This window comes from Mauremys reevesii, linkage group 26 (assembly GCF_016161935.1).
Source record: "Mauremys reevesii isolate NIE-2019 linkage group 26, ASM1616193v1, whole genome shotgun sequence".
NCBI lineage: Eukaryota > Metazoa > Chordata > Testudines > Geoemydidae > Mauremys > Mauremys reevesii.
Window position 1 is genome coordinate 12,662,967 of NC_052648.1, and position 67,414 is coordinate 12,730,380.

Sequence of the window (67,414 nt, forward strand, 5' to 3'; positions counted from 1 at the left end):
GGCGGCTGCAGTGCTGCCTGTGGCGAGGGAGTGGTGACAAAGCAGCCAGTGACGGTCTCTAGCTGCCCCTAGCTGCGATCTGCGACCCTTTTCACGGGGTGGGTGTTAAGGCAGGTTCTGGCCGGAGCCGATCCTAGGGCACCCTGCCTCGTACTGCAAGGACATACGGAGGAGCCAGAAGAAAACCTTCCCATTCCCCCGGAGGGGATGGTCCTGCATCCTGCCCCCAGGGGGGCTGCCCGAAGCCTGCCACTCCCCCCCCCGGGCACCCTCCTGGCAGACAGTCTAGCTGCTTCCTGCTTTGCCAGCCTGCCTGGTTGCTAGGGGATGGTTGCCAGGCTTGTGTTGGGCAACAGTAGCCCAGGAGGCTGACTGGCCCAGCAGTGAGCCGGCAGCAGCCCGGGCAGGGGCGGCGTGGCCTGCAGGAGGCGGGCACGGAGGGATGGATTTGGAGGCAGACCGACCATACGTCCCTCAGGGGACGCTGGAGACAGACTTCCCGACCCCGTTGTACAGGTGAGAGGCTCGCCGGCGTCCGCCTGCAGGTCTCTGGCTCTTCTAATACCCGGAATCCCTCGCCCTCCTGAGTCCCAGTCCCAGCTCTCTCACTTCGCCTCGCTGGGCCTCAGTTTCCCCAGTGGTAGAGTGGGGATGATGGGCTGCTCCCAGAATGCCGTGGGGGGGGGGGTCTGCGCCAGGCAGCCAAGCTGGCGGCCAAGAGGGAACAGAAATACCTCTTCAGCGGGGATGGGACGCAACCCTGAAACCAGCCCCTCACTGCCGGCTGTTCTCCTTCATTACCAGGTTCTCAATGGACCCCCTGCCCCCAGTCCACGTAAACCTCAGGCTCCTGCATGTTGCGTGTGGCTGGCAGGCAGCCTTTGCCTCCTTTAGACAGCAACTGGTTACTCGCTAGCATGTGTGTGCGCGCGCTCTGACCCCTGGGTGAAGCAAGAATACACGTGTGTGTGTGTGTGTGTGTGTGTGTGCGCACGTGTGTTCTGACCCCTGGGTGACTCAAGGATACACGTGTGTGTGTGTGTGCGTGTGCACACACTCGTGTGGTCTGACCCCTGGGTGAAGCAAGGATACACACGTGTGTGTGTGTGTGTGTGTGTGACACGTGTGTTCTGACCCCTGGGTGAACCAAGGATACACTGTGTGTGTGTGTGTGTGCACACGTGAGTTCTGACCCCTGGGTGAAGCAAGGATACACGTGTGTGTGTGTGTGTGCACACGTGTGTTCTGACCCCTGCGTGAAGCAAGGATACACGTGTGTGTGTGCATGCATGTTCTGACCCCTGGCTGCGCCCATGTGGGTGTCCTAGGGATCCCCCATTCTCCACTCTGGGGAGCAGCTTTCTCTGAGCTCCTCCCCCAGCTCGCTGAGCCCTGACCCCAGCAGCCTGGCTCGGAGCTTAGGCGCCAGGCCCAGGGCGTGCGCTCCCTGGAGCAGGAGCCGGGCTGGCCCCACGTGTCTTCTCCCTGTCCTGCCGGCCGTGCGATCCCTCCTTCGGCGGGCGCTAGCGCAGTGACGGCTCCTTTCCCCCGCAGTGACGAGTACCTCACGCTGCACGGGCCCCGCAACGCCCCTGTCCTGAAGCAGGCCGTGCGCTGGAAGTGCACCCCCATGGGCCGAGACGCCATCCCCCAGACCTGGTACACGGGGCTGAGCAACAGCGACAACCGAGACGCCTGGTACACGCTCACCAGCGGCCTGAGCCGCGAGGCCTCCCACCGCTGGGCCCGCTCCCATGCCGAGAGGGAGCGGAAGACCTTGCCCCCTGGTAAGGAGGTGGGGCTGGGGGCAGGGGCGCCGTGTGGAGACGGAGAGCTGGAAACCCGCCCTCCGTCTCGTGTCCTGCACCGTGCCCGTCTGCAGAGCGAGACCGTTCCCAGAGCCGGTCGGCACAGGGGGACCCAACAGCCCGAAACCCTGCAGCTGCTGTGGCCACTGCTCTGTGTCCGCTTGCAGCCCAGCCCCGCGGGAGCCCCTTGCAAACCCTGCGCTGCCTGCCCAGGGCAACAAGCCACTGCCACATGCCTCCCCTGGGGCCCAGCCCCAGCCGCCTGTTTCCCAAACTCAGCCTGTTGATACCCACAGCTGGCTCCTGTCATCGCCCCGACGGGCCTCGCTCTGCAGACCGGCCTGGTGCTGAACTAGGGCAGGCGAGTTTTCCCACAATACATGCAACAGCTCAGTGCAGCGCCAAGAACCGGGGGGTGACCCCAGCGTTCCTAGCACCTTGCCCGGGGGAATGCGGCACCAGCGAGGGCACAGTAACTGGGGGCGAGTGTGCAGGGTGGCTGCTCACTTCTGGGTCTTGCACTGTGGCAGGAATCCTGGGTTCCATCCTAGCTCTGCCCCCAACTCACTGTGTGACCTGTGGGTCGGTCACCGAACCACGCTGTGCCTTGGCTTCCCTGCCTGTAAAAGGAGTCGTGAAGCTAAATGTTTGTGCAGCCCTTTGAGATCCTCTGATGAACAGGGCTGTGGAAGTGCAAAGGCCGATAATCATTGATCAGAAAGTTTAAATCGTATTTCCACGCTGGTCTCTCTGAATGCTCCTCCCATGCCAGGTTGCCAGCCAGGGCTACAATGCTTGGCACTGGAATCCAGAGGAGAGCAGGGGCTTAGACAGAACCTTCCTTGAAAGCTTTCTGCTCTGACGCTCATTGGTGCTGCATTCCCTGAGGCATCGGGCTACTGATCCCAGCCGGCAGGCTACTCAGCTGTGGTGTCCTTAAGACACATTTGTAGGATGCTGGGAAATAGAACATCATCTAATCGTCCTTTTCAAAAATCTCTGCTGAGGCTTGCGGCGGCAGGGGACTGGCCTCCGTCTTCTGTGTGTCCAGCCCCTAGCGCACAGAAACTGGAGTCACGGACCAGGACTCCACTGGCATGGTAACAAAATCCTGCAGCAGCGAGTCTCCGAGTCGAGGGCTTCAAACTCGGCCTCGTGCTCCGGGGCTGGAAACAGCTGTACAGACGCTGCCATTTGCCTTCTGAGACCCACCCCGCGCTGGGTCCCGGAGCTGGAGCGGCTGTTTCCAGCCCGGGAGCACAAACCCTGGGGGAACAGGGCTGTAGCCCTGGCCTCTTACACTCGCTGCCGGGGGGCAGGGGTCTTGCAGTGTAGACGTGCCCCAAGGCACGTCGCTAATAAAAACAACTACTAAGAACGTGACTACGATGTGCTGAAAGAAACCTGAGCGACGACCTTGCAGCTTCTCCTTTCGTTATGCTCGATGTGTGTTAAACACGTCATTGGAGCAGCCATTGAGTAATAGCCCCAGCCAAGGCCCTAAAAGCTACTGGGCCGACTGCCTGCTGCCCTGTGTCCGCACACCCCCAGCTGCAGGGCCACGGTGCGTCAGGCCGGTTCTGCGCTCGCTCTGCCCTGGGGTCGGAGCAACGGGGGAATCATGTCTGCAGTTTTATAGGCCCTGGGAGTCTCATCTCCAATGAATGTGGAGGTGACGTGGCTCCAATGCAAATTCATGGCATGGGACGTGCCAGGCTCCGTTAGGGGCTGAGTCGAGTGTGGCAATGGCCCTCTGCCTAGATGATGAGTTTTTAGTGTGTGTGTGTTACCCTAATGCCTGGGACCCCACCGTGCTGGGCACTGGGCGAACACAGACCACGGAGCTGCTCCCTGCCCTGAAGAGCCGCCTGGCCAAGACGAGACAACGGCTGGATACAGGCCCCCACGTGAGCGCACGGAAACACGGCGCCGAGCAGCACCACCAGCGGCCTAATTGCTGGTGGCTTTTTGTAAAAGAACCTCTGGAGCTGACCCTGATTCCCAGGCAGGGCCGCTGGGACCCCCTCTAACCGTGCGCGTAGGCGGGAGCCTGGCTCGCCGGCCTCGTGGGAGCAGGGGCCGGGATTGCACCAGAGCTGCTGTAGTCAAGGCCAGGGGAAACGCAGGCTTTCCCCAGGGGCAGCGTCAAGGCCGTGCCGTACGCAAGCGACGCTGCAGGCAGTGGTTGGGGGGGGCAGGGCCGAGGGCGCCCCAAGGCTGTGGGAAGTGGGAGCAAGTCGAGGCTCCGATACTCCGCATGAGTCACGCGTCCGTCGCTGCTGCTGCGTAGCTCCCCTTGTGGGAACGGGCCAGGGCTCTCGGGGGCATGGCGGGGAATCAGGGCCGTGCTGCACACCGGGCAGGTACGATGCATCAACGGTCCAGCAGGGGGTGCTCACATTCTTTGCACAGCAGCTGCAAGGACCTGGACAGCTGTGCTGGGAGCTTTGGCACCTGTTTTGGAGGTGGAGAAGGAGCTCTGCTCTGCACTGCGGCAGGACTCAGGCCCCGGGGCCGGTCACCACGGCTCAGGGCGTGAGGCAAGTCAGCACGACGGAGCCATGCTGACGGTGTGATGCACAATTGCATCAGCTGGGCCTGAGACCACTCTCTGCCCCCACGCCCCCCACCAGCCCATCTTTCCAGAGCCCCGCTCCTCCCTCTCCGGGGAACGCCGGCCCAGCGTCGAAAGCTCTTGTGCTTCACGTGAGGGTTACAAGACACAAAGTCACTCGCTTGTGACCTCCTGGGAAAGTCTCCTTTGGGGCTGAAATTGTCTGTGCCAGGCCCTGACCCCCAGGTGACTCTTTGGGCTGTTTCGGGGACATCGGTTTTCAAGTAACTGACAAGCTGAGGCCAAGGAAATGTATTTCCAATGCATTTAAACCCAGTATTTTGGGTGATTGCAGGCTGCTTGGGCTGTAAAATCTCACACTCTGCATGTGATGGTGGCTAGCCAGCCCGTGGAACCCCTTGCCACAAGGCAGTAACGCGGCCGGCCCGGCGGTTACATGGCTACAGGACAAGGCTCAGAGCTGGGGTTATTAGGACTGGCCAGAGCTGTGTTCAGTAGGATGGTAAATCATTCTAAGGCAGGTGACGCGGCGGGTTCACGGCTACCTGGCCGAGCTCAGCAGGAGCGGCCCCTGCTGGGAAGCTCAGTCCCACCCCGGCTGGGAACGGGTGCTGGGGCAGGCTGGGCATCTCCTCGAGCCGCGCCTGGCTGGCCGCCCTCCCCGGTGACTCCGCTGTGCTTGTGTTGCTCCAACAGTCTATGCCCAGCACCTGCGGGAGGTGTCGTGGTTTGACCCCGTGGTCCCTGCTCAGTACCTGGAGCCCAGTACCAGGTGGGGGGCCTTCCGGTGGCAAGACAGACCCGTCCTAGGAAAGGAGCATGGTAAGCGCGTGGGGCTTGGATCGCTAGGGCTGGGGCGGGGAGGGGGCAGAGCAGGTCACTGACTCTGACCCCGGAGGGACCTTTTGCTGCTTCCGAGTCTCCTCCCTCTCCCCCACTCGCCATGTCCCCCCTGCCCACACACACACACGCAGGGCCCGGAGGCAGTGGGCTGGGGGACTCCTGGCTTCTGCCCCTCACGCCGCCATCAGCTGCCTTGGGCAAATGGCTTTCCCGCTCTGGGCAGGGCTATTGATCCGGCCCCGCCTTTGCCCGGGTGCCCTGGGGACGAGTCTCTTGCCATTAGCCTGAGAGCATGTAAAGGGGGAGGTGGGGCCGGGTGCAGCCTGTCCCCCCCCCCCCCCCCGGCCTCTCACAGGTGGGGCACGTCCCTTCTCCTGTCCCCCAGCTGCGAAGCAGCTCCCTGGGGAAGGGACCAGCAGTGTTAAACCAGGGGCGAGGTCTGGCCAGGCAGGCCCCGGGTCCCCTGGCTGCTCTAACATCTCTCCCGTGCCCCCCGCTCACCTGCTCTCTCCTCCCCTCGCCAGTTGTCAACCGTAACCGCGCCAGCAGTGAGCTGAAGGGCCGCGCTGGCTACGTCCCCTACCTGGCTGCCCACACGCCCGCCTTCACCACCAGCGACCTCCGCACCTGGACGCTCTTCAGCCACCAGCCGTCCACCCACCAGTAAACGCTGCTGTGCCCCAGGCTGCCTCCGTGGGGGCTGGGGGAGGAAGCGAGTGGGGCTGTGGGGGGAGCGAGGGGGGCTGGGGGGCTGAGTCACTCCCCATGGCCCGAGTTGCTGGGCTGCCAGGGGCCCCCGGGTGTCCTCCTGCAATGAGCCTGGCTCTGGGCTTGTGGCCGGCGACCCTGGGTACTCACGCCAGGCCTGTGTCTGTGCAGGCTGAGCTGGCAGCAGGCCCTTCCCACCCAGGCACCTGCCTCGGCCGCCGTGCCACCGCCAGCGGGTTCCCCCGGGCACACAGCCTCGCCCCTCGGGGAACTCCTGGCTGCCTTCCCAGCTCTGCCCCACGGCTGAGCCCTGGGGCCGGAGGGAGGGGCAGCCAGAGGAGTTAACAGCCCCCCCCCCCCGGTGTTTGTTGCTGCCCCGGCCAGGCGCTGGCGCTGTGTGTGGGCCCCGTTCCCCCTTCCCCTGGCAGCAGGTGCCAAGGGCAGAACCTGCTCTGGGCTCCTCCCCCCACTGGCCTGGGGCCTGTAGGGGACATGGCTGATGCTGGGGGCAGGGGTTCAGGCCCCCCAGGGTTCGCTGCTCTGTTCTTCCTCGGCGGCACCACTGCGGCTCTGAGCTGGCCGTGCCCAGGGCAGGGCTCACCCCCCATCTCGCCCCTGCATTGTTCCAGTTGCAGGCAGCCCCCGGGGCTGGCAGCTGTTCTGCCCCAGCAGCTTCCTGAGACCATCTCTGGGCCCCAGGACTCTCGCTGCCTGGGCAGCTGGGCTTACCTGGCCCCCCCCATCTCTCCAGGACCCGCACCCCCATAGGCTCATAGAATACCAGGTTGGAAGGGACCTCAGGAGGTCACCTAGTCCCACCCCCTGCTCAAAGCAGGACCAATCCCCAGACAGATTTTTGCCCCAGATCCCTAAACAGCCCCCTCAAGGATTGAACTCCCAACCCTGGGTTTAGCAGGCCAATGCTCAGACCACCGAGCCACCCCTGCCCCGAGTGCCCAAGCTCCCCCCTCCCTGGCTCTGATGGGTCCAGGCTGCAGGGCAAGGGGACAGCAAGGACTCAAGTGGCCCCCTCCTCCCCCACCCAGTGGGATCCCTCTGTCCCGGGCGCCCAGCCCTCCCTGCAGGCCTAGAGCTTTGCCGCAGACACACGAGCCGGAGCTGGAGCGCGTGGCTGGCTTGTCTTTATTACTAACAGAGCCCAGCCCTTTACCCGCCCTCCTCTCACGGCCCCGGGGGGGGGGGATGACACAGGGGAGCGTCTGGCATTGCCCAGCGTGGGGCACGGCCCTGCGGTGCTGCCCTGGACTCTCCCCTGGCACCATCTGAGCGCTGGCCTGCAGCACCAAGCCGAATGGAGAGCAGGGGAGGGGCCGGATCGTCCGGCCCATGGGGCACAGGGCCTGAGGCCGAGCTGGAGTCTCGCCCCAGCGGGTTGGTCTGGGCCCTTGTTCTGCTCTAGGAGCCGGCTGGGCACCAGGGCGCTGGGCTTGGTTCTTGGAGCAACGGGCCGGGGGCTGTACCCACCGGTTCAGCGCTCTGCCCCGGACCCCCAGCCTGTAACTGACCAGAACCCGCGGCCCAAGCTCTGCCACGGTCCTCCCAGCAGTGCGACCAGTGGCCCTAGGGGACCTGCAACCCCCAGGGGACCCGCAGCCCCATCTCCCGCGGGTGGGCAGAGGTGCATTCCAGGCCTGGCTGGCGCCCCTGGAGGCTGACAGCAGCTGCCTCCCACAGCAGCCTGTGCCCGCAGGGAGCCCCGCTGGAGCCCAGGCAGCACGTCTCCCCCCCCAGGAGGGGCCCTGAGCACACGCGAGCCCGGGGGGGCTCAGACAGCGGCGGGGGGGGGGTGATGCTCGGTGCTGGAGGAGTGAAACACCCGGGGGAGGTCAGCAGGTGGCTTGTGCCTTGCCTGGGGGCCCGAGAGGCCAGCTCCCATGGCACAGCTGCTGTGAGAGCCAGGCAGCGTCGCTCCCCGCCCGGCCCGGCCGAATAGTCTCCCGCTCGCCAGTGGCCGAGGGCGGAAGCTGAAAACGCCCATTTCCTTGGCACAAGGACGCGGCAGCTGGAATGAGCCCATCAAGGGTTTGCTGCCTCAGCTGAAGTTTGCGTGGAAGCTGCTTGCTCGGTGCAGGCGGGCCCTGCGTCCATCGCAGCTGAGGCTGCAAACCCTGCGGCGGAGCAGGAATCCTGAGCGCAACGGGCCAGCTGCAGCGGGGCTTCCGCAGGTCACCCAGGGAAAGCTGGGGCGCTACTAACGCTCAGTACAGGACTCTTTCAGGAGACGTTCAGCTTGTCCCCGGCATCGGCATCGGCACCAGCTCTGCTCTGGCTGCATTTCATCAGCCAGGAGCTGTTCCTGGGCCAGGCCTTGTCGCTTCCTTTCCCTGCCCTGGTCGCCTCAGAAATCAGCCCCAGCTCTGCTGAGGGCAGCCGCGGCTCAGGACGAGGGGAGGGGGATTCCAGCCCGTTTGGCAGGGGCGGCGTCTGCCAGCAGCAAGCCTGGGCCTTCGGGCACGAGGCTCCCTCCGGTGCTGAGTGCAGCCTGAGGCCTCCCTGCTTTCAGGTCGTCTTGTACCTTTACATAAACAGGAGAAATCTGGTTAAGCAAACGAGCGGGACAAATTACTGCAGCTGCGGGGGAAGACAGGCTGGCTCAGGGGGCACCGGGGGGGGGGGGTTCAGCCCCTCCTCCCTAAGCAAATGCCCCCCCCGGTTACTGGGGGGCCAAGATCTGAAACCACAGCTGCCTCCCCCTGCAGGGGGTGGTGACCAGCTAACAAACCCCCGGCTGTTGGGTGCAGGGTCCTGGAGCTGCAGCGGGGGGAGTACCCCGAGGGGGGGCTGCGGACGAAGCGTCCCGCCGGTGCAATGCCCACAGCCCACATGGGCCAGGGCTCCCGGCGCAGCCGAGCCTGCCAGCCTGGGGCTAGTGCTGCTCACAAGCTGTGATGGCTACAGGGGCCCGCTGGGGAACAGCTCAGTCCCTTCCCGGCGCTCGCTGCTGACTAAATGGGGTTTAGTTACTGCTCCCGTGATGACCCCAGCACTGATCACAGGCATTGTTCTCAGCCCCCCCAGCCCTGCCTGCCCCCCCCAGCCCAGAACTGCCATTGACCAAGGGGGCTGGCGTGGGGGGTGATGAGCACCCCCCGGTTGGCATGGTGCTGGGGGGACAGCGCAGCAGGCCAGGAGCAGGTCCAGCCCCACCAGCGGGGGCTCTGGGTGCCCCCCCCTTTGCTTCCCTACACGGTGATTGGGTGCTAGCGAGGCGACCTGCTGCTAACCCCAAGCAGGTCGGGAATCGCGCCCGGAGTGGGGGGCCGCAGCTCTGTAGGGGGGGACGGGGAGGCAGGAAGCCAATTGCTCTGCGGCTGGGGCCGCCTCTGCCCCCCACGCGCCCCGTGTGAAATGAGCGGAACGGGAACAGCAGGAAAAGGCCGAGTGGCTTTGCAGCCATGGCCCAGAGCCAGGGAATTGACCCGCGTTTCTGCCTGTTAAAGAACTAACCCGCCCTGCACAGCCCTGGCAGGAGCATGGCTGCCTGCTGCCCCCTGGGCCATGGAGCTGGGAGCCCGGACGCCTGGGTTCCACGCCTGGTCCTGCACCAGCCTGGATGTGCCCCCAGCGCCTGCCCTCCGCAGGGCCAACAGCTGCAGGCTCCAGTGAGTCCTTCGGCCCGCCAGGAGCTGGGCACTGCCTCCTCCGGCCCCCAGCAAAGACCCCTGCAAACGGCGCGGTGCCGCCCCGAGGCCAAGCCCCAAGCTGGGGTCCAGTTGCCGTGGCGCTCGGTGGGCGTTAAGGGCCCCGTGTTTCCCCCAACACGCCCGGCCAGCAGGGGCTGCTCGATCTCCCCTTGGGCCGGCCCAGCACAGACACGAGACAGCAGCCGCCCCTCAAACAGCCCGAGGAGGGGACGTGACCTGCCCAAGGGACCCAGGGTTTGGGGGCCTGCTGCTGCCCTGGCCCCTGGACCATGGCTGGGAGCGGGAGCTGGGGCCCTTCCTGCTCGCTGGGTCCCTACTCCCCCCCGCGGGGCCCTGCTACTCACTGGTGTAGGTCGAGCTCCGGCCAGGCCCCCATTGACATCAGCTGCTGCTCCAGTGCCACGATCCTCAGGCCGATGTACCCCGAGGACAGCAGCAGCACCACCACCCTGGGGGGAGGGCAGCGTGAGCAGAGAGCCGGGCAGGCTGTGCACACCGGGCGGGGCATTGGCCTGGCACACCGGGGCGGGGGGGGCATGCACCTGGCGGAGCCGGGCCGGCCTGGCACACTGGGGGGAGGCATGCACCTGGCGGAGCTGGGCGGTCCTGGCACACTGCGGGGGCAGGCACCTGGCGGAGCCGGGCTGGCTGGGCACACTGGGGGCATGCACCGGGTGGAGCTGGGCCGGCCTGGCACACCGGGCGGGGGGGGAGGCACACACATGGCAGAGCTGGGCGGTCCTGGCACACTGTGGGGGGGGGCATGCACCTGGCGGAGCCGGGCCAGCCGGGCACACCGGGCGGGGGCATGCACCGGGCGGAGCTGGGCCGGCCTGGCACACTGGGCGGGGGGGGCACGCTCATGGCAGAGCCGGACGGTCCTGGCACACTGTGGGGGGGCATGCACCTGGCGGAGCCGGGCTGGCCTGGTACACCGGGGCGGGGGGGGGCATGCACCGGGCAGAGCCGGGCCGGCCTGGCACACCGGGGCGGGAGGGGCATGCACCTGGTGGAGCTGGGCCTGCCTGGCACACCGGGCGGCCGGGGGCATGCACCTGGCGGAGCCGGGCCTGCCTGGCACACCAGGCAGCAGCATTGGCCTGGCGGAGCCGGGCCAGCTGGGCACACCAGGGCGGCCGGGGTGGGGGGGGAGGCATGCACCTGGCGGAGCCGGGCGGTCCTGGCACACTGGGGGGGGCATGCACCGGGCAGAGCCGGGCGGTCCTGGCACACCGGGCAGGGGCATTGGCCTGGCGGAGCCGGGCTGACAAATAGCTGCTTAGAGTCCGGAGCCCAGGGCAGGCTGCCTGCGGGAGCTGGGCTTAGCCGGAGCAGAACCGCAAACTCCCAGCTCTCTTGTGACAGTGGTTAATTAGCCCCACAGCGCTGGGAGCCGCCGAGCTCCGTCTGGGACAGGCCCAGCCCGGCGGGGAGCTGGGGAACGCCCCCAGATGCCACCCACACAGCGAGAGGGCCTGTCCATGCATGGCGCCAGGCACGGAGCCGCGGGCAGGAGCCAGCGCAGGGGGAGAGCCGGCAGCCAGGACGGCTGGGGCTTCGGCGCACAGACCGGAGACCAGCACGTTCTGCCCCTGTGCCAGGAGCACCAGGCTGAGTCCGCGGGCACCGGAGCTAAGGCGGGGGGGGGCCCTGCTATTAGCGCTGCCCGGTGCCACACTCGAACAGGCCCCGTTGGTGCCCACTGGCCCGGCTGCCCCGGGACTCACAGCAGCAGGTAGATGAGGATGACGATGTTGAGGGTGCTCAGTTGCGCCCACCAGCCCCTGGGCTTCTTCTTCGTCTGCCTGCCTGGCCACGCCCCCCCTGCCGGGAAAAGGAGCCGTCACTGGTGGGGGGAGGCAGGGCTGGGGTCCTTAGCTACCCTGGGAGGGATCGGGGGGACCTGCCACTGCCCAGCCCCCCAGGACTGCACAGCCCCTCCCAACCCCCACTGCCCTGCCCCCCCGAGCCCCAACTGCCCCCCTGAGCCCCGCTGCCCAGCCCCCAAGCCCTCACTGCCCAGCCCCTCCCCTCAGAGCCCCCACTGCCCTGCCCCCGAGCCCCAACTGCCCCTGAGCCCCACTGCCCAGCCCCACAAAGCCCTCACTGCACAGCCCCTGCCCAAAGCCCCACTGCCCTGCCCCCGAGCCCCAACTGCCCCCTGAGCCCCGCTGCCCAGCCCCCAGGCCTCACTGCCCAGTCCTCCCAACCCCACTGCCCTGCCCCCGAGCCCCAACTGCCCCCTGAGCCCCGCTGCCCAGCCCCCAAGCCCTCACTGCCCAGCCCCTCCCCTCAGAGCCCCACTGCCCAGCCCCCGAGCCCCAACTGCCCCTGAGCCCCGCTGCCCAGCCCCCAAAGCCCTCACTGCCCAGCCCCTCCCCTCAGAGCCCCCACTGCCCAGCCCCGAGCCCCAACTGCCCCTGAGCCCCGCTGCCCAGCCCCCAAAGCCCTCACTGCCCAGCCTCCCCTCAGAGCCCCCACTGCCCTGCCCCCGAGCCCCTGCTGCCCCTGAGCCCCGCTGCCCAGCCTCCCTCAGAGCCCCACTGCCCTGCCCCCAAAAGCCCCCACTGCCCTGCCCCCCTCCCGAGCCTGCATAGCAGCCACCCTCTGCAGCCCGGAGGACAAAGGACCCCCCCACCCCCGCTGGGGCTGCCAAGCCCAGGGGCTCAGGCTCCGCGGCTTGTGCCCCCTCAGGGCCCAGCCAGACGACGTCTGGGCAGGTGCCGTGCATTACCCCAGTCCCATAGGGATGCCACAGCGAGACCCCTCCAGGACCGGCTCCCCGGCCCGGTGCCCGGTGCGTGTCCCAGCTGGCAGCCTGCGCCGGGTCCATGCCAAGGGTCAGGCTGGGGTGACGGCACGGAGGCCAGCAGGGCTCCCACAGCTTGCTCAGACTCTGGGCTGGCAAGGGGGTGATGTGCCAACGCCTGGCAGCAAACACCACGACAGCAGCTCTCTGCCCCATGGGCAGACGTGTAGCTGGGAGGCACCTCTGGGAGCTGCTAGGACCAGCCGGGACGGGGGCTCAGCAGCCAGGGGATGCCAGCTACCTCCCTTCCCAGCTGCCCACAGCTACCTGTCACAATGCCCCGAGTGGCTGCAGGCGGGTGCCCGGGGTCCTGTGCCAGGGATGGCCACCGGGGAGGGTCCATGGAACCACCTCAGCTCTGCATCGGGGCACAGTGCCCACGGGAGAGCAGGAGCAGGGGGTCCTGCCTGGGCACCCCCACCCCGAGCCTGGGCCGGAGGGATCCGCTTACCTTTGCTCGGCGCTGCCGCCTCCTCGTCCTCGTCCTCTCTGCTCTGCTCTGGGCCCAGCCCGTCTGCACACACAACAGGAGACCCAGTCACTGGCACTGCCTGTGCCCAGCCCGGTGCCAGGCTCCCGTGTGCCGCCCCAGGGAGGTTGGGGGGCCGTGGCTTGTGGGCCAGGCATGGCGTGTTCTGCCTGCCTTTGGGGGTCCTGCTGTCCCAGGCAGGGCAGGGGATTGGGGTCACAGTGCCAGCCGGCACCAGCTCCACCCCGCCAGGAGGGGGCTGAGTGGAGGCTGCTCAAACTCATTGCACCTAATAGAAGCGGCTGTGGCTGGAGCCAGGCTCCTGGCCGGACGCTGCGACGCTCAGACGCAGGCCAAGGGCGCAGGATGCTGCCCGGAATGGAAGCGACAGGAGGCCCCTAGGGAGCTCCTCGTTGCATGCTCATTTGCACGTGGGCTGCTGAGTGTGCGAGGGCTGGGGGGCCAGGCTCTGAGGGCCCTGGCTCACCTTGCTGGTCCGGGAGGCCGTCAGACTCGGGGGGGTTCAGCTCCAGGTCTGACTGGCTCGAGGTCTGGAAGGGGAAAAGCTGCAGGTCACAAAAGGGGCCCCGTGCTCCCTCCCCACCGCTCGCTGGGCTCTGCCTCCTGCCATCTCGCCCAGCGCCGGCCACAACCTGCTCTCGCTCCCACTCCGCTCCGGCCTGGCCCCTCTGAGGTGCACAAAGCTCCTGCCTCTCCCTGCAGGTGCCTGACCTCCCTCAGCGCCTCAACTTTCCCTCGGCACCTAAATTCCTGGGCCTGGGCCCCGCTGCCTCCCCAGCTCACCTCCGCCTCCTCCCCCGAGCGCCCCGCCGCGCCGCTTCTCCCCCCTCCCAGGCTTGCTCCCCAGGCAGGAGGGGAATGCGGCGTGCCCGGGGGGGGGGCAGGGCCAGGCATTTGGGGAAGGGGTTGGAATGGGGCGGAGTTGGGGTGGGGCCGGGGAGCACGGGAAAAATTTTTTGCTTGGGGCGGCAAAAAACTTGGAGCCGGCCCTGCTGACGGGGGCTGAACTGCAGCCCCGGTCCCGGGCAGCCCCCGCCCAGCAGCTCCGTCAAGGCTCCACCAGCTGCTCCCTCCCAGCCACTCGCGCCGCTCCAGGCGCCCGGGTCTGAGCCGGGCGCTGCCGCACCCCGCGGGCAAGGGGCACTAATCCGTAACGAGCAGGAGGCCAGCTCGGCCGCTGTGGGGCAGTCACACCTCCCTCGTGCCAAGGGCTTTGTGGCGAAGGGCAGGGATGCCAGAGCCCGGGGTTACACTGGGCAGGGGGCTGCATTCAGAGATGCTCTGCTCAGCGTCCCGCCGGGGGCGCCTGGCTCCCCAAGCGCTTTGCAAAGACACTGGCAGTGCCAATGGGTTTGTGTGGCAAAGGAGAAGCCTCGGCTTCAGGGATCCCCAAGGCAAGGGGGGGCACCGAGGAGCAGGGGGCCAGCTGGGGGGTCTGCCTCGGCCTGGGGCTGGGATTCAGAGCCCCTCCCCCTCCTGGGAGTTTGGGCTCTGCCCACAGTCCCACGTGCCCTGGGCTCACAGGCCGGGCTGCTCCAGCTGCCCCACAGGGTCCCTCTGACTGGGGCAGCCCAGCCGAGAGCGGCAGCAGGGGGCATGGAGACGCCCCAGGCAGCCAGGATTGCTGGCCGGCTGCCACCTCCACCCGCACCAGACAGCACCAGTCCTGGGAAAGCCCCAGCCCCTGGAGCCGGGCAGCAGCCGGGCAACCAGGGGCACGTCCAAGCCGCCAGGGTGCCCAGGCAGGTGTGTTCCTGCCCACACAGGGGCGGGCAAACGTTCTGGCCGGAGGGCCACGTCGGGGTGCGCAACGGTACGGAGGGCCGGGTAGGGAAGGCTGTGCCCCCAAACAGCCTGGCCCCTGCCCCCACCCGCCCCCTCCCACGTCCCACCCCCTGACTGCCCCCCTCAGAACCCCCGACCCATCCAACCCCCCTGCTCCCTGTCCCCTGACCACCCCTCCCGGGACCCCGCCCCATCCAACCCCCTGCTCCCTGTCCCCTGACCACCTCCCGGGACCCCGCCCCCATCCAACCCCTGCTCCCTGTCCCCTGACCACCTCCCGGGACCCCGCCCCCATCCAACCCCTGCTCCTGTCCCCTGACCGCTCCCGGGACCCCTGCCCCATCCAACCCCTGCTCCCTGTCCCCTGACCGCCTGACCCCTATCCACACACACCCCACCTCCTGACAGGCCCCTGGGACTCCCACCCCTATCCAACTTCCCCTGCTCCCTGTTCCCTGACCGCCTCCCAGGACCCCGCCCCATCCAACCCCTGCTCCCTGTCCCCTGACCGCCCCTCCCGGGACCCCGCCCCATCCAACCCCTGCTCCCTGTCCCCTGACCACCTCCCGGGACCCCGCCCCATCCAACCCCCTGCTCCCTGTCCCCTGACCGCCCCTCCCGGGACCCCGCCCCATCCAACCCCTGTTCCCTGTCCCTGACCACCCCTCCCGGGACCCCGCCCCATCCAACCCCTGCTCCCTGTCCCCTGACCGCCTCCCGGGACCCCGCCCCCATCCAACCCCTGCTCCCTGTCCCCTGACCGCCTCCCGGGACCCCGCCCCATCCAACCCCTGCTCCCTGTCCCCTGACCGTCCCCTCCCGGGACCCCGCCCCATCCAACCCCTGCTCCCTGTCCCTGACCACCCTCCCGGGACCCCGCCCCATCCAACCCCTGCTCCCTGTCCCCTGACCGCCTCCGGGACCCCGCCCCCATCCAACCCCTGCTCCCTGTCCCCTGACCGCCTCCCGGGACCCCGCCCCTATCCAACCCCTGCTCCCTGTCCCCTGACCGCCCCTCCCGGGACCCCGCCCCATCCAACCCCTGCTCCCTGTCCCCTGACCGCCCCTCCCGGGACCCCGCCCCTATCCAACCCCTGCTCCTGTCCCCTGACCACCTCCCGGGACCCCGCCCCCATCCAACCCCCTGCTCCCTGTCCCCTGACCACCTCCCGGGACCCCGACCCATCCAACCCCTGCTCCCTGTCCCTGACCGCCTCCCGGGACCCCGCCCCATCCAACCCCTGCTCCTGTCCCCTGACCGCCTCCCGGGACCCCGCCCCATCCAACCCCTGCTCCCTGTCCCCTGACCGTCCCCTCCCGGGACCCCGCCCCCATCCAACCCCCTGCTCCCTGTCCCCTGACCACCTCCCGGGACCCCGCCCCATCCAACCCCCTGCTCCCTGTCCCCTGACCGCCTCCCGGGACCCCGCCCCATCCAACCCCTGCTCCCTGTCCCCTGACCGCCTCCTGGGACCCCGCCCCATCCAACCCCTGCTCCTGTCCCTGACCACCCTCCTGGGACCCCGCCCCATCCAACCCCTGCTCCCTGTCCCCTGACTGCCCCGACCCCTATCCACACACACCCCCACCTCCTGACAGGCCCCTGGGACTCCACCCCTATCCAACTTCTCCTGCTCCCTGTTCCTGACCGCCTCCCAGGACCCCGCCCCATCCAACCCCCTGCTCCCTGTCCCTGAACACCCCTCCCGGGACCCCGCCCCATCCAACCCCTGCTCCCTGTCCCCTGACCGCCTCTCCCGGGACCCCGCCCCCATCCAACCCCCTGCTCCCTGTCCCTGAACACCCCTCCCGGGACCCCGCCCCTATCCAACCCCTGCTCCCTGTCCCTGACTGCCCCGACCCCTATCCACACACACCCCACCTCCTGACAGGCCCCTGGGACTCCACCCCTATCCAACTTCCCCTGCTCCCTGTTCCTGACCGCCTCCCAGGACCCCACCCCCATCCAACCCCCGCTCCTTGTCCCCTGACTGCCTCCTCCTGGGATCCCTGCCCCTAACCGCCCCTGGGACCCACTCCCTATCCAACCCCTGCTCCCTGTCCCCTGACTGCCGACCCCTATCCACACCCTCACCTCCTGACAGGCCCCTGGGACTCCCACCCCCATCCAACCCCCCTGCTCCTTGTCCCCTGACCTCCCCGTCAGAACCCCGATCCATCCAACCCCCCTGCTCCCTGTCCCCTGACTGCCCCGACCCCTATCCACACCCTCACCTCCTGACAGGCCCCTGGGACTCCCACCCCATCCAACCCCTGCTCCCTGTCCCCTGACTGCCTCCTCCTGGGATCCCTGCCCCTACCACCCCGGAACCCACCCCTATCCAACCCCGTTCCTTGTCCCCTGACTGCCCCTCCCAGGACTGCTGCCCCTATCCAACCTCCCTGTCCCCTGACTGCCCCAACCCCTATCCACACCCCACCTCCTGACAGGCCCCTGGGACTCCCACCCCTATCCAACTGCCCTCTGCTCCCTGTCCCCTGACCACCCTCCCGGGACCCCTCACCCCTAACTGCCCCCAGAATCCCACCCCTTATCCAACCCCCTGCTCCCTCTCCCCTGACTGCTCTCCCCACCCCTATCCACATCCCCGCCCCCTGACAGGCCCCCTGAGACTCCTACTCCCAACCCTCCCTGTTCCCCTCCTCCCTGACTGCCCCCCACAACCTCCACCCCGTCCTCCCTGACTGCCCCCAGGACCCCCCACTCCCTTACCCAACCCCCCTGCTCCCCAACCCCTTACCAGCAGCAGGAGCTCGCAGCCACGACACCCGGCCAGAGCCAGCTGCGTTCCCCCCCGCCTGGGGGGAGGGGGGACAGCAGGGGAGGGGCCGGGGGCAGCCTCCCTGGCTGGGAGCTCAGGGGCCGGGAAGGATGGTCCCATGGGCTGGATGTGGCCCGTGGGCCGTAGTTTGCCCACGTCTGGCTTAAAGAATCACACCACCCCCCCGTGAGCGGGCAGCCGGGCGCCGAGTGGGCACTGGGCCGCCTGGCAGCACAGGCCCAGGCCTGGAACGCACAGAGCCGCCCGGGAGCAGCTGGCCCAGCTCTCAGGAATCTCCACGGTTTGCTAACAGCGGCGCCAGCCCCTCTGCCCTGCTGCCCACAGCCTGTGCCGCCAGCCAGCGGCTCGGGGACCTTACCAGAGACTTCTCGCGGCGCTCGGAGCTGGTGTTGGTGGGCGAGGCCGGGGGGCTGCTGCTCGTGCTCCCGTCCTGGACAACGAGAACGAGGAGAGTGAGCCCTGGGCAGGCGGCAGAGCCCTCGAGCCGCTGGCCAGCCCAGCTCTGTGCTGCGCAGTGCACAGGAGACGGGGGCTTCCCCCGGCCTGGCGGGTGGCTCCCAGGCACAAGGAGGCCCAGGATGGGTCACCTCTGGGACCGTCTTCCTCACCGGGTACGTTAGCCTGACTCACTCCCTCTGCTCTGGGACCCCGGGGCCGGGGGCGGGAACGAGGGGCATCGGCCCAGTGCCTGGGGGGGGCAGGGCTGGCACGGCCATGGGGACTGAGGGGCATCGGCCCAGTGCCTGTGGGGGGGGGCAGGGCTGGCACGGCCCTGGGGACTGAGGGGCATCGGCCCAGTGCCTGTGGGGGGGGGGCAGGGCTGGCACGGCCCTGGGGACTGAGGGACATCGGCCCAGTGCCTGTGGGGTGGAGGGGCAGGGCTGGCACGGCCCTGGGGACTGAGGGGCATCGGCGGAGCGTAAGGGGAGCCCGGGGCTGGACTAGCCGGGGGTCGGGAGGGTGGGGCCTTAGCAGATGTGCCTTAGCATTCCTGCCCCCCCCCCCCCGCCCAGAAGCGTCCCAGCCCGTGCAGCCAGAGACCCGGGAGAACGGGCACAGGAGCCGCCTGGCACAGTCCCCACCTGCAGGTGTTTGCAGACCGATCGCAGCAGCTGGTACGTGGCCTCCCGGGTCCTCACCGAGACAAAGAGAAACTGCGGGAGGAGAGCGGGGGAAGGGATTGGCCTGACTCCTGGGGAGCGCCCAGCCGCAGCCTCCGCCCTCCACCCCTCCCGGCCCACCCCACCCATGTGGCTCTCCCTGTCCCGGGCTGGTCCGAGGGGCTCGCTTGTCCATCACTGCCCATCAGCCCATCCCTCCAGCCCCTCGCCACTGCACTCCCCCAGCCCTCAGTGTGGGGCTCGCTCTGCTCCCGGTGCCATGGGGGGGGGCACCGCATGGGCTGCCCAGGGCTCACTCTGCTCCCAGTGCCATGGGGGGGCACCGCATGGGCTGCCCAGGGCTCCCTCTGCTCCCGGTGCCATGGGGGGGCACCGCATGGGCTGCCCAGGGCTCACTCTGCTCCCAGTGCCATGGGGGGGCACCGCATGGGCTGCCCAGGGCTCCCTCTGCTCCCGGTGCCATGGGGGGGCACCGCATGGGCTGCCCAGGGCTCCCTCTGCTCCCGGTGCCATGGGGGGGGCACCGCATGGGCTGCCCAGGGCTCGCTCTGCTCCCGGTGCCAGGGGGGGGCACCGCATGGGCTGCCCAGGGCTCGCTCTGCTCCCGGTGCCATGGGGGGGCACCGCATGGGCTGCCCAGGGCTCGCTCTGCTCCCGGTGCCATGGGGGGGGCACCGCATGGGCTGCCCAGGGCTCGCTTTGCTCCCAGTGCCATGGGGGGGGCACCGCATGGGCTGCCCAGGGCTCGCTCTGCTCCCAGTGCCATGGGGGGGGCACCGCATGGGCTGCCCAGGGCTCGCTCTGCTCCGGGTGCCATGGGGGGGCACCGCACGGGCTGCCCAGGGCTCGCTCTGCCCCCGGTGCTGCGGGCGGGCGGGCGGATGCACCACGTGCCTTGCCCTCTGCTCGCACCTTCTCGCCTTCCGCGGTCCGAATGCTGAGGGCGTTGGGCACCAGCAGCGCCGTGTTGGCCTTCTTGAGGATGGCGATGGAGGAGACGGGGATCACCACCTGTGGGGTGAGAGGGGGCCAGCGGGTGATGGGCCCATGGCTCATGGCATCACTCCTGCTCAGGGAGGGGCGAGGACCCTGAGGCCAGGGACCCCCCCCCCCCGATTGTTTGGTCCCCAGGACCCAGGGGGTGGGAGTGCCCCCTCACCAACCACACGTCCCACCCACCCTCCCCAGCCCACCTTCCCTCCCCACACGTCCCACCCTGTCCCCCCCAACCTCCTTCCCCGTGACAACCCACACATCCCCCCCCCCACGTGAGCAGCCGCGGGGCGCGGCGTGTGCCCCAGCGCAGGGCCCTACCTTGACGTCCCGGAGCAGCATGCTGCAGTGGAAGCAGATGTAGTTCTGGGAGATGTAGAGGCGCCCGTGATAGGGGACTTCCCTTTGCCAGGCACAGGAGACACCTGCGGGCGAGGGGCAGAGAGGCGGGTGAGTGGGCAAGGCCCAGGGGGGCAGGCGGGGGCGGGGAGCGGCACTCACTGTCCAGTAGGGCCTCTTCCTCGGGCATCTCCTTGAACGCCTTGTGGTAGCTCGCCCGGCGCTTGGCGAACTGGGGAGAGAGCAGGGGCAGGGTCAGCCCTGTAGAACGAGACCCCCCCACCCCCCCGCCCTGGAGTCTCTGCCGGGGCTGCCATCAGCCTGGGGCCAGCTCAGAGCCCCCACACTGGGCACCATCCCAAGGGCTATCGGCCAAGCTCGAGATGGGCCTGGACACTAGGACGGGCCCCCTGGAGCCCACGGGGGTAGGGGGCAGGGGAGGAGGCACACGCGGGACCTGATGGAGGCTGTGGGCACACGGGGAGTGTCCCGGATCTCCCTGGCTGGCTGGGGGGATGGATCTGCCGGGACCTGCCTGGCGCTGCCAACCCCGCTCCAGGAGAGCCGGCCCTCCGGCAGCTGGCACAGCCCAGTGCTAATGCCAGGTACCTGGCAAATGGATGGTGCCAACCCCCCCCAGCAACCCACCGTAATACCCCCCTTGCCTGCATCCCCCCACCACAGGTATCCCACCCCAGCACGCACCCCCACCCCTGCCCCGGCAGCCCCTCCCAACTCCCCGAGGTATCCCAAACCCACCCGCAGTACCCATCCCAACCCCCCCGACACCCCCGCCAGCATCCATCCTAAACCCTTGTGCCCATCCCAGCCCCCAGCCCCCAGCGCACATCCCCACCCCCCGTGCCCCATCCCAGTCTGGGGGGACTTACAGCGGCCGAGGCGGCCCTCTGCCTGCCCGGGGTCGGCTCCTGTTCGGGCTCTTTGGAGAAGGATGGGTCATAGGTCTTGGATCTGAAATGCACCAGAGGCCAAAGGTGAGCGAGGCAGAGCCCCAGGCGGGGTGAGGGGTCCCCACAGGGCAGGGCTGGCCTTGCGGGGTAGGCAGGCAGCATGGAGGGTGACCATGTGTCCGGTTTTTGACCAGAACGCCCGGTTGAAAAGGGACCCTGGCGGCTCTGATCAGCACCACCGACCGGGCCGGTAAACGTCCGGTCAGGGCGCTGCAGGGCTACGGCAGCTGGTCCCCACCTGTCCTGGCTCCGCGCTGCGCCCTGCAAGCGGCCAGCAGGTCCGGCTCCTAGGCAGGGGAGCCACAGGGCTCTGCGTGCAGCGGCTCCGCACTCCCATTGGCCGGGAACCAGCCAATGGGAGCTGGGGGGGCAATGCCTGTGGGCGAGAGCCTCCTGCGCGGCGCCTCCTGCCCCCCTCTCCCGCCTACTAGCGCCGGGACCTACTGGGCGGGCCCAGGCCAGGTAGGGACGAGCCTGCCTAGTCCTGCAGCACCGACACTGACCGGGAGCCGCGTGGGGTTAGCCCGCCCTGTAATCCCCTGCCCCAGCCCCCCCAAACCCAGAGCCCCCTCCTGCACCCCAACCCCCTCGTCCCCAGCCCCACCCCAGAGCCTGCACCCCAGCCCAGAGCCTCCTCCCACACCCTGAACCCATCGTCCCGGCCCCACCCCAGAGCCCTCACCCCACCCCCGCATCCCAACCTCCTGCCTCAACCCGCAGCCCCTCCTGCACCCCAACCCCTCATCCCCAGCCCCCAAACCCAGAGCCCCTCCTGCACCCCAACCTCCTCTTCCCCAGCCCCACCCCAGAGCCTGCACCCCAGCCCAGAGCCTCCTCCTGTATCCTGAACCCATCGTCCATCGTCCCGGCCCCACCCCAGAGCCCTCACCCCACCCCTGCATCCCAACCTCCTGCCTCAACCCGCAGCCCTCCTGCACCCCAACCCCTCATCCCCAGCCCCCAAACCCAGAGCCAGAGCCCCTCCTGCACCCCAACCCCTCCCTCCTCCCACACCCTGAACCCATCGTCCCGGCCCCACCCCAGAGCCCTCACCCCACCCCGCATCCCAACCTCCTGCCTCAACCCGCAGCCCCTCCTGCACCCCAACCCCTCATCCCCAGCCCCCAAACCCAGAGCCGCCCCCTCCTGCACCCAACCCCTCATCCCCAGCCCCACCCCAGAGCCTGCACCCCCAGCCCAGAGCCTCCTCCTGTATCCTGAACCCAGCGTCCCCGGCCCCCCCCCCGAGCCCCCACCCCCTCCTGCATCCCAACCTCCTGCCTCAACCCGCAGCCCCCTCCTGCACCCCAACCCCTCATCCCCAGCCCCACTCCAGAGCCTGCACCCCAGCCCAGAGCCTCCTCCCACCCCAACCCCTCATCCCCAGCCCCCCCAAACCCAGAGCCCCCTCCTGCACCCCAACCCCCTCATCCGCAGCCCCACCCCAGAGCCTCCTCCCACACCCTGAACCCATCGTCCCCGGCCCCACCCCAGAGCCCTCACCCCCACCCCCCGCATCCCAACCTCCTGCCTCAACCCGCAGCCCCTCCTGCACCCCAACCCCTCATCCCCAGCCCCCAAACCCAGAGCCCCTCCTGCACCCCAGCCCCTCATCCCCAGCCCCACCCCAGAGCCTGCACCCCCAGCCCAGAGCCTCCTCCATCCCAACCTCCTGCCTCAACCCCAGCCTGCACCCCAACCCCCCCCCCCCAGCCCCACCCCAGAGCCAGCACCCCCAGCCCAGAGCCTCCTCCCACACCCTGAACCCATCGTCCCCGGCCCCACCCCAGAGCCCACCCCCCCCCCCCCCGCATCCCAACCTCCTGCCTCAACCCGCAGCCCTCCTGCACCCCAACCCCTCATCCCCAGCCCCACCCCAGAGCCAGCACCCCAGCCCAGAGCCTCCTCCCACATCCTGAACCCATCGTCCCGGCCCCACCCCAGAGCCCTCACCCCACCCCGCATCCCAACCTCCTGCCTCAACCCGCAGCCCCCTCCTGCACCCCAACCCCCTCATCCCCAGCCCCACTCCAGAGCCAGCACCCCCAGCCCAGAGCCCACCCCCCCCCCGCATCCCAACCTCCTGCCTCAACCCAGAGCCCCCTCCTGCACCCCAACCCCCTCGTCCCCAGCCCCACCCCAGAGCCTGCACCCCCAGCCCAGAGCCTCCTCCCACACCCTGAACACATCGTCCCCGGCCCCACCCCAGAGCCCTCACCCCCACCCCCCGCATCCCAACCTCCTGCCTCAACCCGCAGCCCCCTCCTGCACCCCAACCCCCTCATCCCCAGCCCCACTCCAGAGCCAGCACCCCCAGCCCAGAGCCCTCATCCCCCCCCGCATCCCAACCCCCTCATCCCCAGCCCCACCCCCGAGCCTGCACCCCCAGCCAGAGCCTCCTCCCACACCCCAACCCCCGCATCCCCAGCCCAGAGCCTGCACCCCAAGCCCCTGCCCCTGCCCCAGCCTAGTGAAAGTGAGTGTGGGGGGGGGAGAGTGAGCCACCAAGGGAGGGGGAATGTAGTGGGGGGGGCAGGGAAGGGGCGGGACTGGGGTGTGGGGGTTTGTGCGGTTGGGAAGTTGGCAGCCCGAGCAGAGCAGCGCGGGGAGGTGCTGAGGAGGGTCCGGGGCGGGGCGGGGGGGGCATTGTGACTCTGTGGCTTTCCAGGGCAGTGTAGCTCGCCTGGGCCCAGGTGGGAGGGGCCTGAGAAGGGAATTGGGGGGGAGGGGCTTGTTCTTGGGGGAGGTCCCTGGGGGAGGGACAGGGCCTCACCTGCAGAGGCTGGGGCGCCTCCTTGGCTGGGGGGCATCGCTCCCCGTCTCCTCCAGGCTCTGCCACTTCTTCGGCTCCAGCATCTTCTTCTTGCTCTTCTTGAGTTTCCCGGCGCTGGCGGCAGGGTCAGCCAGGCAGCTGGGGAGGGCAGAGAGCAGGGTGGGGTGACAGGCACCTCCAGCGGGGAGCCTCTTCTCTGCCCCCCATCTCCCCAAGGTGGAGGGGAGGGGGGGTGATTTCATTTTCCTGCTCCCCTAGTGCCCTGGCTGGCAGCTACCATGTGAGCGCAGAGCACCCCACCCCCTGCCATCACTCCCGGGTCCCTGCTGTCACTCGCATCCAATGGCCGTCCCCGCCCGCCCTACTCCGAGGTACGGGCTGTTTTCCCCCATGGGCAGCGGTGGAGCTACCCCAGGCCATGGAGAAACTCCAGGGACATGTGGGGCATCGGTGCGCAAGGCACCCATCGCAGCTGGGTGATGCCCGCGGGCTCCCCGCCCTCTCTGCCCCCCACCCCCTGGGCCTGGGGGGTCTTTAGAGTCAGGACCCTGTGGCTGATCTTAATGAGGAGGGGGCAGGGCTCTCTTCACAGTGCAGCCAGCCTGGGGGGCTGCACTGGGGGGGTGGGTACCCGCTCTCCAGTACCCAGTTGCACCTCCTCTAGGACTCGTACCTGTCCTGCCATGGACCGTGGCAAGGCCTATCCATGGCCAGGTGCAGTATGCAGCCTGGTCCTGTTTCTGATGACCCCCCCTTTGTTCCCAGACAGGCCGATCAGATGGCCCCGGGGGCAGCCGCACCCCTACTGAAAAGCCGGATTCACAGACACAGCAAACGGGCCGACAAGCTGCGTGAAAATCCCACAGCCAAGAGGGCAGCGTCAAACGGCCCCAATCCCAGTGCTGCTGCTGCACACCTGGGCCCAGCCGAGCCTCACCCTGCCCCGCCACAATCCGCACATGAGCCCTACGGGCTCCTCCGTCTCCTGCTTCTCCGCAGAGGGAGGCTGTTGTGAGATCTCACAGAGCACGTCCCATCAGCAGACCCCAAAGCGCTTTACATTGGAGAGCAGTATCATTATCCCCATTTTACAGATGGGGAAACTGAGGCACAGGGTGAGGTGGTGACCCAGCAGGCCAATGGCAGAGCTGGGAGTAGAACCCAGGTGTCCTGACACGGACGCCACTTCCCTATCAGCCCAACCACACTGCATCAGCAGATTCCATCCCCCCCAGCACAGCACCAGTTAGTGTCAGCTGGCAGAACAAAAGCACAAAGTCCATTTTTCTGCCTTTTCGTTATTTTTTTTAAAGGAGTTTATTCATTTACTTGCTAACTCACAACATTTAATCACTCGCAACCAGCGTCCCTCCCATTAGGGGAATTAACGAGGTTTGGCTGTAATTAGCTGGAAGTTAATAATACTGTGTTGATACAGTGCAAGCTCAGTTTCAATTTGTGTAATATCCTGCATGTCAGATGGTAACAGCATCCAGGCAGATTCTAATGGAGCAATGGAACAGGACGGTGCTCAGTATGGGCTAGATTATGGAGCTTTTGATTTTTGCTTCCTAAGGCAAAAGAAGGGAAATAAACCCTCATGCTTCAGGGCATGGCATGACCGGACCTTGAATCATGGGGGTCAGGAGGGAACTTCCCCTGGGGGAAGGTTATCCCATCACTGCAGGGACTCTTGCAACTTCCTCTAAAGCAGCTGGGGCCTGATCAAAACATCCTGGTGTCGGTCACACATGAAAAGAAAAAGAGCTGCCGGTTTCCCATCCCAGTCTGAACTCTCCTCCTCACCATACGCAAAGGCCCTGCCGGCAGAGTATTTATAGCTGTGTGTTAGCACAGGCCTCTTTGGACAGCGTGGGATTTTGTGGGTAAGAGCAGAGGACGGCGAGCCAGGACTCCTGGGTTCTGTTCCCAGCTCTGGCAGGGCGGCCTGTTAATTAGAGAGCGGACTTGGAGACAGAATACCTAGATTGCCAGCTCTGGGAGGAAACGTTACCTAGTGGTTAGAGCGAACAGGGTGGCGTGGGGGAGGGGACTCCTGCGTTTGAGTCCCAGCCACGACACTGGTTTGCCACATAGCCAGGCTGCCTATGGCTCAGCTTCCCCCATCGCCAACAAGCCCCCACGGCACACGAGATGCTCTACTGCCAGCAACGGGGTTTTCCGTCTCTGTTGCTGACTGGGAGCTGGGAGCATGGAAGGGGGGTGGAAGAACAGGAGACGAGCCTGAGCTGCAGAGTGGGGGGCTCAGAGCTGTGCCTTTGGGCTCCCAGTACCCCCTTCCCACCCCCTGTACAGATCCTGCACGTGGGCCAAAGCACCCCCACCCTGGCTGAGATCGGAGCCCACCGGAGCCAACGCGCGCCCTGTACCTCATCCCTGAGACAGCCGAGGGGTCGCGTCCCACCCTGGCTCCCCTGGGTTCCCACTCGCTCTGCTGGGCTCCGGATCCCTGCTGCGCTCCAGCCTGTCTGCCTCACACGCTCCTCTGCCTGGCGCTGATGCTGCTCCAGTCCCTGCCCCTCAGCCTGCAGCCTCCTCCCGGCTGGCTGGGAAGGGAGGTCTTGTATACAGCTGGCCCAGCTTGCTGGGACCAGCCCAGGCGAGTTTGTAGGGAGGCGTTGCTCCCAAATACCATTTCCTTAAAGGGCCGGACCCAGAGAATGAACACACTTACTGCAAGCACATGGCTCATTTGCCACCAGCACATTCCTCTCGCTTGAGTGTTGGTCTCACTTCCCAGTCTCTGCCCAAGCAGATCCTGCTCTGAAAGCAGAGCCCAGGTGTGCCTTTAGTGAGCAACCACTGACTCCAACACTCCCCAGCCCAGGGCTACAGCATGGGGCTGCAGTGTTGCCAGCCCTGCAAGTCTGGCCATAACTGTTGTTTTGGTTAAAGCCCCAGCTCCTGGAGTCATGTGAATATGAGAGACTCACAGCTTGTAATAAAAAAAGAACAGTCATTTCTAGCCCTTGTGGTTGCAGAGAAACACTGGAAAGGTAACCCCTAATGGCGTGAAAGCAAGTCAAAACCCTAGTTCTTTAAAAGTCAATTTTTAAGCCAGTCTCGTGATTTTTGAACATCTGGACTTGGCAGTTCTGATTTACCTGCACAATATTTCCAAAGAATATTCTTGTTTTTCCAGAATGCTCAGACATTTTAAATCAACATTTTTCATCACTGATCTATTTTCAAAATAAGATTTTTTTTGGAAGAGTTTTGGTGTTATTTTAGGGCAGGATGTTTTTTTGTTTTGTTTTGTTTTGTTTCCCCCAGAAACACAAATTTTATTTTGAAACTTAAACAACATTTTAAAATGTCTCATTTCAAAACCTGGAACCGTAGGTAACACCGTCGATCAAAAATAATTGGGAAATATTTATTCTGTGGTGCTATTTCAAAAAACACCTATTTTGGGGGAAATGGGCCCCCAAAGGGCATTTTTCAATGAAAAATTCTTTAGTGGAAAAAATGTTGACCAAGCCCTTTACCTAGCGATTTTTGGGTCGTTCACTCCCCCGAGACCCTCCACATGATAAAGCTCCATCCTGCGAGGTCTCAGCTCCATCTCCTGGGCAGATCGTTAACAGATCCAGAGATTCCAACGCCAAAAGGCACCACTGTGACCCTCTAGCCTGCCCTCCTCCATGGCACGGGGCAGAGAACTGCCTCAGCGTCTTTCCTAGAGCAGATCGCTTAGAAAAACATCCGAGCTCGATTTAAAAACGGCCAGGGATGGAGAATCCACCAAAACCTTCGGTCAGTTGTGCCGGTGGTTAATTACCCTCATTGTCAAATATTTACGCTTTCTTTCCAGTCTGAATTGGTCTAGCCTCAACTTCCAGCCAATGACCCGTGTTAGCCCTTTCCCGCCTAGCCTGAAGCCTCCATTATTAGCGATGTGCTCCCCAGACCGTAAGCAAGTCACCCCTTAACCTTCTCCTTGTTAAGCTCCATCGATTGCGCTCCGTGAGTCTGTCACCAGAAAGCAGGCTGGCCAGTCCTCTCAATTAGAGAGACAAGGCGGGTGAGGTAATAGAGAGCCCAGCTTTCGGTGTTACACAGAGCTCCTCTTCAGGGTGCGAAACGTCCTGGCCCAGCTAAATACGGATTGTTCAGCATAAGGAGTTAACACACGTTTCAAGGGCCCGCTCGAGGTGAAGTGGCCTGTAAACACCCTGTAGCCATAGGACAAAAAGGAGGGGGTGGTTGTAATAAGCCATATACTGGTCCAATAAAAGCTATGACCTCCCATATCCTGCGGCCGACACAGCTACGACAACGCTGCCTGCAACACTGGAAGATATTTGAATCCTTTAATCATTCCCGTGGCTCTTCTCTGAACCCGCCCCGATTGACCAACGTCCTTCGGTCAGCAGGGACAGCTCAGTCCTGCTGGGCTGACAGCTCTGGACACGGGGGAGAGGGGCTTGGGAGGCAGGACTCCTGGGTTCTTTGCCACTGCCTCACTGCAGTACCTAATGTCCCCTCCCTTTTCTGCCCCTCGGGCTTCTTCCTGATGGGGATTCCCTCCCTGATACTTAACTCATTCCTGTCTCCAAAGAGCAGTTCGAGAGCCTTACAGATGGCAAAGGGCAGTGAAGCATTATTGATTCTATGGGAGCACTGTGTTTTCCCAGCAAAATGTGCACTCTCTGTCTGCGGTGGCTTTATCTTAGAAGATTAGGGTGGAAGGGACCCTCAGGAGGTATCTAGTCCAACCCCCTGCTCAAAGCAGGGCCAATCCCCAGACAGATTTTTGCCCCAGATCCCTAAATGGCCCCCTCAAGGATTGAACTCACAACTCTGGGTTTAGCAGGCCAATGCTCAAACCACCGAGCTTTATCCCCACCACCAAGGGAAACATCACAAGCAAGAGTGGCACATCTGCGTCTCCTCTCCGGTGCTGCAGTGCCCCTGAGAGAACGTGACGGTCATGCTCCGCAGGGAGCGCGCCTGGGGTGTAACGGGGCCGGGCACAGCCGCGCTGCTGGGAAACGGGGGGACTTCCCTTTGAAAATGTTGGTGGAAATGAAAATAAATGTCATTTTCTCTGGGGCAGAGAGGCAGGGCATCCTGGGAGTCCCTGGCTGCAGGGCATCCCGGGAGATGAAGTCCAGTTCGGGAGCCCAGCCCATAGAGGATACTAGCGACCGAGGCACCATGGCAGCATTTGGGGGTTTGCCCGTGAAAATGGCGCTTTCCCGGGGAAAGGGAACTCCCGTCACACAGAGAATCCCTGAGTCGAACCCCCAAGCGCTGGTCGAACCGCAGTTGTGGTGGGAAAGTCTGGACTGGCCCCAGCACAGCAAAGAAAGGCCTCGCTGTTCCCCAACTCCATGCCCCATAGCACTTGTGAGAGGGGCTCCGGGGCAGAGGGGGCAGCATTTCCCAGGGTGTCTCCAGCAGAGCGGGTGTCGCTCTCCCGGGGAGCTAGGGTTGCCGGTTTTGCTTGGACGTATTCCTGGAGGTGTCATCACACAACATCATCTTTAATTAAAGAATAAGCCTTCGTTCCTGGAGACTCCCGGACATCCTGGAGGGTTGGCAACCTACGGGGAGCTGGACAGTTCCCGTGGGGGCAGGGGAGCACAGGGCTTTCCCTGCAGAATCACGCCAGCCTGCTAGCCTGACGCTGGCTCTGCCCCCTAGGCTGAGAGACAGCCTCATCCCAACCTGCCGTAGCCTTGTTTCCACACGCACGCGGGCTCTCTGGGGCTGTAGTGCTATAGTTAAAGCGATACAACACCCTAATGTGGACACACACCAGTACAAGAGAAGGGAAATCAGCTATCCCAGTAACAGAAACCTTTCTTCTGGTATTACTGTGTCCACACGATTGGCTATCGTGATAAAATTCACCCCCCAACCAAACCAGCAGGCCAGATTCTGCTCTCATTGACACAGGCGTAAATTCAGAGTAACTCCACTGAAGTCAAGTGAAGTGACTCTGGATTCACACTGGTGTAACTGATTAGATGCCACCCACCGTATGGGCTCCCTGGGAGAAGGCAGCCGCAGAGCTGCGGTGAAGATTCTGCCTCCATCCGCCAGACTCTGGGAGTGAACCATTTGGCGGTGCTGGTTACTGGCGGACCTGGCACAGGCAGGAGCTCCAGTAGAGTGAAAGAAGGCGACACACACACCCCAAGCTCTCCAGTCTGCTAAGCGTGGTTGGTGCACACTAGACGGTGGTGTGTGGGGGGTGGGGGAGGGGGTTAGGAGCCTTTTCCAATTTCTCATGCACAAGTAGAAGCTGCATCTACCCCTGGTGGCAGGTGGAAGCGGCTGGGGAAAGACACTGCTCTATGCCAGTTATTGTGTGCACCTCATGCACTGGACAGAGATGAGGATGGCCAACAGTGCCGAGGCTGATTAGCGCCTTCAGAGCCCGAGGTATGCAGCCCCACACCCACAGGAAGGGTGGAAATCAGTGCCACTGTCCGACAGACTGTAGCCTAGGGCTGGTGGAGAAGGCACCAGGGCAGTGATGTTAAATCCTTCATGCAGGGGAAGCAGCCGTGGCTGGAATTCCAGCTGCACTGCTCTGTTCCACCCCAGAGATGGCCACATTCCAGTGTGGGGAGAGCCCTATATATGGTAGCAAAGCTGTGGCCATATAGAGCTTATTCAGAGCTGTTTCTATAGTCACTGCAGCTAGATGTCACAGCAGGAACAATGTCTGGCAAGCAGCTAAATATACCCCTTGGATTTTACACACGTCAAGTCAGCAGTGACAGCTCATTTGCACTCAGAATGCCTTTCGCTTATGTAGCCTCTGCTGGGTAGGAGCTGAATTCAGGCCCATTCTCTGTGCGTCACGTCCCTGTCCTGACATCAGCGTCTATTTGGACTCCTGCCTTCCCTGGGGAGTTTCTATTTCTGGTGGTACGAGTGGGACGCACGGCGGATCTGGGCTTTGGGTTTTTAAATCGGAGCTTGCTGAGAAGAGAGGAGAACAACCTGTACTGCTCCGGGCCTGGCGCTCACCTCCTGGCTTCCAGCAGAGCTCTAATGGGACCAGGAGGGGCTGGAAATAGCCGTTTGGGCCCACGCTGGCCAGCCTGTGCCATTGTTATTTATTGCTGGCCCCAGCCAAGGAGCAGGTCCCACTGCGCCGGGTGCTGTACAGACGTAACGAAGCAGACAAGCCCAGGTCCTCAGAGGTATTGAGATGCCCACTTCCTATTGGAGTCAGTGGGAATTAGGTGCCTAAATACTTATGAGGTCCCAGCCCCAGGGGGCTTGCGATCTACACGCAGACAGGCCACAGGAGGGTGAGGTCACCAGCAGGCAGACAGCGTTACGCAGCAAAGCAGAAGCCCCAGCGGGCCCCTGGCAGGAGGGTGTTACTGGCAGTGCTGGAAGGGATTGCGGCAGCTCTTTGGGTTTTGCTGGGGAGGCTTTGCCATGCATGGGTGGGGGCGGGCAGGTAGACCCTGTGGGAGACTTGGTCAGGTGAGGCTGCCGTCCCCCAGGAGAGCGCAGGCCGGATCCACGGCTGCCCAGCTCAGGGGTGGTATGTGAGGTGCTGCATCACTCACAGGCTCCTTGTCTGTACACACAAAGCCCTCCCCAGCGTACCCCAGCCCTACAGATCCACCTATTGCCAACCCACCCTCATGCTTCCCCTGCGAGCGATGCGGGAACAGCTCCAACAAAGCCACCACCTTGTCCTGCACGGCCCTCCTCAAAACTCCCCTCCTTGGTAACGTGGAGGGGGAAGCTCAGCGTGAGGATAGCTACGCGGGGAGAGCTGGGACCTCTCTACTGACCGGCTAGGAATGATCCCCTTTCATTATTTATCACCCCATCTTCCGCATCTCACCCCACCTCTCTCATCCACCTCTGGCCTCTCGTTTTCTGGGGTAGGGGCTTCTAGCAACCAGCATGGAACTTGGAGGGAGGAGCACAGGCTGGAGGAAGGAGGAGTTTGCGGGAGGCACCGTGGAGTCAGTCTGGGTGCACAGGGCTGGAATGTCTGCTGCAGCTCCAACTCCTCTGCACATGGTCCTCCTTAGAAAGAGCCCCTTTAGCTTTACAGGCAGGGAGTCTTTTCCTGGTGTTACCCAGCCCATGCAACCTGACTTCTCCTTTGTTATATCTGTACAGCATCCAGCACAATGGGGCTCCGCCTGGCTATGGCTTTTAGATGTTGCTGCAACATTCATGTTAAATAATGAAGAATAATAGTGCGCAATGCGGCGACACTGCCGGGCGAGAGAGCCACCGAGAGAGAATCTCTTCTTAACTGGGGTTCGGTGGATAGTCTTTGGCGCCGGGGTCTGGCTGGCTTCCACTGAACAATTCACTAAGGCAGCCCACAGCTGGGAATTCAGGATGGATGAATATTACTGACCCCAGTCGATCTGTACGCGCTTCACAAAGGAGGTTGGGATCATTATCCCCATTGTACAAGCGGGGAAACTGAGGCACAAAGAGACCAAATGCCCTGCTTAAAGCCACCCTGCAGGCCAGTGGCAGAGCCGAGAATAGAGCACCCAGCCCGGCCAGGGGGTCTCTAGCCCAGCACTCTCAGCCCAGCCTTTGGGCTTACTGCAGCCTGACAGAGACCCCTTCTCGTGCTTTGTGGCTGCCTGATGCTGCTTTCTAGTGGCTGGGCCCTGCTACGCACAGCAGCCAGTTCTTCAGCTTGCATGGGGCGGGGAGTGCGTCCATGGACGTAGGTTCATCACCGCGGCAGGGTAGGAACCTGCCATGACAGCGGGGCTGGGAGGTGAAAGGACGGCGCAGGGCTGGGGCTGAGCCGTGATTCAGAATCCACCGGCCAGTCTCACGCCCGACAAAACGTCCGACTTCTCCCAGCGTTCGAGGGAAAAGAAAAACAAGCCGCCTCCATGGGGTCACCCACGTTCGCTGCAAGGTTGTTTCTCTTTCCCCAGCCTTGAGCTTTTACGGTGGTTTGCACCTTGCTCCCGAACTCTCTGGCCCCTCCGAGATAAAGATTTTCCCGGCAGGGGCGGGAGATTATCTGGAAAGGCTTCAGAAAATGCAGTTTCCTGCTGGGAGTGCGCTCAGGGCAGGGCCCGTCAGTGTGTTCTGGGGGCCTGGATACCCTGCCTGGGTCACTGCACCTGTGGATTGTGGGGAGCAGCTGAGAAACCCCTCCCCCCAGCGGAGGGGGGAAGAGCGTGTCTGCCCCCAGGGTCGTTTGGTTGCCAAGCTTCTGCTGGGAGTTTTGCTGCTCACCAGGAGGATGCGCAGACCCAGAGGCTGACAAAGTATCTGCCCTCGGCCATGGCAGTGGTGGCCAGTTCCTTTCCTGGGGATGGGGAGCTGTGCTTGTCCTGGGGGATGCTGGCCACTGCCCAAGGCAGGGTGCCAGGCTAGATGGCCCCCGGCCTGAATCCTGAATCCGCCTGGCCTCTCCAAGGGTTACCTGGCGGCTGCTTCCTTGTCCGGGGGGATGCGGTCGAAAGCGGGAAGGCCCAGCAAGGGAGTGGGGCCAGGACTCCTGGGTTCTATTCCTAGCTCCGTCGCAGACTCAGTGGGTGACCTTGGGCAAGTCACACCCCTTTCCATGCCTCAGTTTCCCCAACTGGGATACAGGGAGCTGATACTCCTGCCCCAGTGCAAATCACACAGGAGACAGGGCTGTGTAAGTGCAGTGATTTTCCTTTGCACACACACCATCCCTTCCAGCAGCGGGCCCCTGATACAAGTCAATGGCTGCAGCCCTACGGTGTGCCCAGGGGTGGAGATATCGGTCTCCCTCCTTTACAGATGGGGAAACTGAGGCACAGGGCGGGGGCATCATCCCGGGAGCATGTGGCAGGGCTGGGAACAGGCCCAGGTCCCAGGCCTCACCCACAGCGATGCCCAGGACCGAGCAGGCGTGATCCAGGCACAGGCGACGTCTCCCGGCCACCAGGGTCCCTACTCCGACCGGCTCGCTGATCTCCATGTGCCAGGTCAGGCCCTTTGATGCTGGCAAGCGCTGGGCTCACAGCAAGGCCCAGCCCAGGCTGCCCTGCTGCCAGAAGGGACTGACTGGCCGTGTCTGGTGCCCTCCCCTCCTGGCTCTGGCCGCTGCACATGCGGCAGCCAGCTGGACACCTGGCATAATGGGGTGACGCCAGTGGCGAGGTGGGTGGGGCAGGCAGACACTGCTGAATGTCTGGGGAGGAGAAAGCTGTGCTGTGTGTGTTACAGCTTAGCAGCCCGGGCCCGAAATGCCTCTGCATCCCACGGCCCCGGCACACAGAGGGGGGCAGCGCCCAGGCACATGTGGGGGACGTGCATAGCCCAGGGACACACCCAGTGCACACTCCTGCCCCCAGCACACTCCACCTCTCAGACACCCCCTCCCACAAACCACTGCCCCACTCGCACCCTGCCCCCCCAAACCATGCCCCCCCTTTCTCCCTACACCCCCCACCCCCGACACCCCCACCTGCTGCAGAGCCAGGCAGCCACAGCCATGGGAGCTGACACCGGCCCCTGGATCAAATCTGCTGCAGGAACACGCTGCAGGCCCTGAGAGCAAGACAAATTCTCCAGGCCACACCCCCCTGCCCTGCCGCCCCAGGGGCTCCGAAGCGCTTTACAGCGGTTAGCAGATTGCATGGCACAGCCGTCCCAGGCCGGGGCCTGGCCTGGCGAGCACCCCACAGGAGGAAACGCGGGCATGGAGCATGTCAGAGATTTGCCCAAGGTTACCATGGGAGTCTGTAGCCAAGACAGGCATTGAACCCGGACACACACCCAGAGGAATCCCCAGGGCACGGCCCCGAGTCTGGATTAGTTTAGCCTGGAGAGGACAGACTGGACCGAGATCTCTCTCCACACATGCGTGTGCAGGGGCGCTGGAACTACAGGTGACAGCATCCCAACACCTGCTTTTCATCAGACACGGGTTTGTTCAGTGGCATCCAGCTCCCGCACTGCAAACGCTGTCCCAGCACCCCGCCGTGCAGTGCTTAATCCATGCCAGGGCTGAGCCCGGCACCTCTGGTTGGCAGTTCAGAGCCCCGACACCTCTGGGCCTGGCAGTTCAGAGCCCGGCACCTCTGGGCCTGGCAGTTCAGAGCCCCGGCACCTCTGGGCCTGGCAGTTCAGAGCCCCAGCACCTCTGGGCCTGACAGTTCAGAGCCCGGCACCTCTGGGCCTGGCAGTTCAGAGCCCCGGCACCTCTGGGCCTGGCAGTTCAGAGCCCTGGCACCTCTGGGCCTGGCAGTTCAGAGCCCCGGCACCTCTGGGCCTGGCAGTTCAGAGCCCGGCACCTCTGGGCCTGGCAGTTCAGAGCCCCGGCACCTCTGGGCCTGGCAGTTCAGAGCCCCGGCACCTCTGGGCCTGGCAGTTCAGAGCCCGGCACCTCTGGGCCTGACAGTTCAGAGCCCCGGCACCTCTGGTTGGCAGTTCAGAGCCCGGCACCTCTGGGCCTGACAGTTCAGAGCCCCGGCACCTCTGGTTGGCAGTTCAGAGCCTGGCACCTCTGGTTGGCAGTTCAGAGCCCGGCACCTCTGGGCCTGGCAGTTCAGAGCCCGGCACCTCTGGGCCTGACAGTTCAGAGCCCCGGCACCTCTGGGCCTGGCAGTTCAGAGCCCCGGCACCTCTGGGCCTGGCAGTTCAGAGCCCGGCACCTCTGGGCCTGACAGTTCAGAGCCCCGGCACCTCTGGGCCTGGCAGTTCAGAGCCCGGCACCTCTGGGCCTGGCAGTTCAGAGCCCCGGCACCTCTGGGCCTGGCAGTTCAGAGCCCGGCACCTCTGGTTGGCAGTTCAGAGCCCGGCTGCCATGTGCCCGTACGCTAGCAGTGCCGGCATGTGGGTGTCTGGTCACACGGAGACACTGCAGCCCCCCTCCCGGAGCTGCTCCTCAGGGCCCAGGGGTGGGGCGAGGGTGTCCCATGGGGCAGGCTGTCGGAAGGGCTGGGGCCAGCCCTCGGTAGGGTGACCAGACAGCAAGTGTGAACAATCGGGAGTGGGGTGGGGGGTAATAGGCGCCTATAGAAGAAAATGCCCCAAATATCAGGCCTGTCCCTGGTCGCCCTAGCCCTAGGGCCCCGTGGAGAGCCCGCTCCTAAACGCCTGGAAGGAGAAATCCACTTACGGCTCCGCCGCCTCGCCCAGGGCAGTGTCTGCTCCGCTGAGCCGGGGCTCCATCGGCCACGGTGTCCTGGTCCCCCGGCCGCGCTCCTGCCTGTCCGTCTGCAACTCCGCCGCGCGCTCCCAGCTGCTGCTTTATCAGCTGGGCAGGCAGAGCAGAGTTCAAAGCTCAGACTCTGCGCCTGCTGGGACTGAGCCGGCCCGGGAGACGTGCCCCAGGAAGCCGGCGCTGATGTGGACGCTGAGCGGCCCTGGCGCACCACGGGCTGCTCGCTCCTAGCCGCAGCGTCTCCGGACTCTCCCTCGTGATGGTTTCCCCGGCGACCGGCCAGCAGGTGTTTTCCTCCTTCAAGGAAATCCAAGCGTGGCAAGGCTGCCTCTGCACCGCCGCCGGCTCTGAGCTCAGCTTTATATTCCTGCCTCCCCTCGCCCACACCCGTGCACAAACACGCATGGCACACGCCAGCACACGCCACAGCCAGCTGGCAGCTTATGCCCCACAAAAGCTTCCGACGCTCCCGTCCATCCTGGACATTCCTGAACTGAGCTGTGACAGCCCTCGGTGCTGGGCTGAAGGCACTGCACACGCGTCACTCTGGAGCGCACCCAGCACCCCACAGCCATGCTGGGGCCAGAACCCAGAGTCCCTGTGCACAAAAGCAGGGATTGAGAGGAGAATCTCTGCTGGCAGAGTTGGGCCTATGACACACAGCTGAGCCACTCAGATTCCAGCCAGCAGGGGGCAGGAGCAGTGGCAGAGGAGTCTTGGGAATGGGAAGGAGCAGGACAGGAGGGGGCAGGAATTGGGCTAGTGCCTCACGGGGTGACCTCAGCTGAGTCACTGCCCTGCTCTGTGCCTCAGTTTCTCCTGTGGGGGTGATACTTTGCTCCCTCCCCAGGGCGTGAGGCTTAGTGGATGTCTGGGAGGTGCCAGGTTACTTGGGTTGTCCTCCCTTACCCCGCTTCCTCTTGACTCCTCCATACGCTGTAACCATGGCAGCAGCACCCCCGGTTACCCATGGTTACCACCTGCCTGGAGGGGTGTGTGGGGGCGTCAGCCCCAGCCCCGGGTAGGGGGGCGGTTACCCCGGTGCTAGTGTTGTGATGCCCACGTGAGCGGCTGGGGAGCTGTGAAACCTCCTGTCCTTGAAGGGAAGGGCAGGGGGGGGGGCAGAGCGGAGCCGGGGCCCCTCACCCAGAGCCCCTCACCCTGAGTTCAGGGCCCCTCCTGTTCTACTTTCCCTGCCTAGTTGTTGCCCCCCGCCTAGCCCCCCGAGGCCCCCTTCCCCCTCCCCCAGTGCCCCCCAGCACTGGCTGCTCCCCACTGCCCGGGGCACCCTCCCTCCTTCCCCAGCCCCAGGGACATAACAGCTGCCTGCGCCGCGCTTTCCAGACGCCCGCCATTGCCAGGAAACGCTGCGTCCAGCAGCCCCCCGGGGCTCCTGCCACCGGTGCCCCCATCAGCCAGTCGCTGGCACTTGGACGCCTCTCCCGGGACCGGGGCTGGCTGGGGGGAAGCTCAGGTACTAACAGCCCTAGCTGCTCCCAGCAGGAGGGTCACCCCCAGTCCCAGCAGGAGCTGGGGCTGTGGGGGACCCCCCGCTCCCCCAGGCCCAGCAGGGATGCTGTGGGGGCAGGAGCACTGGCTGTGGGGGACCCCCCTGCTCCCCCAGTCCCAGCAGGGATGCTGCGGGGGCAGGGCAGGAGCACTGGCTGTGGGGGACCCCCCGCTCCCCCAGTCCCAGCAGGGATGCTGTGGAGTAAAACTTGTTGCCATTGTATTCACTGGACACTTAGTGGAGGGCCTGAGATTCGCATGTGGCAGCGTCCAGGTAGCTGATGGTTCCACAGCCCCTGGCCAGGGGTGGATCCCTGCCCACGTTGTGGGGCGGTAAGATCCCTTCCTGACCTCCGGGCTGCTCCCTCCAGCTCGCTGGCTGAGCTCACCCCTCTGGGACCGGGCCCTGCAGAGTACAGCCTGTAAGGAGCACCCTGCCCCATGGCTCGCATGTCGCGGGAAGCAGCCTGGCCACCCCCTTCTCCAGTTGCTGCCCTGTGCCCCCCGAGCCAGGCTGAAGGCCGTGGGAGAGGCAGAGCCTGGATTTCCTAATGCCTCAAGGCCAGGCTGGGAATGATTCACCAGGCCACAGTTCAGCAAATTGGTTTACTCCAGCTCTGCCCCACTTCCTTATTGCTGCTGGCACAACCTCCTCCTCCCCAGTTCTGTCAGCACCCCCGGGACAAGGGCCAGCACAACTGGCACGTCATCACTGCTGGGGGCCCATTGCCCCCTGTCACGGAGTCCCCGGGCGCTGCTCTGGAACTGCTCCCCACAAAGCCAGGCAGGACTTTGGGGAGCCTCCTCTCCCTTGGAGCAGACTGTCTGCAGGGCAAGAAGCTCACACGGCTTCACCTCCTGGGTCTCTCCTTGGAGCATTCAGCATCCTCTGCCCCTCCGTGCACTTCCCACAGCGAGTCCACCCCAGCGGGGTCCTGGGGAAGCCACAGGGTCCTGCACCCCCACTTCGCAGTCAGACGTGACTCTCAGCCAGCCAGTGACACAGAGGTTTATTCGATGACAGGAACAGGGTCTAACACAGAGCTTGTAGGTACCGTGAACCGGACCCCTCGGCCGGGTCCATTCTGGGGGGCAGTGAGCCAGACCCCCATGTCTGCACTTCACTCCTCGTCCCCAGCCAGCTCCAGACTGAAACCCCTCCAGCCCCCGTTCCTCTCTGCTCAGCCCCTTTTTCGGGCCAGGAGGTCACCTGATCCCTTTGTCTCCAACACCTTCAGCTGGCACCTTTGCAGAGGAGGGGCCCAGGCCATCAGTTGCTAGGAGACAGAGTGTCGGGCATTTAGGTGCACTGGCCCCTTCCTCTGCAGCAATCACACCCCCTGATCCCACCACCTAGATATTAAGAACTGCAGAGGGGACACTGAGGCACCAACACAGTATTCAGAGAAAACATTAAGAACATTCCCAGTTCGTCACATCTCTCCCCCCTTCGAGACCGAACTGAGTGAGGTCACTTCAGCCAGTGACCTGGGGAAGTTCGAACCCACCAACGTTCCCAGGGATGCCCCAGCATCTCTCCCCTTCCTTGGGGTGAGTTACACCAGGACAGTCCAGTCTCACGCCCTCCCTTAGGCCGGGGGTGCTCGGTGGCACTCGCAGGCCGCATGTGGGAAGGTTTATGCAGCCCGAACCCTTTTGCCAGCCCAATACCCCTGGGGTTCAAACTGGGCCGGGGTCGTCTCCCAGCACCCTGGGCTGCGATTCGGGCTCCCTTGGTTAAGAGCCCCCATCTTGGCCTTGGCCAGCTCTGGGAAGGTTTGGGCAGCCGCTCCCCACCTTGTGGCCCAGATACAGCACCTCTGCCGCCCCCACCTTGCACTTTCCAGCTGTTACCATCAGTCCCACCTCCTTGAGGCAGCCCAGCCCCCTCGTCACCTGGGACACCTGTTCCTCCCAGGTCTGGCTAAAGATGCACGTTATCAGTGTCTGCCAGGGCCACGTTCTCCATCCCCCTCAGCTTGTCTAGAATCTCCCCAGGCCTAGGCATGGGGCCAGCATCGGACACTGTGATGGCTTTAAGCTTCTGATGGTCCCCACAAAACCAGATCATCCCGTCTCCCTTGGGGACCAGCCCCACAGGTGAGGCTCATGGGCTGTAAAACGGCTGGATCCCATCTAAAGCCAGCAGGTCCTTGACCTCTCTCCAGGTTCTGGGCTGCTTTCCCAGTGACTCTGAACGGGGAACACCTGATGGGGAGATTGGCTCCCACCTCAGGGAAGAGATCCCCCAGGGGTCTTCTCCCTTCTCCTCCCATCCAGAAGCTCGAGAGGGAAGAACCCTGTGGATTCCTGGGGAACCACCAGCTGCCTCCCGATTTCCCCCCGCCCCAGTTCTACTTCCCCTTGGGGAGCCCATTCCCGGTACAGGGATCCCTTCTCCCGCAGGACTCTGTCCCTGCAGCCTTCCCCAAGGGGGTTTGCAGTGCGGTGGCCAGCAAGTTCCCTCAGCTTCTCCAAGGAGGGATCCTTCCGCAGCTCGGTCTGGGATTTAGCTGCTGGGGCAGGGAGTGGGACCTGCTCCCTCTCGCTGGCTGGGCCTGGGGTCACAGCCCCCCTGAGCCCTGTCCCTGGTAGCTCCCTCCCTGCTGTGTAATCACTTCCCAGCAGCACGTCTGGCCCAGGCAAACCTGGTTGGCAGCCGACCTGCCCTGCCTGGGGGTCCCCCCACTCAGCTGGGGTCTCAGCTCCCCCCGTGCTCAGCGCTGCCCTTGCTGTCCCCGTGGGGGCAGGCAGCGAGCTCTCTGCTCTGGTCACAGCCTCAGAGCCAGCGTGAGCCCCCTCTCCGGTGTGCAGGGGGGCAGGGAGCATCTCTCCCTCCCACTCAGCCCCAGGGGGCTGGTTACAGGCAGGCAGGTATCCTGAGCCCAGCAGCCCCTCCCCCCTGCCAGCCAGGTCATTTGCATTTTCACTGACCATTTCCATCCCAGCCGATTGGTTCCCTGGATTTGAATTCAAACCCTCGGCCGTTACAGGAGCAGGGCCTGGATCCTGTCCCAAAGAGACACAGTCACCCCCCAACAGGGCCTCCCAGCCGATATCCTGGAGAACCCCAATGACCAGCCAGCCCGACCCCTCCTGAGTCTGCACAGGGATCCGGGCCATAGGCAGGGTGAGGGGCTTCACCCTGGGGACCTTCACCCAGGTCCCACAGCCCCTCAGCATCTGCGGCTGCACCACCCCAGTTCTCTCTGTCCCAGGGTCTCGCCACCCCAGGCGTGTTTCCCCACGGACCCCTGGGCAACCCCCTATGTCTCTCCACTCCACCATCGCCAGTCCAGGCTGCTGCTGCTTCTCCTGCAGCTTTTCCTCGGGCTCTTGCTCTCTCTCACGGTCCTCTCGCTCTCTCGGGCTCTGCACCAATCCCATCCGTCTCCGATCCCCTGATGGGGAACCCGAGCGTGAAGACTCTCATCTGGTTGGGGACCAGACTCTCGGGGATGCCTGGCTGCTGCTCCAGCTGCTCCCAGATCCTCCTGTAGCCCCATCTGGGTCAGGAATCTGCTCCTCAGAGCAGTCCTCCTCCTCCAGCTGCACGATTAACTGGGCCTGGGTGAACTTCCCCATGTGTAACCCTCTCTGTGTGCACAGGATCACAATGTCCTTCTCAAGGGGATGGTGACAGGCCGTCACTTCACCACTCCCAAGTGGCTTTGGACTCACAGGCCTGGGTGCTCTTGGCTCCCCCATGGTCTCAAGGAAGAACCCCTGGTGTGCCAGCCCTCCTCGTGGTCACCACCTCTTTGCCAGGGTCGAGCTGCAGACTCCTCCGCCCCTGGGACCGCTCCCTGCAGTCCTCAGGGGGACCCCGTTACTCCAACAGTCCTTTTCGCTGGTCACACACTCCCAGAGGTTAACCGCCCCCTGAAACCGTCCCTCTCTGAGCCTTCAGCACGCCTGGTCCTCATTATCCCCCCTTCGTTTTACTGCTCCCCAGTCACTTACTGCAAGCAGCGCCATTCACGGGGTGCAGGACATCCCACCCCTGCCACCAGTTGTCACGGAGTCACCCGGCGCTGCTCTGAACTGCTCCCCACCAAGCCAGTCAGGACTTTGGGGAGCCTCCTCTCCCTTGGAGCAGACTGTCTGCAGGGCAAGGAGCTCCCACGGCTGCACCTCCTGGGTCTCTCCTTGGAGCATTCAGCATCCTCTGCCCCTCCGTGCGCTTCCCACAGCGAGTCCACCCAGCGGGGTCCTGGGGAAGCCAGAGGGTCCTGCCCCCCCACTTCGCAGTCAGACGTGACTCTCAGCCAGCCAGGAACACAGAGGTTTATTTGATGACAGGAACAGGGTCTAACACAGAGCTTGTAGATACAGCGAACCGGACCCCACAGCCGGGTCCATTCTGGGGGGGCAGTGAGCCAGACCCCCACATCTGCCCTCACTCCACGTCCCCAGCCAGCTCCAGACTAACCACCCCTCCAGCCCCTCCTCGCTGCTCAGCCCCTTTTTCGGGCCCAGGGGGTCACCTGATCCCTTTGTCTCCAACACCTTCAGTTGGCACCTTTGCAGGGGAGGGGCCCAGGCCATCAGTTGCTAGGAGACAGAGTGTCGGGCATTTAGGTGCACTGGCCCCTTCCTCTGCAGCAATCACACCCCCTGATCCCACCACCTGGATATTAAGAACTGCCGAGGGGACACTGAGGCACCAACACCGTATTCAGAGCAAACATTCAGAACATTCCCACTTCGTCACACCCGTGCATCCCCTCGGGCCCAGCCCTGGCAATCCAGCATGTCTGTGCTGGGGGGAGGCCATGCACACGGCCCCCTGAGCGCCTGTCCCTCACACATTGGGCTCCTGCACGGGATGAGCTGCTGGAATAAATGGGCCCAGAGAATCCAAGGTCTTCACAAGGCTCTGTGGTGAAATGTGGACCAAGAACAGAGCTCTCAGCCTGCTCCGTCCCATGGCAACAGCCCCATCATCCATCAACCTGCTTTAAACATACAGGAAAAGCAACGGACGCCTGGGAAGTGAACGGTGTCTCACTGGAACATTCTCCCTTCTTCCCTTTTCCTGTAGCTGGGGAGGGTCTGCAGAGAGCCCTGCTTGACAGTCTCTTAACGATGGCAACAACTGTCCTTTCCGGGGAAGAGACGGTGTCGTGGCTCCTGCTGTTGTGACCCTCTGCTCCCGTTTCCTCGGGGACAGAGCAAGTCAAACACGTGCAGCCATGTCTCTGCCCCTTGCTGCAGCCTTTCCGCTGGAGATCCCCAGCCCACCACACGCTCCAAAACCCTCCTGCTGACGCTTCCCTCCTGGAGACATGGGCTCCATGGACTCAAAGCGTTCCACAGCAACCGGCTGATGCCTCAACGCTTTTGATGGAGACCAGGTCTGCCATTGGGCCTGCTGGGTTTCTGGCCAGCCCAGGCCCCCCGATTCCTGGGCAGCTGCCCCCTGCAAAGGTTTTTATACAGACCACCGAAGGAGGTGCTGGCGGAACAGCCCATCCCCTCGTTACTTTGTGCACCAATTAGGCTTAATTTTCAGCACTAATTTTGGTTCATTCATGGCCAGCTCCATTCTCTTGCTTGGCAGTCGGGATCTGACGCAGCCGCTGGCTGCTAACAGACCTTTGTTTTGGACTGAGCCAGTCTCTGGCTGTAACTTTTGCTGACTTTTATCACCAATTTTCTGCCACAGGCTGAGCTGGACTTCTGTTGCCTTAGAGACTCTCGCGTTGGGTCCCCATCCTGTGCCCCGTTAGCATCAGGCCTGGCTGGGCAGTCCCAGTGCATGACGCCCGGGCCGTGGGAACGCTACAGCGCTTAGCTGTAAAGAGAGGTCACAGCACGGGGCAGGAAGCCAGGCAGCTCTTTGATCAGCTGGGGGAGGCGTGGCTCTCTGGTGCAGCTCGGTGCACAAATTCACAGCCACCCGCACACGTGTACATACACCCCTAGATCCAGACAAGTGCACACACAGCGTGCAGCTCAGCGAGCACGCGCACAGACACACACACTCGCACACGCATCGCCACACTGAAGATACACGCACATGCTCTGGTGTGCGTCCACAGCTGTATTCATGGTGATCGCCTCCGTGAGTTAGCAGCGGCATTCGAACCCACACCGCAGCCCAAACCTCTGCCTGCTGTCTGTGGGGGATCGTGCCAGTGCGTGTTAGAAGAATTGCTTGCCACCTACGCAGCGCTTCCAAGCCGTAGATCGTCAAGCCCATCACAGAGGCGGCTGAGTGTCATTATCCCTGTTATAGAGATGGGGAAACAGAGGCAAACTCGCCTGAGATCCCCCAGCAGAGCCCTGGACTCCTGCTGCCCATCCTGGGTCCTAGCACTGCTTTCCACAGCTGCTGGGCAGGGGTCTGAAGGGCCCTGAATGTGTCTGCGGTTGTGTTCGTAATTTTCTTTCCAATGGCTTTTCCTAAGGTTTCAAGGGTGGGGGAGGCGGCCCTGAATTACCCCACCAGCCAGGTTCCTCCCAGCGGTTCCATCATCCAAGAAGTGAAATGCCAGAGTCCTGTTAGCTCACGCCCGTAAGTGGCTGGCTGAGGTGTTAAGCTGCAAAACTTCCAAATTCAAATAGACACCAGTGCGTGACCCGGGTCTGTCCCTGGTGTGTGCAGTGCAAGGGTGTGTTATATCCCCCCAGCTAGAGGATAACAGTCGGCTACTGCCACCAGCTGAAGGAGTCACGCCGTCCACTTGGGCCTGGGTTCAAATGCTGCTGGCGACTCAAGCTCATCCCACAGCAGAGCAGTGGCACGTCTCATCAGCATGTCAGTGGGTGTGCGAGCATGACCACAGGTTGGTGTGCGCTCTGAGCTGCACGCTGAGGGGCTGGCTGCACACTGTGGTGTGCATAAGTGTACACGAGTGTGCAAATGTCACTGCACACACAAGTGTGCGTGGCAATGTGAATGCAGAGCAGGTGGGGCTCAGGGCTCTGCGAGTTCATGCCAGCCTTTAGCAGGTGTGTGTGTGCGCGTGCCTGAAGAGGAGTGACACTGAGCTGAGGGGAGAGGTAGATATGCTGGCGGGTAGGGATAGGGTCCAGAGGGACCTAGATAAATTGGAGGATTGGGCCAAAAGAAATCTGATGAGGTTCAACAAGGACAAGTGCAGAGTCCTGCCCTTAGGACAGAAGAATCCCATGCACTGCTACAGGCTGGGGACTAACTGGCTAAGCAGCAGTTCTGCAGAAAAAGACCTGGGGATTACAGTGGACGAGAAGCTGGATATGAGTCGACAGTGTGTCCTTGTTGCCAAGAAGGCCAACGGCTTATTGGGCTCCATTGCCAGCAGATCGAGGGAAGTGATTTCCCCCCTCTATTCGGCACTGGTGAGGCCTGGAGTGTTGCATCCAGGTTTGGTCCCTCCACTAGAGAAGGGATGTGGACAAATTGGAGAGTCCTCGGAGGGCAACGAAAATGATCAGGGGGCTGGAGCACATGACTTATGAGGAGAGGCTGAGGGAACTGGGCTTGTTTAGTCTGCAAAAGAGAAGAGTGAGGGGGGATTTGATAGCTGCCTTCAGCTACCTGAAGGGGGGTTCCAAAGAGGATGGAGTTTGGCTGTTCTCAGTGGTGGCAGATGACAGAACAAGGAGCAATGGTCTCAAGTTGCAGCGGGGGAGGTCTAGGTTGGATATTAGGAAACACTATTTCACTAGGAGGGTGGTGAAGCACTGGAATGGGTTCCCTAGGGAGGTGGTGGAATCTCCTTCCTTAGAGGTTTTTAAGGTCAGGCTTGACAAAGCCCTGGCTGGGATGATTTAGTTGGGGTTGGTCCTGCTTTGAGCAGGGGGTGGGACTAGATCCCTCCTGAGGTCCCGTCTCACCCTGAGATTCTCTGAGGGTGAGGACGCCGGCTGGGGCGGCCTGAGACCGGACGCAGGGGTTTGCCGGTTATTGCCCTACACAGCTCTCGCTGCGGCAGGCTCAGGGCTTCCCTAAGCAGAGCGGGTACAAGGAGACTGGGCTGCTTCCCTGCGTAATGCTGAGCGCAGCCCGTGAGCCTGGGGTGGCCTGGAGGAGGCAGGCCAGGGCTCAGCCACCTGTGCAGCTTACAGCTCTCACCAGAGCTGCTGATTAATGCTTTAGGGGCGGTAACTGTGTAGCCCAGTTTGCTGGGGTGAAGGCCGGGCTGCAATAAACGGAGCTTCCCAAACATTTGGGCCCTGGGGAAGTATTAACCCCTTCCCAGCCTGTCCGCACTGTGAATGCATCAGGGAGAGCGAGAGCGCGGGGTGAAATGGGGATTCATGTGTGATCTAGTCTGAGCACAAGGCTGGCAGCCAGTGACTCGCTGGGCCACTTCGGGCAAGTCACGGTAACACCCCGTGCCTCAGTTTCCCCCGTTATATGGGGCTAATGATCCCGCCCGCTGACTGCACACAGAAGAGTGGGGGGGGGGCGGGGAATGGATCAGTTATTGTTTGCAAAGTGCATCAGCGAATTCAGCTGCTGCTTCTAACATCTGCAGCTGGCTCAAGGCCGGGAGTGGTGATGCAGGACGAGAACAGGGCAGTCATACAGAGCGAACGGGAGTGCTTGGGAAACTGAACCCAGCCAAACAGGGCAAGGACACACAGCCAGGAGCCAGGAACGCTGGGCCAGCTCTGGCCAGCAGGGACTCTGGAAAGGAGTCAGGGGTCGGAGTGGACAAGCACCTCACCCTGAGCTCCCTGGCAAACAGGGCTGATGCGACCCTTGGCTGGATAAACCGGGCCGTGGTGAGCCGGAGCAGGGAGCTGATTTTACCTGTGTCCAGCCCAGGTGAGACCAATCCTGGGCACCGCGTCCAGCTCTGGCTCCACATGTTAAAGAGGACGGTGAAAAACGGGGCTGGGCGCGCGTAAGAGCCATGGAACTGATCCGAGGGCTGGGGAGAAAGCCCAACACCGAGCGACGCAAGGAGCTCAGGCCGCTCAGCTTGTCCAAAAGCAGATCGGGGGTGAGCTGAGTAGAGTGTCTAACACCTCACAGGGAGAAACACCAGGCCCAAAGGGCTCTGTACAGCAAGAACCAACCGCTGGGAGCTGGAGCCAGCCACAGTCAATCTAGAAATTAGGCACAAACTTTTCACAGTCCTGAAGGGCTGGAGCAAAGTGCCGAGGGACATGGTAGATTCCCCCTCTCTGGAGCCAGGCTGGCTGCCCTGCTGGAAGCTGCTTCAGCTGAACGCTGGTGATGGGTCTCGCTGCAGGGTACCTGGCCTGGGCTATGCCGGTGTGGAGATGAGATGAGCGAAGGGGCCCGGGGAGGCTGGGCATAGCCAGGCCGGTTAGAGACGCTGCGCTGCAGCATCCATTGCTAAAGGCACCAGCCCTGGGCACCCCCCACCGCTGCAAAGCTACGAAGGAGCGAGTCTCCTGGCAGCGCCTGGCGCAGCCCCACAGTCGCTGAATGGTGAATGCGTGTGACAGGTGTGGAAAGCGGGACTACGTGTGCCCTTTAACCCCCCCCCCCCCACACACACACACTAGTGTGGCCAGTTTTGGACCGGAAAGTCTGGTCGAAAAGGGGACGTGACAGTGTCAGGTCAATATTACTGACTGGACACCCAAAGTCCGGCAATTCCCTTGCCGCCTCTGGCCTAGCTCATTGTGTGTTACTGCCTGGGAGGCCAGGCCCGGTTGTGCCAGGTGCTGTACAAACATCACAGGGAGACAGCCCCTGCCCGAAGAGTTCACAATCTCTGTTTACAAACGGAGCTAAGGATGCAGTTCCTGCCTGCCGCGTGCTGGGCGAGCCCAGATCAGATCAGCCAATGGCTGCGGGGGTCCTTGGGAGGCTGCGGGGCCCAGGGCTCGGGGCTCTCAGGTGGATCCTGCTGTTCCTCCCCCTCCCCCCCCACTGTGCAGAGCCCCAGGGAGGGGCCCAGGCTGCAGACTCTGTCCAGGGCCCTTGGCAGCCCAGGGTCGGGGGGGGGGAACCTTACAACCCCCGTGAGGGAGGGAGGCCTGGGGGAGACCAAGGCCTTGTCTGCAAGTCCTGCTAGTGGAACACACACATTTGAAGCAAGGGGGTTAATTTGGGTCAAACCCACGTGGAAGCTCAGACCTTGCTTGGTTTGGCTTAAACTGCACCCAATCGCCTTTAACGAGCCTGCTTCAACCCCCCCAGCATCCAGAGAGCCTCAGCCCCCCCCCGAGCGTCCAGAGAGCCTCGCCTCGTCCCCGAGCGTCCAGAGAGCCTCGGCCCTGTCCCCCGTCCCTGAGTTCTGGGCCTCAGAGGGAACAGGCATTGCGCCCCAGTGGGCGAGGTGCCAGCGGGGAGCACCCCCCTGTCCAGCTCAGCAAGTGGGGCTCAGACTCTCCTGGGGCCATGGCCCCACAGTGCCGCCGCAGGGTCCCAGCCCCACCCCCCAAACGGTTCCCAGCACTAGCCCTGAAAAAGCCCAGCCCAGGCAGCACCGTGTGGCTGCTGGGGGCTGGGCCATAGGGGAGCCAGCCAGCCAGTCAGTCTCCCTGCCTGGGCCGGGCAGGCAAGGGGGAGTCGGGGGGGCGGGGGGGTCTCTCCCCGCTCAGGAGGACAGACTAGAGTTGCCAACTGTCTAGTTACAGAAAACTGGACACCCTTGCCCCGCCCCTTCGCTGAGGCCACGCCCCCACTCACGCCAGCCTCCCTCACGCTCTCCCACCCTCACTCGGTCATTTTCACCAGGCTGGGGGTCGGGGTGGGGGAGGGCTCCGCGTGGGGGTGCGGGCCGGGGATGGGGGCTGTGGGGTATAGGAGGGGGCTCCAGGCTGGGTCCGAGGGGTTTGGAGCGTGTGGGGGGGTATAGGCTCTGGGCTGGGGGTGCAGGCTCTGGGCTGGGGGTAGAAACAAGGGGTTCAGGGTGTGGGAGGGGTCTCCAGGTTAGGGCCAAGGGGTTCAGAATGGAGGAGGGGTTCGGGGGGGCAGGGGGGTGGGGTGCAGGAGGCAGCTAGGGTTGCCAGGTGTCCGGTACACCTGGCAGCTCTGGTCAGCACCACTGACGGGGCCGTTAAAAGTGCGGCGGGCGGCGCCGCAGGGCTAAGGCAGGTTCCCTGCCTGCCCTGGCTCCGCGTGACTCCCGGAAGCAGCCGGCATGTCCGGCTCCTCGGCGCAGGGGTGGCCACGGGGGCTCTGTGTGCTGCTCCCGCCCCAAGCGCCAGCTCCACAGCTCCCATTGGCCGGGAACCGCAGCACATGGGGGCTGCGGGGGGCAGCCCCCACAGGTCGAGGCAGCACACACTGTGCAGAGCCCCCAGGCCACCCCTGCGCCTAGGAGCCAGAGGGATATGCCAGCTGCTTCCCAGAGCTGCCTAAGGTAAACAGCACCCAGAGCCCGCTGAGCCCCCACCACCCCCCTCCCTGCATTGCTCGCTTTCCCCCACCCTCCCTCCCTCAGTCATTTTCACCTGGCTGGGGGGTGGGGTTGGGGGGCTGGTGGGTGGGGGGGTGGGCTTGGGGCTGGGGTCAGGGATGAGGATTTGGGATGCAGGAGGGGGCTCTGACTGGGGCAGGAGGGTGGGGTGTGGGGGGTGAGGGCCCTGGGCTAGGGGTGCAGGAAGGCTGTGGGCTCTGGGGTGGGGCTAGCGATGAGGGGTTTGGGTTGCAGGAGGGGGCTCTGGCCTGGGGCCGGGCCAGGGATAAGAGGTTTAGGGTGCAAGAGGGGGCTCGGGGCAGCACTGACCCAGAAAGGGGCAACATGGTGTCCCCCCATCTCCTAGGCAGAGGGGCTGCCAGGGGTCTCTGTGCACTGCCCCTGCCCACAGGTACTGCCTCCACAGCTTCCATTGGCCATGGTTCCTGACCAACGGGAGCTGCAGAGCCGGTGCTTGGGCCGGGGCAGCGTGCTGGGCCCCCGTGGCTGCCCCTCTACCTAGGAGACAGAGGAACATGCCGGCTGCTTCCTGGGAGCCCCAGGGAGCCGGAGAGGGAGCCTGCCTTAGCCCCACTGTGTTGCCAACCGGACTTTTAACAGCTGGCTCAGTGGTGCTGGCCCCTTTCTGACCAGGTGTTCCAGCCAAAACCCAGCTGCCTGGCACCCCTACGCCAGAGCCCTGGAGGGTAGTGCTGATCTCTGGGGCAGCCGGGGTGCCCACCAGCCCAGCTCACGTGCTCAGCCCAGCTGGCAATGGGCACAGAGAGGAGAGATTCAGGCCTCGGCCCCCTGGATGCTGAGTGATGCAGACGGAGGTGGCCTAGGACAGGGTCTTTCAGCACAGACGACGCAGGCTGGGGAAGGGGACTGGGAGCAGCCCTGCGAGGAGCCAGCAGGGCGAGGGCTCGGGCCTGTCCCCCTCCAGCTCACAGGAAGCAGAGCCCGGCCGTGCAATCAGGGCTGCGGGCTGGGCCTTCAAGGCAGGTGCTCGGCTGAGGCTTTTCTCTGCCCTCTATTTACTCAGCCGTGCTCAGTTCCTCGTGCTATTTTAGAGCCATGCTGGGCGCGCTCAGAGCAGGGGCTGCCGGGAAACCAGCGGCGGGTTTATTGGCAGAAAGAGGAAGGGGGAGACGCTGCAAAACGACGCTCCGAGCCCTGGGGCAGCCTGGAGAGCAGCGAGCTGGGGGAAGAGCCTTCGGGGCTGGGACGGACGAGCAGGACACGGCCCCGCAGCGGCAGGCCGGTGCGCCCAGCCCTGAGCTAAACGACTGGCTCTGGGCAGCTCCAGCTCCCTGTGAACTCAGCGCTAAGCTGCTTCCAGCTGGTCACATGGAGGGGGTGAAGGGGGGGGACCATCTCTCCCTCCCCCATGCCCCCACGGTACCACCTGCCCCCAGACGGGGCAGTGCTAGGCCACCCTGCCAGCCACAACCCTGTTCCTCCCCAGAGGCACTGCAGCCGCCTGCCTTTGCAGCGAGGTGGGGAGCAGCAGGGCTAGTTCTTCCCACCTACTGGCAGCCAAAGCCCCTGGGGGGTCTGGAGCAGTGGGACTGTCCCCCCACGTAATGCTCCTCTGCCCTCCTGCACCCCACGCTTTGGGCAGCCTGGCAGTAACCCAGGCCGGGGGACGTGGTACCACCAGCATCCCTGGCATTGTGAGATCCCAGCCCAGGGGAACCTGCCTCCCAGCCGTGGGGAGGTGGGGGGGGGGGGAAGTCAGACAGCAGCTGCACAGCTGGGAGGGGCAGCCCCCAGGGAAGGGGTCGGCCGGCTGCTCCGGGGAAGCTGTACGTAGGGCAGAAGCAGTTCCGGGGAAGGCAGGTGAGCAGTGCTCCCGTCCCTGGGAAGGGGGTGGGGGAGAGGTAGCTAGGGACAGGCTGGCGCTGTGGGCCCAAGTGTGAAAAACCACAACCACAAGCAGCCACCTCCAAATCCTGAGATTAAAGAGTTGTGATTTTTAGCCCAAGTAGCACTTTTGGGGTTCCCCTTCTAGGGTCAGAGCCTGGGGGCGGGGGGGGGGGGTGTTGTCACACTTCTCCGCAGCCACAAGAGCTGGAAACTTGCTTAAAACAAAATCAAAGTCAAAATTCCCATTAGTCACCTGACTCCAGGAGCTGAGACTTTAAATCTCACAAGCGCTGGCTACGCTGTGATGCTGCAGCCAGATCCCCCCTGCAGAGGCCGACCAGCAGAATTTCCAAGGGGTGAAGGAGGGGCAGGTTGGAAACGCAGTTTGCAGGAGAGGTGCCAGTGGTGACGCAGACCCCTGCACACAACGCTGCTGTCCTTCAGACGTTGTCTCTTTACTCGAGATGGTTCTCGTTTTAAAAGGTTATTTCACAGACAGACTGCACGACCCGTGTTAAAACGTACAGGGTTCCTTTAGTGCCCCCTTCCCACAGTGCACGGGGCGGACCCGATTCGGGCCGCCGCCCAGCGAGTCCTAGGATTGGACATGTGCAAAGACATGGGATCCCCCCCCGCTGCCGGCAGGGGGCGACGTTACATAGTGACGGGGGAAGGAAAGTGGCGGGAGGCGGATGCAAAGGACCAGGCCGACCTGCTGCACGAGCTCAGCACCGGCCCTGCCCCGGGGCCCAGCGTCGGTTCCCTTCCTTTGCAGCATCCCAGGTGTAAAGTGCAAGGGGCGCAGTCCCGGTTCCGCGTGCGAGCGCCCGGCTCAGTTGACGGTGCTGCTTCGGCTCCTTTCCCCCAGGCTCCCAGCCTCGCCCGGCCCTGCCCCAGCCAGCGGCAGCACCGAGACGTCATCTGCAGCAGAGAGAGAAGCAGCAGCAGGTTGGCCTTTGGGTTAACAGGTCCTCAGGCCCCCTCCCGGCACGGGACATGGGCCAGAAAAGCACGAAGCAGCTGACTGGCAGGACCCCAGTCTGCATCCCGTGGCCCCAAACTTGGACTGGGCCTGCCTGCTAGCGTCCATCTTAACCCAGGGGCTTCCACCAGCGGGCGGGGCGATGACTAACAGGAGGCCGTGTTTTCTCCAGAGCCCCGAGCCCCAGGCCACCCTCCCTGCCAAGGAGAATGAAGCACTCTGGGCCTGCGGCGTTCAAAGTGGTTACAAGAATTGTCCCCTCATTCCCGGCTCATCCTCAGGGCAGCTGGGTGCACAAATCCCTTGGGCAGCTTTGAAAGGTCTCAGCCCACATCTGCCAGCCCCGCTGGAGAGAACCCAGGCAAGGCCAGCTACACGCCAACTGAAGCGTGCAGCACGGAACCCGGCCAGCTGGCGCCCGGCCCTGTGCTCTGACCACTAGCCCCGCTGCCTCCCACCAGCTTCACAGGAGCGAGGGCACGTCTACGCTGAAACGCTAACGAAGCTGCTCCAAGCCGCCGGGAGAGCGCTCTCCCCCTGCCCCACCCCCACCCGAGGGGCGGGAGCAGCTCTCCCATGGACAGCGCTGTCTGCATGGGGGTTAGGTGGGGAGAACTACCCTGCTTGGAGGGGGGGGGCATCTGTAGTGTAGAGAGCACTCAGAGAGCAGCAGGAGCAGAGGCTGGGCAGCACCCCCAGCGTTCAGCTAAGGAGCCGCGGTGGCCCCCAAAATCCAGCGCCCCATAGTCACATTAGAGCCATTGCAGATGCTTCCCTGAGCAGAGCTGCCACCGAGTCAGCAGGGTGAGGGAGGTGCATGGGGGAGGGGGGAGCATCTGCTAACAGGCCTGGCCCCCCAGCTCAGCAGCGCCTCAGCTTAAGCCCTGTTCATTTTACCCCCCAGTGGTTCGGTGTCAGTCACCACGTCAGAGGAGAGCGGGTTTTCTAGCGCCTTTAAATGCCTCTCGTGCGTTATCTGGCTCCCCTACAGTGCCTCCTGGTGGAAGTGGCTGGAACTGCAGTAGCTGTGAGCTTCCCCACAACCAGCCTTGCTACAGCACCCCCTGGCGGGACTAGGGTAGCAGAGAACGCCCCCCCCCCCCCGCCCCCCAGCCAGCAGGATCTGAACACAGACATCCTCCCTCACAAACCAGCCCCACCTGCGCAGAGATTCCCCTGCAGCCCCCGCGCTGCCGCCAGCCCCCCGCTAGCCCCTCCCCCAGGGCACAGGACTCACGGAATCGGACCCGGATTGGCCAGATCATAATGCAGGACAGACACACGGTGGCGACCACCGCGACGCCCCCGGTGACGACCACCATCACCCAGTGGTAGAACTCAACGCAGCCGGCGCAGCAGAGCTGGGTCCTGAAGGCAAAGGGACAAGTGAGACTCCAGCAGGGCCCCTGGCTCCCCCAGCCCCACATGCACCGGAGAGGGGACAGAGCCGCTGACGTCTGGGACAGCACAGAGCCGTCCCTAAGGCAGGATGGCAGCTGCCCCCGTGGAGCTGGGAGGGGGCACGTGCTGGCTCTGGGGCTGGCACAATGCAGGGTAAGCACCGCCAGAGTGTACCGCATCCCCCCGCTGGTTGGCCTATACAGCCGGCGGCCAGGGGAGCGACTCTTCAGCTCGAGCAGCAGGGGACTGTGCTGGGAGTTGGAAGGTCTCGGGTTCTCCCACGGGGTGAGGGGAAGGGCTGCAGATACTCCGGACTGGGTGAGAACACAGGTGCCTGCTGCGGGGCCTTCTCCAGCAGCCCCAGGCCCGCGTCCCAGGCCAGCCACGACACTTACGGGCAGGGGTGCAGGTTCTGGATGGCCATCACCGCCAGCCCATTGGCCACTTTGTCCGTGAAGCTCATGGCCCCGTAGACGAAGGCTCCGCTGTGCTGCAGGGAAACGAACAGCATCAGCCTCATTCCACACCCCAGGGCTCGACCCACCCACGTCTCTGCCTCCTCTGGCGTCTCCCGCAGCCGCCCCGGCTCGGGCCCCCTGCAGCCGCCCGCTGGGACCCCCTAGGCCTCTCACCCAGCTCAGGGTGGGCGCAGCTCGGATCAGCCGCGTACAGAACCAGGGAGCCTCGTGCCCTCTTGTGGGCAAACTCGTTCCTGCAGCAGAAGTTAATTCCCGTCTGGTGCCAGGGCCAGCGCCCCGATCTGTACAGACCCACGGGCTCGCTAAAGCCACTTCAGAAACCCAGGAGGGGCGACGGCCCCACAAACCCAGAGAGCCTGGGGTGCCCATGCTGGACCTCACTGTGCTGAAGGAAGGCAGCCCTCAGTGACCCCTGCCATACACCCCCAGGGCACCTGAGCGCCTTCCCAGCTGCTTCGGGCAGCCTGGATTAGCCCTTCCCTGCAGGGCCCGGAAAAGGGGAGGTCATACCCACTGCTCTACCCCCAGGGGCACCAGCTGGGCAGCGGCTGCGCCCGTCCCATCACTCGTCCCCGCAGGAACCTACCGTGTTGCTCCCAATGAGGTCAGCCGTCATGGAGAGGGATGTGACCAAGATGGTGGCCGAGCCAGCCCCGAGCAGCACAGCGGCTCCATAAACCTCCGCTCCCAGCCGGCTGTCCAGGGCCACCCAGGAGGCGAAGGCCAGGATAATGAGTAACCCCATGAAGTAGGTCAGCTGCTCGGAGGCGAAGGGCAGGGAGAGAAGGGGGGCGGGGAGGAGAAACACTCATTAAACCCAGGACTCCACAGAGCTGCCGTACATAGGATCCTGTATAGGGAGGATGCAGAGAAACTGGAAAGGATCCAAAGGCGAGCGCCAAGGGGTGGAACGCAGCCATACGAGCAAAGGCTGAAGGAAGGGGTGGGGGACGCTCGGGCCAGCAGCGCGTGGTGCTCCCGGGCTGGAGAGAGCCATGGCCTGGCCGGCTGCAGCACACAGACGTGGCTAGGAGGGACTCGCGTGCTGGAGGCTACAGCAGCAAAGCATGTAAAGGGCAGGGGTGCCACAGCTACTCCGTCTGGATTGTACCCGGGGCACATCACACCCACCCCGCATGGGCCGTTTGTTCAGGGCACCTCCTAGGTGCCCGGGTCATTCCTGCCAATGGGCATCTCCCCGCAGGCCCAGACATGCGCCGTTACAGCGGGACTCTGCCCCCCCATCCCACTCACGTTTCGGCCGATCCACCTGTTGACGGGTTTCATGAGGAAGGAGGAGAGGAAGCCGCTGATGTACATCACCAGGGGGATGGTGGCGATGAATTTCTGGGGAGGAGAGACAGAGCAGAGTGCTTGGCTCAGACATCCCAAGGGTCTGTGCCCCGCTCCCCACCCACTGTTGGGACCCTCTGCCCTATTCTGCCTTCCGCCAGCCACCCAGGGGGTTCCCCACTCATAACCCACCCCCTCCAGCGACACAGGGACCCCCCATGGGCATCGCAGGATTGTCCTGGTGTGAAGCGACCCCCAGCGCTGGGCAGGACCTGCCCGCTGGCGCCCCCTGCTGCTCACTCACCTTGGGCAGCATCAGCGAGTTGGTCAGGTACATGGCGATGTAGGTCTGGGACAGGTTGACAATCAGCCGCGTGGCCATGTACAGCATCGCCACCTAGAGGAGACACGCCAGCCCGTTACGCCAGCCCCGCTCAGAGGGGCTTGTGCTGGCAGGAACGGAGACCCTGGCCCTCTGCCCGCCTGGGGGAGACATGGCACATCGCAGCCACAGGACTCAGAGCCAAGGAGCCCGGGGGGCTAGCACAGGCCGGTCCTGCAGGCCCCTGGACAAGCTGTGCGGCAGAAGACAGAGGTTCCTGTACCAAAGGGGGCTTCTCTCCTACCGCACAAGGGTCCCTCCCCCAATGAGCCCCCTTGAATCCAGAGTCATTACCTGCCTCGCTGCGGTGCCCAGAGGCCTGGCCGACTGGGCACGGGGCCGGCTGGGTGCAGTGACATGTGGCCAGGTCTGAGCGTCCTGAGTGGGGCGTCTCTCTCCCCCCAGGTCACCTGTGCTGCTGCTCGAACCCCCCAGCACCCCTCCCCCTTGGCACCCGCTAGGTCAGTGGCTCTCAAACTTTTGTGCTGGTGACCCCTTTAACCCAGCAAGCCTCTGAGTGCAACCCCCCTTATCAATTAAATACACTTTTTAATATATTTAACACCATCATAGATGCTGGAGGCACGGCAGGGTTTGGGATGGAGGCTGACAGCTCATGACCCCGCCATGTAACAACCTCGCGACCCCCTGAGGGGTCCTGACCCTCCGTTTGAGAACCCCTGCACTAGGCAGTGCTACTCCTGCCTTGGCCTGAGGGGGGCGCTGTTGAGTCACCCAAAGCTCTGCTTCTCCCCAGGCCCAGCACACACCTTGGGTGCCACACAGCTGTGCAAAGCCCCAGAGAGCGGCAGTGGCAGCCAGCTGCTGGCCACACTCCCACGCTCTCCCTGGCAGGTCCCGGAGGGGCAGGCAGCCCGTCACACCCAGGGCAGGATGCTCCTGACCCAGCACCAGGTGCTGAGCCGCGGGGACAATGCAGGGGCCGGTGCTCGGTAGCTATTTGAGGGCTCCTGTGTCCGGGGGAGCCACGGCGAAAGCCACCAGCACGGCTGGCATGACTGGGAGGCCAAGCCTGGAGACTGGCCTCCCCTCCCAGCAGGGCCCGGCCCAGGCAGGGGTCAGAGGGTGTACGGCTGGGGCCATCAGACGCTTGCCTGCGCCGTACCTGTGCTGTGGATACACAGATCCAGCTGCCAGGCCTGCCAAGCAGCTATGCCCATCTCTTGCGAGGCCCCCCGCTCCCCACACACCTGTCCCCCTCATGGGACCCCCCGCCCCGGCTCCCCTCACCGGGCACACCCCGTACCTGGTAGAAGGCAGGCTCCCGCAGCCAGTGTTTCCACAGCAGCAGTGGGCGCGGGGGGGTTTTGTGCCCCTTCTGCAGCAGCGGCGTGTGCTCCTCGGGCTCGAGCAGCCTGGCCTGGGGGTGGCACCGCTCCTTGGTGCCCAGGTGGAACAAGAGCGAGAAGACAGCGCCCACCGCCACCACGATCAGGGACAGGTTCTGAGGGCACAGGAAGGAGACTCAGCAAATCCTCAGGAAGCCGGGGGGATGAGGGGGTTCGGGGGCACTTTGAGAGGAAGGCCGGTTTGATCCCAGTCTCTGCCAAGAGACCCACAACTGCCCCATAAGCCCCGCGCTGCCTCACAGCTTCTCCCCCATCACAGCTGTGCTGCCCGGGGCCCGGCCCCGCCACACTCACCCGGAAGACATGGATGTCAGGCTTGCCCAGCTGCTCCGTCGGCCCCGAGTGTCCGAGCTGGAAGTGCAGGAGCAGCCAGGCCACGCCGTACACGGTGATGTTGGCCGCGACGGTGAAGGCGTACCTGGGGGAGAGGACACAGCGAGTCACGGGGCGCTCCCAGCCCGGGTGCCCACGTGCACGAGAGAGAGGGGGAAACGCTGCACGTTGGTGCAGAACAAGATCTGGAGCCCGAGCCGGTCAGGCCCCCCCCCCACATTCCACAGCCAGTGTCAAGCACGGCCGCAGCACACACCGGGGGGGGGGGGGGGGAGAGCTGGTGAGTGTGAACACTCCCACAGGGGTGAATTTGCACAGACACGCAATGCTGCCCCCTGCTGGAGGGAGCCAGACTGGCGTCGACTGGGCAGGACACGCCAGGATCCAGACCTCCCACAGTGTCCCTGTCCAGCAGCCGTGGTCCCAACCCCCCTTTAGATCCATGACAGCCGAGCCCAGCCTCTCCTCTGCCCCACGGGACCGCCCAGCCCTGCCCCACCCCGGTGCGTGGTTCCACAGGCGACCCCGGGCGCTGTCCTGCGGCAGGGAGCTGCGTGGCTGACGGTTGGACAGACGGCAGCTTCTCGAGAGGCAGTGAAGCCTCCCGCAGCCCCAATGCGGCGCCACATCCTTCCCGTGGAGAGTTATCTCCCGGGCGCAGACCCAGTGCGGAGGGGACTTCCGCCCGCTGATGGCAGATAACCGGGCCCTGTTTGCCGCTCGCTGGCTGATAAGAGACGCTTCCCCACCTGCTGACTCAGCACCGCGCAGGCTGGAGGGGGCCCGTAACGCTCCCCCTGCGAAGCCATGGGGCCGTTCCCCCCCCTCCGGGGTTTGCTGGGGGGCAGCTCTGGGCCCTGTTCACCTGCAGAGCCACTTGCTGGTGTGTGATGTGAGCGACTGACTCTTCTCGCTGAGCACAGCCCAGGGCAGCCCCCCACCCCTCCAGCTAGAATCACAACCAGGCCCCCAGACCCAGCCGCCCCCAGGCTCCTGGGCAGCTACGATCCTCCACCAGCCCCTCTAGCCAGGTCGGGGGGGTTTGACAGGTGCTTTGGTGTTTGAAACAGAGCCACCCGTCCCCCCATCCTCCCCTGCAGCTGCCAGCTGGGGTGTGTGTGTGTGTGTGTGGGGGGGGAATGTTTACAACATGCCTGTCACTGTGGACCCCCACCAGATACAGGTTTGTGCAGGAGCTCGGGGGCTTCTCTACGCCAAGCCGAGACCACGGACACAGCTACAAGGGACACGTAGCCTCCTCGCGCCATGCAGGCTGCCCCTCGCCTGGCCTGGAGGCAGGGGCTTGTACCGCGAGGGTAATGCCAGGTAGCAGCTGGGCCCTCATGTTCCTGAGCCAGACGGGGACAGGGCACCACTGTGGGGACACTGAACCGGGAGGGGGAGGGGGGGAGAAAAAGTTCATCTGTCTGCAGCTCCCAAACCTGGGGTATCACTGGCCCCCCCTCCTGCCATGGAGCGGCTGGGTTCCCGTCGCTCCCTGAGCCGCAGGAGCTGCTGGGGGGAGGGCAGGAAGGGGGCACAGCCCGAGTGCTCCCAAGACACCGGCTGTCATGCCCACTGAGATCTGATGCTCGGAGCTGGGCAGCTTGCAGGGTGCTGGGGGTACAGAGCTTGGGCCGCCCCGAGCACGGGTCACTCTCCACAGGCCTGACCCAAAGCCGGGGGGGGCCCCCAAGGAGAAGAGCCACAGCGAGGTCGGGGGTCGGCCCACTGCTGTTGGGGGCAGGGAGGCAGGCAGGACACGGCAAGGGGGGGGGGATTTAAAGAATGATTGACAGGCCTGAGCTCAGGATCAGCCAGACCTGGGGACTGCTGGGCTTTAACAGACAAGCCGTGCAGGAGAAATTAACCCTCTCAGCACCAGAGGGGACTGGACATGAGCAGCAGCCATAGGGCTGAGAGGAAGCCAGGCCAGACCCATAGCGGAGACTGAAGGGGGCAGGGAGTAGTGTGCGTGAAACAGCTTTCAGCCCCGTGGGGTCTGGGCCCCCCTGCACCCATCTCCATGGTACTGGGAGCTGGGCAAGGCATGGAGTGATGGGCAGGAAACCCCACAGGCCAGGCCCTCAGCATCATATGGGTCGGAAAATCACCCACACTAAATGGGGATAACAGCCCACTACTGGCTCACAGCTGATGGTGCTGCTCCTTTAGCAACCAGAGAAGCAGCCTGTGCTGTTCGAGGCCCGCCAGCACCCGTGGCTGGTTACCTGAGCGCTGTGAGCTCCACTTTCTCGTGGTCTGTGGTCACCAGCTCGGGGATGAGCGACAGGTGGGAGATCTGGGTGGCCGCCCAGCCGAACTGGAAGATGACTATGAAGGGGATGAAGTAGATGAGCGCGGCCCACTGGGGCGTGGCCTCCTTGCAGCCCAGGCAGGGGTTGAATATGAAGGGGAAGGACAGCAGGACGCAGACAGTCCCTGGGGAGGCAAGACACAGAAGTCAGTGCTGGGCCCGGCTGGACACGAGGCCAGGAGTGGGGGCGTGGTGGGAAGGGGGGGGGAGGGGGACACCAATCCCAAGTTTCTTGGGCACCCCACGGCGCACAGCAGGGATCTGCGCCATGGGCAGCGTGTCTGCAGCGCGCTGGCCTGTAAAGCCAACTCCTCTCGTCTTCCTGCTCCTGCTCCGTGGGTGCTCGGAGCCGGCAGCCCTCTGCCCGGGCACGGGGACTCCCAAGCTGACTCTGGGGGGGCTCCTGTCTCTGGCCAGACTGCCTCGGGGGGTGCCCGCCCGGCCCCCTGCTACCACAGAAGCTACTCGCAGGCCAGAGCCAAGCTCCTAGTCCGATTACTGGAACTTAGCAGCCGGAATCTGGGAGCAGTCAGCACTGCCGGCCAGTTCTGCCCCGGGATGCTGTCTGGGCCCAGCAAGGTTCATCGTTGTGCCATTCACTGGGGGTGGGGGGGGACAAAGGCAGAGCCACGCCCAGCCCCAGAATCAGCCAGTCTGCCTAGGACCCAGGCGCTACGACGCCAGGCCCTGATCCGAACACTGGACCGGGCTCCTTAGGGCGCAGGCACAGTGAGCCGCCAACGCCGGAACAATGCAGATCTTGGCCAGAGACAGCCGCCGGCTCACTTGCCGTGAGGACTGAGGAACCAGCCCCATGGCTGGAGAGCGCCAGACTCTGCCCCCAAAGAGCTGGGCAGCACTAGTGCAGCGTCTGGGCCAGCGAGGGCTCGGGGGGATTCTCCAATCCTGGAGTTGGCAGAGCCAGCCGCCGGGGCAGGGGAAAAGGGTCCGCGAGAGCCAACCCCAAGCATCAACGCGGTTCCGGCAGCCGCCTGGCTCCCATCCAAGCAAGCGCCGTTAGCCCAGCGGCATGGGTCACACTGGGGGGCACCGACGCGGCCCCACCTGGGTCTATGAGGCGAGACGGGCGCTTAGCCCTGACGGCTGCTGTCTGCACTCCTGAGCCCCAGATTTCTCGGGGCTTTGCCATTTCTAGCACAACGTTCATGTTGAACAGCCCCACTGGCTGGTTATCCCCCCTGCCCCACAGGGCGCCGGCTCCAGCCTGTCCTCCATGAACCCTTTCACAGGCATTGCACTAGAGGGGATTTTGGAGAACGCTCCCCCACCCCCTGGGGGAGGCCTGCGGCCTTCACTGGCCAGAGAAGCCCACAAGGTTTGGGGTCTGACCCTCAGCATCTGGTGGTAGCTGAGGGCTGGTCTCCCCACCCAGTCCCGCTCGTCTCCCGGTGACTCACACCCCCCTCCGCATGCCCCAGCCCCCCCCCAGAGCAGGCTTTGCTACCACAAGGGCACATACACCGTCCCCAGGAGACGGGAACGAGCGAGACAGGGCTGGCCAGGAGAGAGCGCACGGCGTGGCTAACGGGCCATTTCCTTCAGCTGCTGGAGCAGGCCGAGACCCTCCATCCCTTGGCTGGAGGCAAACGACCAGGCCGAGAACAGGGAAGCCGGAAGCCAGCACAAGCCGCACCCTAGCGCATTCGCCGGGGGCCCGAGATCAGCGCATCAGAGGCACCGATGGCTCAGCGGGCCTAGGAACCTCGCCGCGAGTCTGCACGCCGGCCCCCCGCGTCCCAGCCCAGCGTCTCCGTTCTGCCCAGCTGCTTTCTCCACACCGGGCGGTGGCTTCAGTTTCCTAAAAAGCCCAGCAGGGCCAGAAACCAATTCCAGGCGGAGTCAGAGCGAAACCAGAGACGCTCCCCGCAGCTCCCGTTCCGCACAACGGGCTCTCAGTCAGCAGAGCCAAAACTGCCCTCCAGCTTCACGTCACTAGCACTGGGCCGCAGCCTTCACGCGTGGCCTGCTGCCTAACCCGCGTCCCGGAGCGCGCAGAGATGCTCCTTCCCTGCCACGGAAGCCAGCCCGGGATGCCGAAGGGCCCCCGCTCTACGTCAGGGCTCCCGGTCGCTCGCGGGCACAGCGGCTGGCGCAATCTCTTCCGCCGTCAGCATGGGTCTGCCCCGGCGTCTGGGCCACGATTCCAATTTTTCATTCTTCCTGCCGTTGTGACTGGTCAGGCCGGCCAAGGAACCCCCAGCTCTCCCCGGCTCCTTCCGCTTTCAAATGGTCTCCTAACAGGAGTGTTTTCTAACCTGTCTCCGGAGCTGTGCGGCGAAGGCAGAGATCGTCCCCTCGGGGTGTGCCTGCAGCAGGAGCTCTCCCCGGGAGCTGGAATTCTTCCGTCCACCCAGCGGTGCCCACTTGGGGCTGAAGTCGTCACATCGCACGGGGCAGGAAACGTTTTCCATCCCTGAGTGGGGTGGTTAAGCTGATCTACCCCCACAGTGCAGACCAGCCCAGTCCATCCGCCCCCCCTCCAGCAGCCTGATTTCTCTGTGCAGGGGCTTATTTGTACAGCCTAGAGGCCTCCCCCCAGATAAGGGCCCTGTCGCGCCAGGCGTTGCAGACCCTTGGTGCGAGTCCCTGCCCTGCAGGCCCAACAATCCCAGGCCTTGTCTAAACAGGACAGTGGCACCAGTTCAGGCTACCAGTGTGAATCTGAACCCATTCAGGGCTCATCTACACATGAAAACTAATCCAGATTAAGGCAGGGTAGGAACAGAAAGCAGATTAGCCGCTCCTGATTAATGCCACGTGTAGACAAACCCTTAGACCTTGGTCTATATCTGAAACTTAGGTTGACCCAACTAAGACGCTCAGGGGTGTGAAAATCCCACCCGAGGTGCAGTTAAACTGAACTAAGACCTGGTGTCGGCCTGGCTGCCGCCTCGAGGGGGTGGATCGACTACTGCATCGAAACCCCCTTCTGCCGCGGTAGCACGTCTACACTACAGTGGCCAAGCTGCAGCGCCCAGCTGTGCAGCTGAAACACTGTAGTGTTGGCACATGCTAAGTCAGTGCAGCGCGTGCCCACCCCCACCCCCGTGTGAATGCTCGTCAGCGCAAGGGGAGCTCGTTTCACTTTAACATAAACCTGTTCAACTCGGAGATATTTTCCTTTAGCCTCTTACACTGGAGCCAGAGCATCCACACTGGGGCTGGGGGGTTAATTTCCCCGTAAATTAAACCAGCTCAGCTCTCACATACACGAGCCCCAAGACAAAGGGTAACGGTCTCAAGTCACAGTGGGGGAGGTTTAGGTTGGATATTAGGAAAAACTCTCTCACTAGGAGGGTGGTGAAGCACTGGGATGGGTTCCCTAGGGAGGTGGTGGACTCTCCTTCCTTAGAGGTTTTTAAGGTCAGGCTTGACAAAGCCCTGGCTGGGATGATTTAGTTGGGTTTGGTCCTGCTTTGAGCAGGGGGTTGGACTAGATACCTCCTGAGGTCCCTTCCAACCCTGAGATTCTCTGATTTCTAAGGGAACGCTCCCCCCCTCACCCTCTGTAAAATGGGGAACCAAGGCTCAGTGCGGACAAAATGACTCAGGAAGGGGGGACAGAGCTGGGGAATCCACCCAAATCTCACAAGTCCCAGTTCAACTCTAACCACGAGATCCTCTCTCCTCCATGGCATCACTTATTCCCCCATCACCCCGGGTGGCACAGTTTCCCCCCAGAACTGACTCATTGACTGGAAGAGGAACCACTTGCAAGGGGGGGGGGGGGGAGAACCACTCATATTTTGCAACCAGTATTATGACCCCATAGTTAGTGCAGCACTAGACTTGTTCTTCCCTCGCTCCTTGCAGGCCTGGTCCACTTTAGACAAGTTACCTGTTGCCAACAACAGGTTCAGCAGCAGCTTGAGCAAAAGTGCAGCTGGCGCTAGGCATGGCCTCCTAACATGGTCTGGACACACATTTCCCTGCAACCGTCGTTGCCAATGGGCAGATTTCCTAGCCAGACCTCTGTCCCCCAGACATTTACCATCTGTGATCAGCTCCATGCTAGCTGCCTCGGCTGGCCATCCCGGAGCACAGAGATCAGGCTTTGTGGAATCGGTAGGAAGTTGGCCTCATGACAGGACCCACAAGCTTTGAGTGGACTTTGCTATGCCTTTCACGACAGATTGGATCTGCCCGAGCTTGAAAGCGTCCCCTTATTCCAGCCCGGGATCAAAAGCCTGACCTCAAAGACCAAGATTGGGGCCGTACACTGCCCTCGAGGGGGGACATCAATGGGGGTTGTGTCTCAATGCAGGTCAGGACGTGCCCCCCAGGGCTGGGGCAGAGCTGCAATGGAACGAAAGGATTCAGACCCACTGTGCTTTTCATCTGGGCCATCTGCACTCCTGCCGCTCAAGCCAGCAGCCCCAGGAAGGTCTGTTCCTCCTGCCAGGTTCACGTGAATAACGGCTTTGCGCAAGACACCAGATGAAAGCGGTTCCTGTCATGTGGCGATAAAAGGGCTCTCGGAAGGTTTCATCAGACAGTCCGGGGCTGAGGACTGTCTGCAATTCACAAGGGTTTAATTTAGAGATGGACCCAAACCTAAGCCATGTTTGGGAGCCGTTGAGATACTGGGCTCAAGGCCCCAGTTCTGCTCCATGTCAGTTGTCAGATGCTACATAGGGCAGGGCCCAGGGATGAGCAGCAAGTGCTTAGCAGGGGTCAAAGTCTCCATTAATAGCAGCCAGGGAGGTTTGGTTGCACAGTCACCTCCCTCCACCTCTTCCAGGGGTGGATTCAAAACCCGCCGAGTCCACAGGAGTCCTCACACCGGGCTTTGGCTCGGGCTGCAGAGCCTCAGGGACCGTGGGGGAGGCCAGTTTCCACACCGCCCAGCTCTAGAGCCAGAGTATCAGAGCCTGGATCGTGGGGGTGTGACAGCGACACCAGCGCAGATCCAGCCCCCCGTGGGTGGGGTGCTGCACAAGCCCAGAGGAAGACAGTCCCTGCCCCAGAGCGCTCACACTCTAAACCAGACCGACAATGGGTGGGAGGGGAAACTGAGGCAGCTAGAAGGGAAAAGACTTGCCCAAGGTCACCCAGCAGGTCAGTGGCAGAGCCGGGGCAAAACCTGCTCTCCCAAGTCTCAGGCTGGGGCACCACCCCGGCCCACGCTGCCCATTCTGAATCCCGACTGCAGGGAGGAAGAGCGTGTCTCAGGGTCAGCGGGCAGCAGACATCAGCTCCTTCCAACCACATCTGAGTCTGGGGAGGCGAGCCTGACACAGCTGCCTCGAGAGCTGCCGGTACACACGTGTCCAGTCCAGAGCAGGTGCAGGCTCCCCCGGACAGGAATAGTCTCTGCCCAGAAGTCCTGCGTGAGCAGCATTCGTGCCCAGCTGCTCCAGCTCTGGCCTGTCAGAACACAGGCAGGGAGCTCTACGACCCCCCCAGTCCCGGACGCTCCTTGAGGGACACTTCCAGATGTCTGGAATCTGCAGCTGTGACAGCAGCTCAGGAGAGCTGCAAATTCGGGGGAGAGAATTCCCTTGCAGCAGCCTAGGAAACGAAGGCCCCCACTCAAAGGGGCCAGGCCCTGGCTACGCACCCTCAGGGCACACGGATCAGCGAGAGACCTGGGCATGGAGGGCAGGATGTGCCCCAGGCAGCCAGCCACGGAACTGGCATGCACCGTTCAAGGCGCTAGGGCCAAAGGCAGAGAGAGGCTGCTCGACAGTCCGCTGTGGGACTCCTGGCTCAGCCTACACGCCGCCCTGTCTCCCAGCCTCTCCTGCAAGCTGGGGAAGGGTGGCCCACCAGGGAGTGCACCAGCCTCGGACTCCGGTCATTTGGGTTTGATTCTTTTCTCTGCCACAGGCTCGCAGGGTAACCATGGTCAAGTCACTAGGGGAGCATTGACACTGCATTGTAAACCAGGGCGCGTGGGTCCCAGGCTTGTGGACTCGCTGTCCCCAAGCCCTGGCGTAAGCGTCCACACTGCATTGTAAACCTGGGTTTACCATTGCAGGACCCGGGTCTGACAGCCCTGCTAACACACCCACACTGCACAGACCTGTGGCTCGAGCTGCGTCCACACTGCAAAATGACCTGAATCTCAGCAGGACTCTGACCCCTCCCCCTGCCAGCAGGGTCCTAGGACCCACATCCTGGGTGTTTGCTGACCTGAGTCCGAATGATTTGCGGGGGTGGAAGTGGGGGCTTGGGCTCAAACTGGAGTCAGAGCCCAGCCCTAGTGTGCAGTGTGGCCACAGCCTCTCCAGGCCCCATCCGTACAATGGGGGGCGGGGGAGGGAGCAGGGCCTGGTTTCACAATGGTGCTGTGGGTGTGAGGAGCTCAGATACGACGGGGATGGAAGTACAAGAGATGAGACAAGGAGAGAGCAGCGTCCACTTGACAGCTCATCCCAGCAAAGGGCCAGGTGTCCTCTACACCCACCGAGTAGGGCCCAGATCACATCCCCAGCCCTCCCGGGATCGTGGCCAGCCGGGCGTACACAACAGAACAGAGCAGGCAGCTTATGAACTAGAAGGTCTTAATTCCTCCACATCACACGGCTCTTTGTAACCTTTTTCTAACAGCGCAGGAGGAGTCTGGCTCCTGGAACCTATTTCTGGCTCTTGCCACGGACTCTTGAGCGAATCTCTTCCCCCACCCCCTGGCGTCTAAAAAGTGTCCCCACCTGTCAGACGGGGAGAGGCCTTCGCTTCACTAGGCGGCTGCAAAGGTCCCGGGAGCGGCTCAGGTTTGAGGCTGACAAGCACCCCAAGAGGAACGTCGGGGACTGTCCCCTCCAAGCCAGGTCTCTCGGGCCCGACTACCTTTCAGTTCATAAGCATCTGCCTGTCTGTACCAGGCCACCCTGCAGAGATGAAGCGAGGAATTGAGAAGGAAGCGGGGGCCCAAGGGTTAATTCAGCTCTTCTCCCCACAGCTGGGGGTTCTGCATTCTGCCTGAACAGCAGGAGAGGGGCTGGTTTCAAAGCATTACTACACTGTTATCAGAGGGAAGTGCCTGGGGGGTTTTCCTCTCAAAAGTACTAGGCGTCCATTTCTTCACATTAACTCAACCTCCCCTTTGTAGCGGCTGGGGCACTACAAAAACTAATTTCCCCGCTGACGCTCACCCCTTCGGGCCAACTGTTTGAAATGGGCCACCTGACCTCGCCAGCACTACAAGAGCGACCTTTCTTCCCTTGGTATTCACCCCTTCTTGCCAACTGCTGAGAGTCGCCCACTTCCACCTTAGCGCTGACCCCCCACTTGGGAGGCAACTCCCATCTTTCCACGGGCTGTGAATTTATACCTGCCTCTGTATTCTCCACTCCAGGCAGCTGAGGAAGTGGGTTCTAGCCCACGAAAGCTTGTGCCCAAATAATTTTTGTTAGTCTATAAGGTGCCACAAAGACTCCTCCTTGTTTTTCAACCTCCCCAGGAGCCTGTGCCAATTTGAGAAGCCTCCACTGCAGCTCCTCCAGGAGCAGCTGCAGCAGGGGGTCTGCAGAAAGAATAGCAAATCTGGCAGGCGACCAGCTTGGCTTAACAGTGAGCTTAAACTCAAAAAGGAAGCTTACAAGAAGTGGAAAGTTGGACAGATGACTAGGGAGGAGTATAGAAATATTGCTCGAGCATGCAGGGGTGTAATCAGGAAGGCCAAAGCACAATTGGAATTGCAGCTAGCAAGGGATGTGAAGGGTAACAAGAAGGGTTTCTACAGGTATGTTAGCAACCAGAAGGTCAGGGAAAGTGTGGGCCCCTTACTGAATAGGGGAGGCAACCTAGTGACAGATGATGTGAAAAAAGCTGAAGTACTCAATGCTTTTTCTGCTTTGGTCTTCACAGACAAGGGCAGCTCCCAGACTGCTGCACTGGGCAGCACAGTATGGGAAGGTGAGCAGCCCTCAGCGGTGAAAGAACAGGTTAAGGACTATTTAGAAAAGCTCGACAGGCACAAGCCCATGGGTCCAGATGCGCTGCATCCAAGGGTGCTGCGGGAGTTGGCTGATGTGATTGCAGAGCCATTGGCCATTGTCTTTGAAAATTTGTGGTGATCAGGGGAGGACCCGGACGATTGGGAAAAGGCAAATAGAGTTCCCATATTTAAAAAAGGGAAGAAAGAAAACCCAGGGAACTACAGACTGGTCAGCCTCACTTCAGTCCCTGGCAAAATCATTGAGCAGATCCACAAGGAATCCATTTTGAAGCACTTGGAGGAGGGGAAAGTGATCAGGAACAGTTGACCTGGATTCAACAAGGGCAAGTCATGCCTGACCAACCTGATTGCCTTCTATGATGAGATAACTGGCTCTGTGGATGAGGGGAAAGCGGTGGATGTGATATATCTTGACTTTAGCAA

General features: G+C 63.5%; 3 protein-coding genes across 7 annotated transcripts in view; 1 reads left to right on the forward strand and 2 right to left on the reverse strand.

Moving 5' to 3' along the window:
• The first annotated feature begins 361 nt into the window (after positions 1 to 361).
• On the forward strand, positions 362 to 5,909 carry C26H19orf71 (chromosome 26 C19orf71 homolog). The gene is made up of 4 exons (XM_039516051.1): positions 362 to 516; positions 1,555 to 1,787; positions 5,080 to 5,205; positions 5,751 to 5,909. Exons 1-4 carry the CDS (start codon positions 443 to 445, stop codon positions 5,891 to 5,893), a joined length of 576 nt encoding a protein of 191 aa, XP_039371985.1. The 5' UTR covers positions 362 to 442; the 3' UTR covers positions 5,894 to 5,909.
• A 1,145-nt stretch (positions 5,910 to 7,054) lies between these two features.
• LOC120391925 (GRAM domain-containing protein 2A-like) lies at positions 7,055 to 36,242 on the reverse strand. 5 transcript variants are annotated; one of them, XM_039516194.1, is made up of 14 exons: positions 26,075 to 26,740; positions 24,358 to 25,632; positions 23,685 to 23,822; positions 20,831 to 20,912; positions 20,103 to 20,172; positions 19,923 to 20,026; positions 19,503 to 19,619; positions 18,570 to 18,641; positions 17,846 to 17,917; positions 13,365 to 13,428; positions 12,860 to 12,922; positions 11,327 to 11,423; positions 9,944 to 10,048; positions 7,055 to 8,470 (listed from the first exon to the last, which is right to left on the reverse strand). In XM_039516194.1, the coding sequence occupies exons 2-14, from the start codon at positions 24,390 to 24,392 to the stop codon at positions 8,455 to 8,457; spliced, it is 1,035 nt and encodes a 344-aa protein (XP_039372128.1). In that variant the 5' UTR covers positions 24,393 to 25,632; positions 26,075 to 26,740; the 3' UTR covers positions 7,055 to 8,454. The 5 variants fall into 5 exon arrangements, with proteins under 5 accessions (XP_039372128.1, XP_039372125.1, XP_039372126.1 ...); XM_039516191.1 differs by lacking the exons at positions 24,358 to 25,632; positions 26,075 to 26,740 and adding an exon at positions 35,773 to 36,242; XM_039516192.1 differs by lacking the exons at positions 24,358 to 25,632; positions 26,075 to 26,740 and adding an exon at positions 35,773 to 36,235 and having other exon boundaries at positions 19,521 to 19,619.
• Positions 36,243 to 50,425: 14,183 nt separating this feature from the next.
• The window catches only part of MFSD12 (major facilitator superfamily domain containing 12), a 21,752-nt gene continuing 4,763 nt past the window's right edge, over positions 50,426 to 67,414 (reverse strand). Inside the window, exons 2-10 of the mRNA XM_039516076.1 lie at positions 58,982 to 59,192; positions 56,712 to 56,835; positions 56,315 to 56,512; positions 54,970 to 55,062; positions 54,627 to 54,719; positions 53,959 to 54,129; positions 53,289 to 53,383; positions 52,730 to 52,860; positions 50,426 to 51,431 (exon numbers count right to left, since the gene is read on the reverse strand). Of these exons, the coding sequence (XP_039372010.1) occupies positions 51,343 to 51,431; positions 52,730 to 52,860; positions 53,289 to 53,383; positions 53,959 to 54,129; positions 54,627 to 54,719; positions 54,970 to 55,062; positions 56,315 to 56,512; positions 56,712 to 56,835; positions 58,982 to 59,192 (1,205 nt within the window). The 3' untranslated portion in view covers positions 50,426 to 51,342. The remainder of the gene's footprint in view (positions 51,432 to 52,729; positions 52,861 to 53,288; positions 53,384 to 53,958; positions 54,130 to 54,626; positions 54,720 to 54,969; positions 55,063 to 56,314; positions 56,513 to 56,711; positions 56,836 to 58,981; positions 59,193 to 67,414) is intronic.

What these genes read in the sequence shown, in the direction of transcription:
- LOC120391925 (XM_039516191.1), bottom strand. Translation starts at nt 35,825, where the DNA reads ATGGAGCCCCGGCTCAGCGGAGCAGACACTGCCCTGGGCGAGGCGGCG. An exon ending in CTGGGCGAGGCGGCGGAGCC is followed by an intron (nt 23,823 to 35,772) that starts GTAAGTGGATTT and finishes TGCCCTCCCCAG; the next exon opens with CTGCCTGGCTGACCCTGCCG. An exon ending in AGCGCCGCGAGAAGTCTCTG is followed by an intron (nt 13,429 to 17,845) that starts GTAAGGTCCCCG and finishes TTCCCCTTCCAG; the next exon opens with ACCTCGAGCCAGTCAGACCT.
- C26H19orf71 (XM_039516051.1), top strand. Translation starts at nt 443, where the DNA reads ATGGATTTGGAGGCAGACCGACCATACGTCCCTCAGGGGACGCTGGAG. An exon ending in TTCCCGACCCCGTTGTACAG is followed by an intron (nt 517 to 1,554) that starts GTGAGAGGCTCG and finishes TTTCCCCCGCAG; the next exon opens with TGACGAGTACCTCACGCTGC. An exon ending in CGTCCTAGGAAAGGAGCATG is followed by an intron (nt 5,206 to 5,750) that starts GTAAGCGCGTGG and finishes TCCCCTCGCCAG; the next exon opens with TTGTCAACCGTAACCGCGCC.